This window comes from Camellia sinensis, chromosome 4, assembly GCF_055761805.1.
Source record: "Camellia sinensis isolate YWXY chromosome 4, ASM5576180v1, whole genome shotgun sequence".
Classification (NCBI taxonomy): Eukaryota; Viridiplantae; Streptophyta; class Magnoliopsida; order Ericales; family Theaceae; genus Camellia; species Camellia sinensis.
Genome location: NC_138964.1, coordinates 149,933,335 through 150,000,249, shown reverse-complemented (window position 1 = coordinate 150,000,249; position 66,915 = coordinate 149,933,335). Strand labels below are relative to the sequence as shown.

General features: G+C 37.2%; 1 pseudogene; it reads right to left on the bottom strand.

Annotated features, from left to right (window-relative positions):
- Positions 1–6,772: 6,772 nt before the first annotated feature.
- On the bottom strand, positions 6,773–33,339 carry LOC145788826 (26S proteasome non-ATPase regulatory subunit 8 homolog A-like; annotated as a pseudogene).
- Positions 33,340–66,915: the final 33,576 nt, after the last annotated feature.

Here is a 66,915-nt window from a genome sequence, read left to right as displayed (position 1 = left end):
TGGGTTCAGACCTGAGGGTTTGATTTCTTCGCTCGACCGAGCTTTCTTTCGCTCGAGCGAGCATTTGAGTTGTTGGCTCGAGCAAGGCTTCCTTGGCTCGAGCGTAGTTTCTCTGTGTCTGGTCGCTCGAGCGACCAAGTCTTCGCTCGAGCGAGCCTGTCCAGTTTATATACACAACAGTGGGATTTGATCAGTCTTTTTCATTTTCTTTTGATTCCAAACCCTAGGTCCGACTTCTCTCTCTCCCTACTCACCTTCTTTCTTAGATTTGATCCACTTAGGGTGTGTTTCTACCCTAGATCCTTCATTAAAAAGATAGAGTGAGGCAAGGGCTACCATTTAATCTGAGCATTTGGCGATTTGGAGCACTTTGGTATTTGGGCACTCACCTCTTTCTTCACCTTTTTGGGTTGTTTTCTTTGAGGTAGGGATTTCCTACTCCATTTTATAGGTTATGTTCTAAGTTTTGGTATTTAAATATGTTGGGAATACTTTGGTAAATTTTGGGAAAAACCTTAGTTGAATTATTGAATTAATTTGTATAAGTAATTCATGGAATTGGGAAAAGATGGTTAAATTCATGGAATTGGGGAATTCATTGATTAAATGGCATAATTGGATAATTTGAATCATTTGTCTATTGAATTGTGGACATAGTTATTTTCAGTTTAGAAATAACTGCTTTGGGCTATCGGTGGAGGATAGCCATGATTGTTGTAGACATTGCATGTGGATTAGGAATAACTGGAACTAATCACATTGGTTAAGTCATTAATTTTGACTGTGGCATTGATACAGAAAATACGTGTATTGATTGAGCATTGCATTTGCATACATTGTTTGTGTGTGGGAGGAGATAGGGGATGTACTCCACGGTTTAGGGGAAGATAGGGGATGGACCTCTAAACCGGATTTTGTTTGGGAGGAGATAGGGGATGGACTCCATTAGCATCACTTTTATGTGTGCTTATTTATATAGAAGTGTTTTATTGATACAGCACTAAAATGTGTATCAATCTGGAAGTATGAAGTGTTTGATTTGAGCTTGAGTCTCATTTGTTTGTTGATATTGGAAGGATGTGAATATGATATATGTGATTCACTGTTGTAAGTTTGGCCAGGTTCTGAGCCATGTTGATAAAATTGGAAAATAAAACGTATTTTAGACAATAGTGTCATGAGACTGTAAAATAAAGTAATTGATTATCTTGGTTAACCATCTGTTGAATGCTATTGCTTTATTCATTGCTTATATGTGGTTTAGTATATTTCTACTGGGCTGTGGCTCACCCTTTATGGGAACATCATTTTCAGGTTCAGGTGATAAACTGCCTCCAAGGAATTAGCTTGGGAGGGTTTGGCTTCTGGATTGAAGAAGACTACATTTAGTTAACTGTAACGCCCTCAAAATAAACCCATAATAACCATAACATTAACATGCATTTATAAAAGAAAATGAATCATTTGAGTTAGTCATCAGAGTATTCTTATTGACAGACATTACTTGTAACATCCTGCAACATCAAAATAAATGCCCTAAGGGCTTACATCTTTCCAAGCTAACACTTGGACACAAAAAGGATGAGTACTAACTCATTTACAAGTTAAGCCCTAGGCTTGAATGTTTACATGAAATCCCAAAAATAACAAAATAAAACATATAACTAAAGACAAGTCTTCAACATCCCAAACATCAAATCCTTCCAGGCTAAGTCCGTGAAGGTAGCTTATCACCTGAACCTGAAAATGATGTCCCCATAAAGGGTGAGCCACAGCCCAGTAGAAAAATACTAAACCAAATATAAGCATTGAATAAAGCTATAGCATTCAATAGATGGTTAATCAAGATAATCAATTTTATTATTAAACAGTCTCATAACACTAACGTCTAAGACACATTTCACCTTGCATTATTATCAACATGGCTCAGAACCTGGCCAAACTTACAACAGTGAATTATATATCATAATCACATTACTTCCAATATCAACAAAACAAATGAGACTCATGCTCATATCAAAACACTTCATACTTCCCATTTGATACACATTTTAGTGCTGTATCAATAATCATGTAAAAACACTTCAATATAATAAGCACACATAAAAATGGTGCAAATGGAGTCCATCCCCTATCTCCTCCCAAACAAAAATCCGGTTTAGAGGTCCATCCCCTATCTTCCCCTAAACCGTGGAGTACATCCCCTATCTCCTCCCACACAATATGCAAATGCAATGCTCAAACAATACACGTATTTTCAGTATTAATTCAATAGTCAAATTAATGACTTAACCAATGTGATTAGTTTCAGTTATTCCTAATCCACATGCAATGTCTACAACAATCACGACTATCCTCCACCGATAGCCCAAAACAGTTATTTCTAGACTGGAAATAAATATATAATCAATTTAATAGGTGAGTGATTTAAATCATCCAACTACACCATTTAATCTATGAATTCATCAATTTCATGAATTTAACCAAATTCCCCAATTCCCTTAAATTAATTTTACAAATTAATTAATTAATACAACTAGGGTTTTTCCCAAAATTATCTAAGTGACCTCAACATCTTAAAATACCAAAACTTAGAACAAAGCTTATAGAATAGAGTAGGAAATCCCTACCTTGAAGATCACAACTAAAATAGAGAAGATGGAGATGATGACCCAAAATCCAAAGTGCTCCAAATCCTCTCTTTTTTCGGATTAAAAGAAAGATCTAGTGAAGCTCTACCTTTCTTCCAAAGGAACTAGGGTAGAAGACCACCGGAAATAGATCAAATCTTGGAGAGAAGGTAAGAGTAGAGAGAGAGACTCTCAAGGGGCGGTTTTTAAAAGTTAAGAGATGAAAAGGTAGGTCAAAAAGTGATCAGAAAAGTGAAATCACGGACTGATGTAGTCGACTCTACGCTCGAGCGTAGAAAGCCCCGCTCGAGCGTAAGACACAGAATCATGCTCGAGCGTGAAGAAAGCCGCTCGAGCGTCGATTGCACCCTTCCAGAAGTTTTGCAGGCGTTGGCACCCGCTCGAGCGTCAGACTCCCCGCTCGAGCGGAGGAGCAAAAACAAGGGATCACGCTCGAGCGTAAAAACTACCGTTCGAGCTGAAGAACTGCAGAGCAAAATACTGGGAGATGAAAAATCACGCTCGAGCGTCAAAATTCCTGCTCGAGCGGAGAAGCAACAACGAAGGGACCGCTCGAGCGTTAAAACTTACGCTCGAGCGTGAAGACCAAAATCTGGGCATCACCTATTGGCATCTAAAATCAACCAACCTGTAACAGACCCGCCCAACACAACCTATAATTCAAATACTAAGAGATTAAGGACAACAACAACCAATAAGTAATGACAGGATCCACGGAACCTAAGTCCGGATACAATAATTTAAAGAGAAAAGACCGAGGTCGCTATATTAACTGTCTTAAATTATTAGTACATGTAAACATTCAAGCCTAGGGCTTCTCTTGTATTGAGTTAGAACTCAAATTTTTGTATCCAAGTGTTGGCTTGGAAAGATGTAAGCCTGTAGGGCATTTTATTTGATGATACATGTAATGCTTTATTTTGTAATACTCTGATGAATGAATTAATAGATTGTCTTCTTTAAATAATGAATGTCAATGATATATAATGGGTTAATTCTGAGGGCGTTACAGAAGATATCTTCATCGTCATCGTCATCATCATCATCATCCTCTACTGGACAGCGGTTGAGTTGAGTATCCACATATTGCTTGAAATCGTCAGGGATATATGCTGCTAGTCTTCCTTCTTCATGGCTATTGTAGAATGTGATATTTTATCTTATTATTTATTTTTTAACTTTTTATTTTTATTTTTATTAAGTTATTTTAATAAAAAAAATTAAAAAACTAATCCTGAAACGAGGCCTAAATACAATTTTTTTTTGAGGAAATAACTGTTCAGTGCAACAATAAAAAAAGAATTACAAATCAATAAACGAACATATACATTTTAATAATTAAAACACTATACTTTTTATGGTTTTTTTTTTTCTGTTCACTGGACAGTTTATTTCCCCATTTATTTTTCCGAGCCACTATATTTTATCCATTGGGGTCGGAAGGGTCAAATAAGGTTCAAATGGTTAATCCCAAACTGTGGGTTGGAAGGGTTCTAACAAGGTTCAAATGGTTATCCCATGTCCTGTTCAAACCCCAACGGCCTCAATCTCTCCTTACAAACCGCATTGACGAAATGTACAAACTTCGCAGGGACTGTTTATTTGGTTTTTAAAATTTGTGTCCGATAATTTGTTGTAACTTTTGCTTCTAATTTATTGGGTAAAAAATATCTTAAATCAATTATAATAAGTTGATTATCTAAAAGTTAAAAAAAAAAAAAAAAAAAGTGCATTTAGCATGTTTTCAAGTTACTAACTTTTTACTTATAATAAGTTGCCTCAAATAGTTTAAAAAGACTATTTCTTCCCTATCAACTCTTTTCCACTTTCCTCATAAATAGTATAGTAATGCTTTATCCATCAAATTTGTTTAAACTGAATTCGTCTAAATGAGTCTTTTTTTGGGAAGAATCTTGTTTAGCTTGGATTCGTCCAAATGGATTTTTTTTTGAAAAGAATCAATACTTCCCGAAAAAAGACTTATTTGAACGGGCTAAACAAATTCAATAGATGTAAAGGTGTTGTAAATAATATTTGGGTTAATTTCATTAATTTCTTTTCTTTTGGTTTTTTTTTTAAAAAAACTACATTAAATCTTTTAAATTCAACATAGTTATATTTTACTCCTTCCTTAGTTTTTAATTTTTATTAGGGTAGTTACTCGGAGATTTTTCATTATTAGTGAATATCATTTTATTCCATTAGTTTATAAATTCATATATATTAACCACCTATAATAACTATAATATTATCTGATCAAAATATAACAGTTATCGGACTTCACAGGGCAATGATTAACAATCCGTCATCATAATCATTTAACAGATCTAGTCGCAACTCTAGAAATTTTTATAAATGAGCCACCATACATGTACGTTAAACAAATTCTATTACAAAAATAAATAAACTAAACAACATTTAAAATTTTCAAACTTTAATTAAAACAAACTGTAAAACTGTTATATTATTGTTTTAAAAAAAGAACATAAACTTTTACAATTGCACTGGATGATATTTTATTTTTAGAATCGTTATATAATAATTTCATTGTCAATGATATCAAATACATCATTTTTTTTATGTAAGAACTCATTCATCTATTAATCAGTCATTCAATTACATAACTGACTCTTTGTTATTAAATAAAAAGTTAGGCTTTGAACTTGAGGTTCTGTTTAATTATTTCGAACCATTCATTTTGTAATACCTTTGATTTTTATCATCTATAAAAATATTTATATTGATTTGATAATCGTAACATATTTATTTTATCTCGTTTGTCTTAAAAATAATAGACAATATATATATATATATATTTTAAATAAATCATTCACTTTTGATATACGAACGTGATAAAATAAAATGGTTACGATTATTGGTTCGATATCTCCTTTTTTCATAGATGATAAACACTGAAAGTCTTACAAAATGAACAATTAAGATTTTTAAAATGAAACACTTGATGAGTCCCACAGGCCCTTTAAGTTCTCTCAAATTCAAATTAAACTTAAGAAAAACTCAATCTTAAATAAAATATTTAGTGAGACCCTTAGTTTTTTTTTTTTTAATGAGAGAGAGCCGTTGATTTTTGGTGGTGGTGTAGAGTTCTATTTGGAAGTTCTTTAAATTTTTAATAGGATTAAACTATTTTAAATGAAATATTAACAAATGAATAAATAAATAATAGCTTGATGGACATGGGACCCATGAGTCCCCACGGGCGGATTCTTAAAGGAAAATACTAAAAGAAATATCAAAAAATATTTATGAATCTTTAAAAATAATTTAATGTGATAGGCACAAAATAAGAAAAAAAAAGCTTATCTTATTGTAAATGTGCTTTAATTTTAAAATCTTAATTTGCAAATGGTCATTGTTAAATAACTCAAAACATTTTAAGATTTACACAACCATTGTTGGGCTAGCATTAAATTGATCTAAGTTTATGTGAAGCTAATTTCAATTTATACGGTAATACATACACAAAACGTGTGAGTTCTACAATCAAGTCCACTCATTATTGGTTACACTCCTAACAACCAAGCAGTCTTGGAAAAAATCAATGCATAGTTCAGTTCATTTCTAAGTTTTAAATACGAAAATTTAGGACCACGTAATAATCGGTACACAAGAAAGAAATCCCAAGTTGTAAAACACATAATATAATTTTAATCAAGTGAAGTTGGTTATTACTAAAACTTAATCACGCAAAAAATTGAAATTGAACTCACAAATATTGCATCACTAACACTACTTTGACAATGTGCTACATACATAGTAAGAGTTGTGTTGTGTGTGCACGTGTGCGCACAAGAGAGGGAGAGAGAGAGAGAAAGGATTCTTAATCCAATCAACCATCCAGTTTAATTTTCTTGTTCTCCTTACACAGAGATTGCAATTAAAACAAACGGTGTTCCGTAAATGATAAGAAAGAAAAAGAAATAAAGTATTCAATTAAGGGGAAGCCAAAACAAAATGCTGTGAATGCACACTGCGAATAGTGAACAAATTTAACTACATCAAGTGATCCTAGCATCAAGAAAAAAATTCAGCAAAACACAAGTTCAGCATCAGGAAGTTGGACCATAGAATGGTAGTAGCATTGACAACATTGAGCAACATATCTTTCACACTATTCGCTCCAACTCCCTTGGATAACTGAGTGTCTGATTCATGAGTTCCAGAGATGGTATCTCCTTGCAAGGTGCAGATTCTTTTGCCTTTTGGAAAATCACAAACCCGTTCTTTATCTCACACTCAGGATGTTCCTGCAAATAGCATATAGAACGAAGCATATCAAATAACCCTTGCATTGGACACCAAATCAAGAACAAGGCTTCCATGTTGGTGGATTTTGGTATTATCATTGATACAAGGTTAATATGCTATCATTTAAGTATAGAATGATAAACCATAAATAATGCATATATTACAACTCCACAAAGCCCTTGCATCTACGCTCTATTTGATTCATTGATTTGGTGATTAAGAAAAAAGGAACAGGAAAATAGAAAGGAAGTCATTTTTCTTCATTTGGTTACCTTGGAAAATAGTGTAGAAAAGAAAACATGGTGAAAAAAAGGGAGAAATGTCGTGTGTGTTTGATTTGTGTTTTGAAATAAACTTAAAAAAAAAAAATTGGGAAAAGAGTTCGAAATTGTTTTGGTTTGTTTGGTTGAATATTTTGAAAATAGTTTTGAAATTTGGAATGATTTGATATTTTGTTATAATTGAGTAAATGTTTGTGAAAAAAAAGTGATTGAGAAGGAAAGATGAGACAAAAAAAAAAAAAAAGTGAATGATTGATGTGTAGAGAGAAAGCAGTTTTGGAAATTTTTTTTTCAAAATATTTGAACAAAACAAAATTTTGAATTTTTTTTTTTTCGAAAATTATATCTTAAGATACAAACCAAACAAACCCGTCAACTTTTAATATCATTTTTTTCCCTCTTATTTTTGATTTCTTACCTTTTCTTTTGATTTTTTTAATTTAATATTTATTTATGTACGACAAAATAAGGAAGAAAAATTGTCACACCCCAAACTCGCCCCTAAAAGTTCGGGCATGACCCATACAGAAACGGACACTTAACCTGATATACATATCATATGGGGCCTGAACGGAAGCATTTAATATAATAAAATAACACAGAAAAGCATCCATTGAGCTAAACCTAACATGCCAGGATCACATTCGTGAGAGTCATTTATTTTTAGACATACCCATACACATACATGACCGCATGAACAAACATTGGTATAGAAAGGGATCATATACATACATTTTAACCTTAGGTAAATAATTAAAGTGCAAGCCAAAATCTTAACAAACTTGACATAAATGCATAGACTTGGTCTGGGAGCCTGGGCATACTGAGGTTGACAACTGAAGGGTGAGCTTCAAGGGTTAAGACGGACTCCCAAAGTGATTACCTACAGAACATACATAATATAAAGTGAGCGAAGCTCAGTGAATAATAGTACATAAACGATTCAATGCTCAACTTGAATTATAATACATATAAATGCATACATAAATAATGAGGCATAAGGTTAATTGATTCTGTATTAATTCTTGAATGGCCTAAGGCCCAGTCTTGAAACATATTGACTTGAAACATAATATCTTGGAACATAATGGCTTTAAGCCCTTGAAAAAAAAGTGGCGATAGCCCTTGAACATATTAGCATTAAACTTTTAAACATGGTGGCATATAGCCCTTGTACATATTAGCATTAAACTTTTAAACATGGTGGCATATAGCCCTTGTACATATGGCATGAAGCCCTTGAAAAGTTGGCATAAAGCCCTTGAACATGTGGCACGAAGCCCTTGCAACATGTGGCACGAGGCCCTTGAAACATGTGTGTATGAATTCAAGAGGTGTCTCACACGGACTCTAGAGGTGACTCACTCCGTAGTACTTAGTTCCGTGTAGCACTTTGTTTCATATTATAATAACTTATCCGGAATGGCCATAGGCCTCATAACTTGCACAAATGTATGGACTCAAGAGGTGGCTCGTACGGATTCTAGAGGTGACTCGCATTGCAGCACTTAGTTCCGTATAGCACTTTGCTCCATACCGAAAATACATAATGGCCTCTGGCCTCATAGATCATATAGAATGGCCATAGGCCCAGATTGGCTATAAGCCTCATTCATATATGTATGGACTCAAGAGGTGGCTCACATGGACTCTAGAGGTGGCTCACAATGTAGCACTTAGTTCCAAGTAGCACTTTGTTTCATACCAGTAATTAACAGGTTTTACAGACCAACCATACATATCATGTTATATCATAAACGGAAACAAATTCATACATATGCATTATGCTTAATTCATGAACAAAAATTAGAATTCTAACTTAATTATACCTGGCTCTTCAATAGTGCTAACAAGTCCATATAAAGCATCCTTGTTCCTCGGTACTAAAAACTTGTAATATCCTAGAACTTATAACATATGTGAACTTGTAACAGACTTAAACTTATAACATACGTAAACTTGTAACAGGCTTAAACTTGTAAACTTGTAACATACGTAAACTTGTACCATACTTGAACTTGTAACATATATAAACTTGTACCATACTTGAACTTGTAACATGCGTATACTTGTAACATACATGAGCTTATAACATACTTGGACTTGTAACATACATGAACTTATAACATACTTGGACTTGTAACTTTCACAAACTTGTAACATTCTTGAGCTTGTAACATTCTTGACTTATAGCATACGTAAACTTGTAACTTAATTATTTGAACCACGGTATTATTACCCCCGGGTAAGGGCCTTGTGCTAAAGATGATGTGAATACTTCTGCATATATGAATAATCATTCATTAAGTTATAACGTAACATATCAGAAAACAGAACATTTCTTGTTATATTACGTCATTATTGTGCGCTTAACAAAATAGAATAATTCATATTCTTATGTGGGTCACATAATGATGTTAAACTTTTGCATTCATGTCATAGATTCCGAATAACTTCGAATTCATATGTAACACAACAAAATAACTACAAATTCGTATGGATTCACATAACTTTCCAATTATTCTGATTCTTCAAAGATGAACATAAGTTCCACTTATTCTTTAAGAAATAACATAGTATGCTTATAAATAACAAAGGGTTAATATTCGTCATTAACAGAACAAGGATTCCAAAATCATACCGACGTATGCGAATCTTTCAGCGTTCATGTAAGTTCACATTGATTTCCAATTGTCATAAATGTTCGTATAACACTTACAAAGAACAGAGCATTAGTGACAATAATTATCAACAATAGATAAAATGTACATTTTTTTTGTACTACTACTCACAGTGCTACAACGGAGTGCTTGTCCCTCCTGAAGTGTGCCCTGTACACATATATAACTTAGTCATTAGTTCTTTTTTCTTTCCTTCATTATTCTTCACAAGCCCACCATTAAGCATCCATTTATACTACAATTTCCTCCATCTCAATATATATCTATAAATAGAAGATTACCATTCTTGCAAACACAGTATGGAACTTATAATCAATCACTTTGATTTCAAGATAGAAAAGAATTGTATGGACATCCTCCACATTTTTCCAAAAATCCCTGAATGTCTAGGGTTTTCATCCAAAAACCAAACATTTCCTATCTACATAAAGAAACTCCATTAAATCATTCTCTTGATTTTAATAACTAAGCAAGCCCACAAGTATTTAGCAAAATAATTTGGGATGAAACCCATTTCGGAAAACTCCACATTTTAGGTCACAAAAATTAAAATCAACATAGTCAATACCATCTCACATAATCAACACAATTCAACATAAACAACATGATTCAACTCAACATCATTAAATATAATTCAACATAATTCAAACTAAATCCTTGAATCCCATTTCGACATTCCACAACCAAGTTCATGTCATCCCTATCCTTAATAAATTATTTCCCCAATTTTTCCTTTACATTAAAGCATGAATTACAACATTCATAACAAAGTTCATTCGCAAATTTTAAACATAATTTTCAAACATTTCCAAATTCTAATTAAACTTGAACACATATAATTCAATACCTCAATTTCATTATTCTACTTTCAATTTGGGCCAAATCATTGGGTATCATCATTAATCAACCTAGGGTTTCAAGAAAAATGAGGATTTTTAACAAAAATTCACACTTCTTAAATCACCACTTTTAATTCCAATTTTCCCAATGATTCTACATCTAGGATTCACAATTCATCATTTTAACCCATCAATTTAACTTCCAACATCTCAAACTCTAAATCCCCAAATCTCATAATATGCCTTAGATGATAAAAATGAAGATTTTTGCATTAATATAATGAAGTTACCATAAATCTATCCATAGATGTAAGTATTGAGGAGATTTAGAACCCCTACCTCGAAGAACAAACAAAGGAGCGAGCTTGGATGAGATTCCACCTCAATTTCGAAATTCAATCGGTTGGAAATGTTGACCCTTTCTTGTTCTCTATCCTTGATACAAGATCCATGGAGGATTTGTTGATAAAAGTGGTGGAAATTAAGGTTTTGGAAGCTAGGGTTTCGGACATGGAAGAGGGGAGAAGAAGAGAGGAAAAGAAATTGCAAGAAATGGTTCAAAAATCCCGTTTTTAGAGCTGCTGTCCCGCACAGACCGCACGTGCGGCGCTATTCCCCGCACGTGCGGCTCTGCTTCCAGCACAGATGTGAAAACTTCAAACGGGTATAACTTTCTCATCGGGACTCCGTTCTAGGTCGTTCTTGTGTCCAAATCGAAGCCCCGGAAATAAAATCTCCAATGGTTCTAACCTCACATTCAAATTCCAAGTGTGGAAAAAGAAAAGGACAAATGAATGACGGCTGATCGTAGGTTAACTATTCGAATTAAAGTTTTTGGTCCAATCTTACTTTACCATCATATTACCACCTCAAGCAACACCCCAAAATAAAATGAGGAGGTTCCAAACATACCAATAAAAATGTCAAAAATGAATCCACGTGTCTCCTTATTCAACAGATATGAATCCATAGTCATAAGGTTCACTTACTTAAACTTAATTCCACGTGACATTTCATAATAAGCATATAAATACACATAATGAGGGACTGAAAATATATCGGGAACACATACGAGGGTTGGGTTATTACAAAAATTTTAAAAACTTTTCTTTGTCAATTATTTCTCCTTTCTTTCTGCTTGCCCTCACCATTTCCAAGCACCAGACTAGGACCTAACAGACTATTGAGAGGCAAATAAAAGAAAAACAAATATTAAAACAGGATGTAGAATCCAATTTTTATTGTGTAGACACTGTAATATTCCATATCATATTACCCAACAAAATTTTGCTCAATACAGCTCTTGGCCTAGAGGGGGCAAGTAAAAATGATGGGTAATAAAGAAAAACAGAAAACAAGAAAAATAAGAATTGACTTCTAATTAGATGGTTAGCACTTCCCTTTAACTATAGACCACCAAAGTAGATCCAGCCATTGATGTATTCCAATGGTTAACAATAAGAATGAAAATGGATTTAGCAGCAAGAATTTTACCTCTTTGACATATTCAAAAAGTTTTTTGTCAGAAGAGAACAACAATATTTTCCGGGCATCATTAAATGAAAGTGAATCGTAGGCCTTTTTGCTGCATTCAGCTATTTCATCTCTGCGAAAGACAATGAACTACTAAAGGCACAAAACTAATGTAATGCCCCTCTTTTTGTTACTCAAATTCTATTACCAAACCATTATTATAGATTCAATTTCAGAGATAACATGCAAAAACTCTTTACATTAACAAGAACACATGAATAAAGATTCTCTCATCCGAATACAATATGAATGCAACAAGAGTTATAATCAAATAAATTGTCTGTAGGCTTATATCTTTTAAATTAAAAGAAAGAGTTTAACCCTTTTACATCAATGGCATTCCGCCCACAGATAAAAGGCCCCATGGCCAACAGATAATGAGATCCTCAATCTTGAAACACATCTCGACGTTCACTTGAAAAATGATTAGCAACGTAGGATGAGCATAAAGTCCAGTAGGGATCCCAACATGATCCTAAACAATAACATATATATGGCTATGATCATGAATGCTTTTTATCATATCATATACATAATGTGACGGTTTATACAGAAAATATGCTTACATAGGTACCTTTCTCAAAATCTACAAACAATTCACTTTTCTTTCTCATTTCTCATTTATAAATAACGCATCACAACTGGTTATTTTTTTAAAAAAAATACTTTCACAAAACCCGATTACTTCTCATTATTTACACCCAATACGAAACATATGTTCATTTCTGATACATTCATCACATTCCCTTGGTCCTAAGTCCCTGGTCAAGAAACACTTTCAACAACTCATCCAATACACTTATGTACATACATGTGTCCTAACACGAATACGAAATCAATATACGTACAATCATTACTACAGTATTACATAAAACAACTTGGCCTCACCCAACTATAACCATCACCTACTCATGATATACAAGGATACATCGAGACAAAATGAGAAACGAAACAGTGTTCTACCTGCCTTAAGCACAGTAAGCCAAAGATACACCTTTCCATAACAAAATGTTAATTTACCAGACACAATCTGGAAGATAATGATACCTCTGCAAATTTACCAGACACCGGCTGTAAGGTAATGGTACCTCTGCCAAGTTCTCTAGGCGCTAGCTGGAAGGTACTGGTACCTCTCATTCTAAGCGTGACCAATTCTCCAAGCGCTAGCTAGAAGATAATGGTACCTCATTCTCAGCACGTGAACATTTCCAACCATCTCAACATACTAGAATGCATAATAACACAAGTGTACTACACACAATATTATTCAACACAACAATGCCATCCTCTACCGATAACCACGGGCAAAACTTCTAAGAATATGTATTAAATACACGTAATACAAAAATCTAATTCTCACAAGACCTTAAGTCCAATAACAAGAAGAATATGTAAAGGTTTCAAAATCCGACCTCAAATTCATTATTAATTTACGAAGGGTTATGATTTCATTTTCTTTCTAAAAACCAATTTTCCTTATTTTTCAATCCACACTACTCCAATCATTTTCTAAAAATTCATTCTCTTCATTTAAATAAAAAAAACATCCTTGATGCCAAAGCCACAACCCAACCCCACTCAACATGATTAATCCAAACAATTCCAATACCATTATTACTTCTTCATTTTAGATAAACACAATTACACAATCCATATTAACAAAATACAAAAGATTATTCAACTTCCTCCCTTTTAAATCCATTAAGTCAATAATATTAAATGAGGGCTTTCCTCCCTCTCAACATAAACATGTTAAACAACTTTCTAATTAACCTAAATAACAACTAACTTAACAACTTCAATCACAAATATCAAACCCTAGATCCCTTTTCATTACTTCCAAGAAAATCGATAATGAATATGGTTTTTATGCAATAAAATCTACCACATGTCTATCTATAGACGATGTATTACAAATGAGCAAAGAAATCCTTACTTCTTGAAGCGAAGAGGAGACAACCTAAAAATCACCAGTGACGAAACCACAAACTACTTGGATCAAAAGAAAGCCCTTGACGAGATCTACAATCTTTCTCAAAGGACCAAGGTGAAAAAATAGCTCTAAGTGAGTAGATCTAAAGATCTAAGTGAAAAAGTTGAATTTAGAAAGAGAGAGAAGACAGAACCACGGTGTTGAGATGAAAAAGAGAGAGAGAGAAAAGAAATAACGAGGAAAGGGTGTTTGGAGCCTATTTATAGTAGTAGAATAATAGCCCCAAAGTCATTGAAAAGAATAGGTCAAAACCCCCCAAAAGTAAGGCCCAAACCGTACCCAAAAATCTAAAATTTACTCACAGTGGTCGACCCTCAAGACAGTAGTGTCGACCTTCAAAAAGAAAATACTGCGACACTAATGTGTGCAGTGGACAAGGGTCGACCTTAGGAACTAGTGGTGTTGACCCTATATTTCAATAGCAACACCCAGAACACAGCAGCAGACAAAGGTCGACCCTGGAACCCGTGGTGTCGACCCTATAAACCAACAAAGATACTAAGAGCAAGGCAACAAGGTGGTGTCGACCCCCAGGAAGACTAGGGTCGACACCAAAACAAAATTTTCAAGTTCCCAAAGAACTTTTCAACGAAAACAAGTGCGAACGAATAGTCCCAACAAGTCTAAATTGAATTGTACTCCTTCGAGCCAATATACAACAACTCCAAAGACTCCCAAAATGAAGTTAAAGGAATTAAATACGCTCTCCAATAGTTTAAAGGACACAAGTGCTACAACTAATCACAATTTCTACCAAGTAGACAATGTGTGTATCTAAAGTAGTAACATACCAACCCACACTTTCGAAAGTGCTCATGCTACTAGAGTTGGAATGAACAAAATAAGAAACAAGAAGAGTGAGCGATCTCTCCGCAGTGCATATGTATACATAGAGAATGTATGCATAAATCCCACTTCTCAGGTCGCTAACTTGATATTATGAACAAATGTAGCAAAAGAGATATAAAAACGTGATAACCAAAACAAACTAACATAGGTCTCACTTAATACAATTCAAATTTAGTAGGAAAGTCAATGTTGCTACCACGCAGATAATGTGCATATGTAAAAGCAGTAATACCAACCAACACTTTCCAAAGTGCACATGCTACCATAGTTGGAATGAAAAAAATAAGAAAAGACGAGTGATTGATCAGTCCGCAGTGCATATGTATAAAGAGAATTTACGTGTAAATCCCTGCTCTCAGGTACTAACTTGATATTATGAACAAACATAGCAAAAGGGATAAAAAAACAGGCTAACCAAAACAAATCAACATAGACCTCACCATAATTCAAATGTAGTGGGATAGTCTTTGTTGCTACCATGTGCATATGTAAAAGTAGTAATATCAACCAACGTGCATTTAATTTGCATCATTATTTTTGCCCAAATGAAATTTAACTATTGTCTGCGACTGTCCACTAGCAAACTCTCATAAATGCCCCAATTTTCCTCTAGTTAAAAGAATACTTGATATTATATGAACAGAATGAACAACTATTATCAAATAAAACACCTAAAAAATCAGATATTATTTCAACTCTTGCCTCTCATTTTAATCTTTGCCATAAGTAAAGTCACACGGTTTACCTGACTGTCTTTGCCAACAGAGCCATGAAATAAATTTAAGTTTCATGGGGTAAAGTTTGTCTCGCACTCAAGACACGGTTGTAAGCCCCCTCCATGAACGATTGCTCCAGTTCTACAGCATGCTTGATACAATTATTCTCCATAGCACTGGCGGAAAGCAATTCCAATTCAATGTGGAATTCAGCAATTCTATTCTGCACAAGGAGTCTCGAAAGGTTGAGACCTAAGATAGGATACTCCTGAGGAGATGGTGGAAGGCGGCCACTACTCCATCAAAGAAAAAAAAAAGTCATGACCATTACCTTTCAAATTCAAAAGGTAAACAAGATAAATAAGATAAGTCAGCAGTAAGCTTACTCTTAGAACTAGATAGAAATCAACAATGGCCATGCTTGTCCCAATTGCATTATTGAACACTGACTACCTAATTTATCAACACATCGTCAAGCACATTACCTGTAATAACCCAACCCTCTGATACGATTCTGATATATTTCCAGTCCCTATTTTGTGCTTTCAAATGCTTAATGTGAAACCTCATGAGAAACTAAGTTTAAACCCATGGATCTTATGATTTGAAATCGTATCTGTTTAATAAGAAAAGTATCTGCCATGTTTAGAGTGTTGAATTCGAAATTGAGGACCTTAGAGACTTGATAATCCAAAATTGAGTTTATATTTCGAATCAACGTAATTTTTTAGTAATAATAAGCATTTCTGTGAAATTTAAATTTAGGATGGTTAAACGATTGATTTTCTCCTATTTAATTTATATATATATATATATATATGTGCTCTTAACCATTTACTTAAGTAAAACCTAGTTCACATATTTCTTAGGAGAGGATAGAGGGAGTAGAGAGAAAGCTAGAAGGGAACTTGAACAAAGATTAAAGATTGAATAACCTAGAGAGAATTTGAAAGATCTAAGCTCACAAGTAAGTTTATTTATCTCCTCTAACTCCTCTCTTGAATTTGAGTGTGATTCCATCATAATTGTGTAACCTAGGACTTGGAATTGAACCTAGGGTATAATTATTGCTAGACTTGGATCATGTTTTATCAATTGGATGATTGTGAACTAAGTTGATTATGCACATATGTGGAGAAACTATCTTTTGTTCCTTATTTTCTCATGAGGATCATGAAGAACTTACTTAGTATATATATATATATGTGATGTTGAATGCGAAAGAAAATTATGTTATATTGAGGAATGAAAGAGTTAATTTATATCTAGATTGATGTGTGTGTTTGAAGATCCTATTAGCATGAATTTTAGACCATGTTCTATCAATTAAGGAAGCTAATTTGAGCCTTGTTAATGTTCACCAAAAGTTGAGGTTTTGCTTGAATTTTTGGACAGAAAATATACGAAATCGCCGCACGTGCGGGGGTCATGGCCACACGTGCGGGAACCCCAGCTGCACGTGCGGGAGTCATGGCCGCACGTGCGGGAAATGAAGGATTTTGGCACTTTGGGTACTGTCTAAAAAGCACGTGCGGGGCATCATTGCCTCACGTGCGGGAGTCTTTGCCGCACGTGTGGGGCTCATAGCCGCATGTGTGGCCCATGCTGAGAAAAACTGTTTGCTTCGTTTTGCGTGCTGGACCCTCGAATATTTTAGAATTTGTATTTTATACCTATTAATGTGTGTAAAAGTCATTTGAAGTGAAATGAATCCGGAAATGATTCAATAAAGAGAATGAACTAATTTGCAAGTTATGAATGTGTGCAGGACACACTCCGGGAGGAACTAGTACGTCGGCACAACACTGTGAGTAGTAGTACGCTTTACTCTAGCTAAAGTCTGTCATTAGCATTCTGTTAACTTTGTTAATTATGTAACCATGTGAATGATTTTAAAAATGAGAATGACTAATGGAAAGGATGAAACGACTTTCACATGACTATGGAATGTTGTAAGACGCTGAAATCCGTTTGCTTTGAAGATATCTGGGCCTATGGCCATTCCATTTAAGTTGTTATGGTATGAAACAAAGTGCTACACAGAACTAAGTGCTACGATGTGAGTCACCTCTAGAATCCGTGTGAGACACCTCTTGGGTTCGTACATGTATTTTCAAGGGCTTAATGCCAACATGTTTAAGGGCTGAATGTCGACATGCTCAAGGGCTTAATGCCAATATGTTCAAGGGCTTATTGCCACTCAGTTCAAGGGCTTAAAGCCATCATGTTTCAAGATTGGGCCAAGGCCATTCAGCAATAAATACAGAATCATATTAAACATGTAATCTTTTCATTTACGTATGCATTGATTTGTATTATGATTTAAGTTGAGCATCAAATTATAAAAGTATTACTATTCACTGAGCCTGGCTCACCCCGTGTTATGTCTGTTTTTGTAGGTAACTAACCAAGTGGTCAGTCCTAAGCAATGATGCTCATCCTCTTTTGTCAACCTTCATGTGTCCAGGCCCTAGATGAAGCCACTCATATTTTTGCGAAGTTTGGCAAACTTTTGGCATTGCACTTTAGTTATTGGCCTAAGGTTGAAATGTGTATAATACTTTCTTCCACAATGTTTTTTGTTATACGCCCAATCATAGGGCTGGGCCTGTATATGTACGTGTATATAACCGATGCCCAGGTGTATGTTTTGGATTTTATTTGCTTGTTTTGATGTTTGTGATCTTGGCATAGTAGTAGTAGTAGCTCAATGGAGTTTGTTTCTATTATTCTATGTTATCTAATGCTTCCGTTAAGGCCCCGTACGTTATGTATATCAGGTTAAATGTCCGTTTCTGAATAGATCATGCCCAAACTTTTAGGGGTGAGTTTGGGGGGCGATAAGTGGTATCAGAGCACGAGTTGCTATCTCACACACGAATCCATTGAGCTTTAGGGTGTCTAGAAAAGATTTAGGCATTGTGCATGACATCCTGGAAGTGGAAGAAAAGATCGATAACAACATTACATGTACTCTGCTAATGCTAACAATTTTGAACTATGTCTATGTTATATAATTGATTATTGTGTAGACTATGGTGAGAACAAGGACAGAAGACCCAGAAGATGCTACCTCTGCACGGTTGGACATGATGGAAAGAATGATTATGGAGATGGTGGAAACCTTACGGCAACAACAGCAGCAACAACAACAACCGCCACCACCACCGATACCTCCACCTGTAGTACAAAATTTTCATGTTGAAGACCGGACCATTACCCTTACCAAGGAGCTTAACAAGATGAAACTGCCGTCATTCAAAGAAGGGATAGAACCAATGAAAGCTGAGGCATGGTTGTTGGGAATAGAAAAGTTATTTGAAGTTTTCCTTGCGCTGAAGCCCAAAAAATGCAACTGGCTGCCTTCACTCTCGAGGATGAGGCGTGGAGATGGTGGATGCTTACAAGGACCATACACCCAGGATTAACATGGGATAGATTCCTAAAATTGTTTTATGATAAGTATTTCCCTCAAAGTATGTGAGATAAGAAGGTGACAGAATTCGAAACTCTCAGACAAGGGAACAAAACCGTTGCCGAATATGAAGCCCAATTTGCAGAACTAGCCCGATTTGCACCTCATATGGTGGACACAGATTACAAGAAGGCGCGTAAATTTGAAGGGGGATTACGGAGTGCTATCCTGGACAAGGTCAACATGTTGAAGTTACCTACTTATGTCGATGTGTTGGAGAGGGCTGTTATAGCAGAAGGAAACCTCACTACTCAGAACCGAATTTCTAAATGGAAAGGGAAGGGGCAGAATACTAAATGGTCAAAGGGGACAACTACTCCACCAAACAAGAAACAAAATTTAGGGACTTCAAATACTTCTACGCCTAGTCAGGATTCAATTCCTGTTTGTCCGGAATGTGGAAAGAAGCATCATGGGACGTGTTATCGGAAGTCTGGAGCCTGTTTTCATTGTGGCAAACCAGGTCATTTGATAAGGGATTGCCCTCAAAGGAATCAACAAAACATCAATAGGGCTGCTACCAGTTCAGCGGGGTCTACCCCAACTCCCAACACTAAGACAACTGCTAAACCTACTAACAATAAAGACACTGCGAGGCAAGGCAGGGTGTTCACATTGGTTCCAGGAGATGTGCAAAATGCGGCAACAGTGGTGTCAGGTACATTTATTGTTCACGGTCATTCTGCTTATGTATTGTTTGATTTTGGCTCCACCCACTCTTTTGTGTCGAAATTATTTGCTCCTAATTTAGATAAAACTGAAGAAAAATTGTCTTATCTGTTGTGTGTGTCTTCACCTTTGGGAGACTCTATGATCTGTGCTTTTGTATATTTAGCTTGTGAACTCCAACTTGGGGATAGTCGGGTGTATGCTAATGTGTTACCTCTCGCCATGACCTATTTTGATGTTATTCTGGGAATGGACTGGCTAAGTGAATATGGTGCGACTATAGACTGTTTGACCAAGAAAATCAGTTTCCACCCTCCGGGACAATCAGAGTCTGTGTTTCAGGGACAAGAAGTGACTTCTCCACCTTATTTGATTTCTGCAGTAATGACTTGTAAATTAATTCAGAAAGGGTGTCAAGGGTATTTGTGTAGTGTTTTGGAAAGGCAAGTGATGAATGGGAGTACTGATATAATTCCAGTTGTTCGTGAATTTCCGGATGTCTTTCCGGATGAATTACCAGGGCAATTAATAGACCGTGAAATTGAGTTTACAATTGAAGTGGCACTAGGAACTCAACCCATTTCTAAGACTCCGTATAGAATGTCGCCAGTTGAGATGATGGAATTGAAGGTTCAGTTGCAGGATTTACTTGATAAAGGGTTCATCCACCCGAGTGTGTCTCCTTGGGGTGCACCAGTTCTATTTGTGAAAAAGAATGATGGAACACTTCGTTTGTGTATTGATTACCGGGAACTCAATAAAGTGACAATTAAGAATAAGTACCCTTTGCCACGGATTGACGATTTATTTGACCAGCTTCAAGGGGCACAAATTTTTTCCAAAATCGATCTACGGTCTGGGTATCATCAATTGAAGGTCAAAACTGATGATGTTGAGAAGACGACTTTTCGAACCCAGTACGGTCATTATGAATTTCTGGTTATGCCCTTTGGAGTAACTAACGCACCAGCAACATTTATGGATTTATTCACCCAAAAAAACATTTATGGATTTAATAAACCGTGTTTTCAAGCCCTATTTGGACGAGTTTGTGGTAGTCTTTATTGATGATATCCTCATTTACTCGAAGAATGTGGAAGCTCATGAGAACCATCTTCGCTTGATCCTTCAGACCCTCAGGGAAAAGAAACTGTATGCAAATTTGAAGAAATGTGAATTTTGGCTACAGGAGGTGGCATTTCTGGGGCATATTATAACAAAGGAAGGAGTTTCTGTTGATCCACACAAAATTGAGGTGATCGTGAATTGGCCAACTCCCACTAATGTGACTGAGGTGTGAAGCTTTATGGGATTAGCCGAATATTACAGAAGGTTTGTTCAAGATTTTTCCAAAATTGTTGTGCCGCTTACACAACTGACTCGAAAGGGAGTTGCATTTGAATGGTCAGAAGAGCGGGAATCTGTTTTCCAGGAGTTGAAAACAAAGTTAAATACAGTACCAGTACTGGCCTTACCATCCGGTACTGAAGGGTTTGTAATCTACAATGATGCTTTGCCTAAAGGGATTGGCTGTGTACTTATGCAAAATGGAAGGGTTATCGCTTATGCCTCTCGACAGCTGAAACCCCATGAGAAGAATTATCCCACGCATGATCTTGAGCTAGCAGCAGTAGTCTTTGCATTGAAGATATGGAGACACTATCTGTACGGTACTACTTGTAAAGTGTACACCGACCATAAGAGTCTCAAGTATCTTTTTACTCAGAAGGAATTGAATATGCGACAATGACGGTGGTTAGAACTGATTAAGGATTATGATTTACAGATCCATTACCATCCTGGTAAAGCCAATACTGTTGCAGATGCACTTAGTCGGAAAAATATGGGAGGTTTGGGAAATTTATTTATGAAGCAAAAGGAGTTAGTGATTGAATTGGATAAAATGAACGTGGATCTTGTGATACGTAGGCAGGAGGCCGTAATAGCAGCAGTGATGGCCCAACCGACCTTACTTGAAGAGATCAAGTTACATCAAATGGAAGATGAAACTCTACGGAAAGTATGTGATGAGTTAGAAACAAAACCAAAATCGGGGTTCAGTTTAGTGGATTCGGTGCTCAAATTTCACAACAGGGTATGTGTCCCTAATGTGTTGGAACTTAAGTGGAAACTCATGGAAGAAGCACATGCTTCAAGATTTTCAATGCATCCGGGAAGTACTAAAATGTACCGGGATTTAAAACAGAATTTTTGGTGGCCGAGTATGAAGAAGGAAATTGCAGAGTTCATCTCTAAATGTTTATAATGTCAGCAAGTAAAAACAGAGCATCAGAGACCAGTAGGACTATTGCAACCCCTTCCAATTCCGAAATGGAAGTGGGAACATCTTACCATGGGCTTTGTTGTAGGGTTACCACGGACTTCGCGGGGTAGGAATTCTATATGGGTCATTGTGGATCGACTGAGTAAGTCCGCTCATTTTCTACCTGTGAAGACTCAATATAATGCCGATAAACTTGCTGTGATCTATGTGAATGAAATTGTAAGGCTTCACGGTGTTCCGGTCTCAATCGTGTCGGACAGGGACCCAAAGTTTGTTTCCAGATTCTGGCAAAGTCTGCAGGAAGCAATGGGTACAGAATTAAAGTTTAGCACAGCTTTCCACCTTCAGACTGACGGTCAATCCGAGAGAACGATACAGACTTTGGAGGATATGCTCCGAATGTGTGTGCTAGATTTTCAAGAAAGTTGGGAAACCCATCTACCGTTGGTAGAATTTGCGTACAATAATAGTTACCATTCGAGTATTGAAATGGCACTCTATGAAGCTCTGTATGGAAGACCGTGTCGTTCACCCGTGTGTTGGGCTGAAGTTGGAGATAAATCCTTGTTAGGGCCTGAAATTGTTCAGTTGACAACTGAAAAGGTTAAAATTATTCGGGAAAGGTTGAAAACTGCTCAAAGTAGGCAGAAAAATTATGCAGATAACCGACAAAGGGATTTGGAATTTGAAGTGGATAGTCATGTCTTTGTAAAGGTCACTCCGATGAAAGGACATCCAAGATTCGGGAAAAATGGTAAGTTAACACCCCGATATGTTGGTACCTTTCAAATTTTGGAAAGAGTGGGTCCGGTAGCTTACCGGGTTGCCCTTCCGCTAAATATGAGTCAAGTACATAATGTGTTTCATGTTTTTATGCTTCGAGGATACCTTCCGAATCCGTCACATGTCATTGATTACCACCAAATTGAGTTGGATGACAAGCTAACCTATGAAGAAAAACCATTTCGAATCCTGGATCGGCAAGTGAAACAGTTACGAAATCACGAAATTTCAATGGTAAAGATTGAATGGCAAGAACATTACGGGACTGAAGCTACTTGGGAAAAAGAAGAGGAAATGCAACACCGATATCCACATCAGTTTCTGTTTTAAGGTAAAACAAGTTTGAGGGACCAAACTTATTTAAGGGGGGGAGAGTATAATAACCCGACCCTCGGATATGATTCTGATATATTTCCAGTCCCTATTTTGTTCTTTCAAAAGCTTAATCTGAAACCTCATGAGAAATTAAGTTTAAACCCATGGATCTTATGATTTGAAGCCGTATTTGTTTAATAAGAAAAGTATCTGTCATGTTTAGAGTGTTGAATCCGAAATTGAGGACCTTAGAGACTTGATAATCCAAAATTGAGTTTATATTTGGAATCAGCATAATTTTTTAGTAATAATAAGCATTTCTGTGAAATTTCAATTTAGGATAGTTAAACGATTGGTTTTTGTCCTATTCACTTTATATATATATATATATATGTGTGTGTGTGTGTGTGTTCTTAACCATTTGACTTAAGAAAAACCTAGTTCACATATTTCCTAGGAGAGGATAGAGGGAGCAGAGAGAAAGCTAGAAGGGAACTTCAACAAAGATTAAAGATTGAATAACCTAGAGAGAATTTCAAAGATCTAAGCTCACAAGTTTATTTATCTCCTCTAACTCCTTTTTTGAATTTGAGTGTGATTCCATCATAATTGTGTAACCTAGGACTTGGAATTGAACCTAGGGTATAATTATTGCTAGACTTGGATCAGGTTTTATCAATCGGATGATTGTGAACTAAGTTGATTATGCACATATGTGGTGAAACTATCTTTTATTCCTTACTTTCTCATGAGGATCATGAAGAACTTACTTAGTATATATATGTGTGATGTTGAATGCAAAACAAAATTACGTTATATTGAGGAATGAAAGAGTTAATTTATATCTAGATTGATGTGTGTGTTTGAAGATCCTATTAGCATGAATTTTAGACCATGTTCTATCAATTAAGGAAGCTAATTTGAGCCTTGTTAATGTTCACCAAAAGTTGAGGTTTTGCTTGAATTTTCGGACAAAAAATATGCAGAATCGCCGCACGTGTAGGGGTCATGCCTGCACGTACGGGAACCCCAGCCACACGTGCGGGAGTCATGACCGCACGTGCGGGAAATGAAGGATTTTGGCACTTTGGGTACTGTCTAAAAAGCACGTGCGGGGCATCACTGCCGCATGTGCGGGAGTCTTTGCCGCACGTGCGGGGCTCACAGCCACACATGTGGCCCATGCTGAGAAAAACTGTTTGCTCTGTTTTGCGTGCTGGACCCTCAGATTTTTTTAGAATTTGTATTTTATACCTATTAATGTGTGTAAAAGTCATTTGAAGTCAAATGAATCCGGAAATGATTTAACAAAGAGAATGAACTAATTAGCAAGTTATGAATGTGTGCAAGACACACTCCGGGAGGAACTAGTACGTCGGCACAACATTGTGAGTAGTAGTACGCTTTACTCTAGCTAATGCCTGTCATTAGCATTCTGTTAACTTTGTTAATTATGTAACCATGTGAATGATTTTAAAAATGAGAATGACTAATGGAAAGGATGAAACGACTTTCACATGACTATGGAATGTTGTAAGACGGTGAAATCAGTTTGCTTTGAAGTTATCTGGGCCTATGGCCATTCTGTTTAAGTTGTTATGGTATGAAACAAAGTGCTACACGAAACTAAGTGCTACGATGTCAGTCACCTCTAGAATCCGTGTGAGACACCTCTTGGGTTCGTACATGTATGTTCAAGGGCTTAATGCTAACATGTTTAAGGGCTCAATGCCAAAATGCTTAAGGGCTTAATGCTAATATGTTCAAGGGCTTATTGCCATTCCGTTCAAGGGCTTAAAGCCGTCATGTTTCAAGATTGGGCCAAGGCCATTCTGAAATAAATACAGAATCAGATTAAACATGTAATCTTTGCATTTATGTACACATTGATTTGTATTATGATTTAAGTTGGGCATCAAATTATAAAAGTATTACTATTCACTGAGCCTGGCTCACCCTGTGTTATATTTGTTTCTGTAGGTAACCAACCAAGTGGTCAGTCCTAAGCCATGACGCTCGTCCTCTTTTGTCAACCTTTATGTGTCCAGGCCCTAGATGAAGCCACTCATATTTTTGTGAAGTTTGGCAAACTTTTGGCATTGCACTTTAATTATTGGCCTAAGGTGGAAATGTGTATAATACTTTCTTCCACAATGTTTTTTGTTATACGCCCAATCATAGGGCTGGGCTTGTATATGTATGTGTATATAACCAACGCCCAGGTGTATGTTTTGGATTTTATTTGCTTGTTTTGATGTTTGTGATCCTGGCATAGTAGTAGTAGTAGCTCAATGGAGTTTGTTTCTATTATTCTATGTTATCTAATGCTTCCGTTGAGGCCCCGTACGTTATGTATATCAGGTTAAATGTCCGTTTCTGAATAGATCATGCCCAAACTTTTAGGGGTGAGTTTGGTGCGTGACATTACCCCCACTATATGCCACTAAAAATAGAAAAAGTCGTTCACAATCATGTAATTAACGTGTACGATGTTTTGCCTTTATTGTTAACTGCTTGAGGACTCTCTAAAAGTGGCACACTTCAACACATGGATCAGGCAGGAAGGAAGACAAACAGACATGTTCCAAAAAAGGCCTCGTTTGGGGACTAACCGGTTTAGCCAAAAAGCCAAAAAGTTACTAAAAAAGACAAAAAGCCAAAAAGTCAACAATCCATACCAAAAAGTCCAAGATTCTCTTTTCTCTCTGCTTTTTGCATATCTTTTCGTAAAAAGCCAAAAAGTCATTCCAAACATACTAAGGGTCCGTTTGGGAAGAACTAAAGTGGGCTTTTTTGGCTATTTTAGCCACAAAAGACAAAATAGGCTATTTTAGCCACAAAAAACAAAACATCACATCTAATCTATAATCATTACACTCTTCTCTCACAAAAAAAGTCAAAAAAGCCAAAAAGCCAAAAAGCCTTTCCCAAACCAAGCTTTATAGCCCAGGCTAAAATAGCCAAAAATGTCAAAAAGCCAAAAAGTCAACCCACTTCCCAAACGGAGGCTAATTTTTTTTAGCTCATATTTTAGCCAAATAGTCAAAAAATTACTAAATTAGCCTGTTCCCAAACGAGGGCTAATTGTTTGGATAAGTTATTGTGCACTGTGTGTCATACGTACACTAGCTCCTCCTCCATAACCGCAACTAGGATTAGCTAATTCAAATTAATACATATATGAAGCACATAGAAGTTATAGCTTGAAGGCAATGCATTTAAAAATATGCTTCTCATCCAACACAATAATTCATCGCATAGGTATGCAGCAAGACACCATAAACTGAAGGTGGTGTTTTTGTCCATCAAATCCAACTGCTACTACTTGCACCAACACACACACACACACACACACACACACACACACACACACACACAAAGAAAGAAAAAGTCTGGTAAGAAAAATCTGGTTTCAATCTGAAGAAACCAAAATGTTAACATAATAGCCCACAAAAATTTGAACATTTAAACAATTCATTGTCCGGTTTAGTTTTCTGAGGTCATCTAACCTGTGGAGGGGGCAAAGAAGATAACTAGAAATTCGCCTAAAAAAATGACTCCAAATCAACTCAAGCATGGAAAAAAAGTATATGACCTTTTTAATACAACCTGGAAACATGTGGTCCTAATTTAATCTTTTGCCACCCATTTTTGTCAAGGGTATTTAAAATATAAAGTTATTTAAAAAAAAGGGGGGGGGGAAAGACATGAGAAGCTATTGTGCATCCGTATAGTAAGGTTTCAACTAAAAAAAATCCCTTTCAAAGGCACCCTGATCCTCAATCTTCACACTTAAAACAACTGCATGCTCACATATATCCCCTGCAAATTGAAAGTCAGAAACATCATCAGTGAAACAGCTTAGGACTTGAAAATGGAAGTAATTTGACAAAATTTGGTACAAATAATTTTCCAATTTCCTTAGAATGTAATAGTAAAGCTTATACATAAGTCATGACCAGCATGCCACATTAACCAAATCAGGTATTCTAGTCAAAATGCTAGGACTTGAAATAATTGATCTTTTTTAAAACAAACTCAGTCATCAGTGATTTCCATCTTTTAATTTTCCTGATCCAATTTGCAAGTATGTTTCACAAGAACATTTACCTAAAGGGCTGTGAAAACTTGTCTTATGCAATCTTCACTTTTGATCAACTTTTCCAAAGTGGTCATCACTTTTCATACCTCAGTGCATATTGTTATTATTATCGTACCTCAACTGAAGATAGAGCTAACAGCGCTCTTACATGTCACAATACTTGGCCAACTTATGTTGCATGAATTGCACACAGGGACATGTTGGATCTTGTGGACCCTGATAAGTATTGTACACTAAGCCCTGGGTCTAATGGCGGGTTTGGGGAGGTCCCCCAAGGGATGAGGGGTCCAAATATTTTGGGTACTTCGGTAATTTCTTGTTACTTTTGCGTTGTCCTAATTTTTATACTTATATATAGATGAAAGGAGCACCTCTTGTACTGTAAAGAGTCAGAGTTGAATCGTTTTCTGATCATAGTGAAAACAGTAGTAGCCATGAACGTAATCCTATTCTAGGGTGAACCACGTAAATCTCTGTGTTTTTGTGTGTGTGATTTCTTCAATTCTTTTTATCTTTCTTGTGCTATTTTGTGTCTCACTGATCCTTGTTAGGAAGAGACGATTTCTTAACATGACGGACAAAAGAATCTAACTTTGGTGGGGCAAAACCACACAACTCCTAAAAGTAAATAATCAATGGGTTCAAGCAACTTGTCAAGCTTTTCTTTTTTAATCCAAAATTAAATTCCAGCCTCTTGTCAAAGCCCGTCACTGAATCACCTAATTTTCAAGGCATGATAACATTTATGTTTATAAATAATTTAAAAACTATATACAAAAACTCATTTGGTGCCTAATTTTGTTTCTAAAAGTTATAGACAAACTACACAAAATTTTTTATAAAAAATAAAAAGTTTATTTTCCTCGTTTCAAAAATAAGTTTTCATTCTTTCCTCTTTCTCCTACCACCTTTGGTCACCACCACCAACAATCATATTCAGCCAACACAGGACTCAAAAATAAAAAGTATTAGCCAAACCTTGTTAGAGATATGATATGAGTGACGATCTTGTACTATTGTTAGATGAGAAATTACAGAGAATTTTTTTTTTTTTTACGATGTATCTTAATACAGTGAAATGGAATGAATTTATAATTATAGCATAAAACAGAATAAGCTCTCAAAATGGGAGAGACATCCCAGACAAATACAATAATTACAACATAAAACACAATTGGTAGTGTTTGGAAACGTTTACGTTTTTGGTTTATGTTTACCAAAATTTTATAAACTAGTTTTTGTTTATTTTTAGAAAAATATAAACTACAAACGCGTTTGGTTTGAATAAAATGTTTGAAAAATTTTAAAAACATAAACTAAAAAATATGTTTGTTCAGGCCTAAAATATTTATATTTATTTTTTATTATTTAAAACAATGGGATCATACACATTACAATTGAAAAAAAAAAATTAATTGGAAAAAAAATTATTGAAAAAAAAATTATTTGAAAAAAAAAATTTGTTAGTCAAAATTTTAAATTTCTGTTTAAAAACCAACATAAACTCATTTTTTGAGTTTATATTTTTTTTTCCTCAAATTTACAAACTAAGACAACCATTTATAAACCAAAAAAATTATCAAACAAGTTTTTATGACAGTTTTCAAAATTTTTGTAAATATAAACTGAAAACTGAAAATGAATGGTTACCAAACAGGTAAACTCCCAAAATGGGAGTGACATCTCAAACAAGTACGAGGGGAATAAATTTCACATGCAAGTGTGAAAATTCAAACTCTTAGGGCATGTTTGATTAGTAGGATTGTAGCATAGGATTGGGATTGTTACTCCATGGACTCACAATCTCATATTTGATTGCAAATTTTATTAACTAGATTACATGTACAACGTACATTCAATCCAACAAAATTGGTGAATTTTTAATATTGAGAGGGGTTAGGGATCATAATTTCAAGTATGAAAGGAAAAAAAAGAAAAAAATGAGTACATAATAAATGGTTATCTCAATAATTTAATTAGATAACTAATCCTACACTAATTCATGAAATTATTAATCATGTTAATCACACAAGGCCTTAACCTTCTAATAAGGTGTAAAAGCTCTGCCCAACATACTAATCTCTATAAAGAGAGTATCTTGAAAGGTATAACTGTAAACAAATATTATACTATAGTATTGTAAAATTATAATTGCATAATGTTTTTGTTGGAACCAGATGCAAGTAAACAATCTTCAGGTCCAAGTAAGAGGGTTTAGTAAAAAATCAAAGGATTCAATGAACCTATAATTAATTTGAGCAAGTAAAATTCATTTGTTTAAATAAATAAACAAATTTAAGTGGGTTCAACTGAACCCTCTTAATTGAGTGTAGTGTTGCCCATAAGCACACTCCATTGATTATCGTGCAACATTACTAGTTTTCTTTTTTCAACCCTCAAAAGACCTCCTATTGCTATCCCTTCAAAATGTCCATAGAACACCGAACACTGTAATCTACCACACCTTTTTATCCAAGTTCTTGGGAAAAAATAACTCCAACAAGTTAGAAGCCCACCTATTGAGAATGGCATCACCCACTCAACCCCAAAAACTGAGAAGATCAAACTTCATAGCTTGTTAGCGACAAGGCAATGAATAAGAAGGGTGATTGGCATTCTCCCTGCCTCACGTATATCAATATAACTAATTAATCTCTTCTATATATCTTCATAGTTTGGCAAAAACAACGTTGTTGCATGCATTATATAAACAAAATAAAAATAGAAATAAATCGTACTGAATTGTAAATTGAATCGTACGATTAAATCAATTTTTTATTCAACATGATTCGAATCATTTTTTTTGAAACTTGTATTGAATCGTATGAATCGAATCGTGAATCGTAAGATTCTAACAATCATGAACACGATATCACCTCCACATCACAAATCATGGAAAAAAGAGAAAACTGAAAACACTCCCGCCTTATGTACCAAAAACTGCTAATACCCCAGGGAATTACATATTGATACACATGTTCCGAAACATGGTACACTTCCGTTTCAAAACAGTAAATTTAGTGATCCAAAGTGATCTCAAAAGTTTTTTTTTTTTTTTCAATAAATGTCCTTAAATGTTACCCTAGGAGGAAAAAAATCAAATATAATGAACTAAAATCAAAGGTGAGTTAAGTTTTGACAAGGCAAAAAATCAAAAAATAGGTCATAATGTTCATAGAAAATATTATATTTTATTGGATGTTTAATAGTTAAAAAAAATTATTCTAGAAATACCTTAAATTCTTAAGTATAATATATGCAAGTCCACCCCTATTGTATCACATTTTAGAGCCCGTTCCTGTTCCATGTACCGGAACAATCCATGTTCCAGGTAACATAGCTTCCGCCTAGAAAGTCTCCAAGACATGCATTTTTTCTCTCCTCAAAATATCAAATAATCATAAAGGTCAAAATAAAGCCGTCACAGACTAGATTTTCCAAACTTCCAAGGCCCTCCGAAAACATGTATTTTCCAAACCTTAGTTACAAGAATCGTGCAACCAGATGACGAATCTTAGTAAGAAACGCGACGCGTTTCTTAGAAAGAAACGTGTAAGAATCGAGTTTTTGTAGAGAAAGAAACGCGATCTTGTCCAAGATGGGATCGTTAGTGGCTATGAACAAAAACCCTAGCCTATTGGTCGACAAAGAGAGAGAGGAGAAAGAAGGTGAAGAAGAACCTGAACATGTTGAAGCTTAAGAAGGTGAAGTTGAAGCCCTAGATCGAGGTATGTCCTTCTTTGTTTCATTTTTCTTCTTCTTCTTTCATCACTTCGAAGGTCGTCTCTCTTTCTCTCTCTCTCTCTCTCTCTCTATGTGTGCGCTTTTTGTCTCTCTGTTGCAATTCATCTCTCTGGCAGATCATCTTTCTCTCTCCCTCTCTTGCAATTCGCCTCTCTCTTCCTCTCACAGATTGTCTCTTTGTCTCTATTTTTCGTCGTCTCGCCCTTCCCTCTCTATTCTTGTTGATCGTCTCCTCTGCCTTCGTCTTTGCCTTCTCTCTCTCTCTCACTCGCTCTCTCTCTCCCTTTCGCCTTCTCACAATATATATATATATATATATAATAAGTAATATATATAAGATAAAACATATATAATCATTATATATATATTATACATACTAATAAAAAAACACAAACACATATGTAAAATAAAAAAATTAAAAAAAAAATTAACAACAACACAACTTCTATCGGCTCACACTTCCTTGCTCCCGTTCCTGCCCCTGCTCCCACTTCGTGCAACTAAATTCAAAACATTGTTTGAATACTTTGCACTCCCTTAGTTTTGTCATCCAAACCCATCCAAATGCAATATAACTGCCACCTAACAAAAAACAGTGTTTATAACTATGATGAAGCTTTTTTATTAGCATAGAGAGGAATGACATGAAAAATTTTGCCTCACTAGCTTAGCTATTACATTACTTCAGTCACTTAACAATGCAGTATATATAGGCAACATAGAAAGAGCTAAAACAACATGTTGCTCACAACCCAAGTCAAGAACAATGGAAGAGATAAAATTCAAGAACCAGGAAAGAGGGATAGCAATAAATGGGTTTGCTTCTCTGTTCATATCCCAGTCTTGCACAAAAACACACAACCCAAGAGGATAGAATCATGCGAATCAACAAAAGAGTAAGTTTATCAACAAATAGCAATACAACTAACTAAAGGAACACAACATATTTGAGGGGGACTTACGTGTAGGTCCTAATAGGGAGACTTATTGTCCAATAAATCATATGATAATTAATGGCATTTTTAATCAAACACTATTAAAAAAAAGTCATTAATTGTTAATTTTCAGCGATGGTTTGAAGATTTTGTACAAAAAAATGCCATTAATTTTCAACTTTCAACGATAGTTTAAAAAATTCATGACAGAAAAATATCACTATTTGTAAATTTTAGCAATAATTTATCAAAATCGTTGACAAAAAAAAAAGTCACTAATTATCAATGTTTAGCGACATGCAAAAAATCTCCACAAATGGTAGTCTATCCTATATTTGATAGATAAGTCAAGTAAGTTACTTGTTAATGTCAACTCATGAACTGCATTGGGAGTTTCTTCAAACAATGGTGGAAGGCTTCTAAACTCTATTAGCAAGACCTGCGAAATAAAAGAAGATGACTCACACCATACTGCACCCAATCGGAAATCATCTTTGATCAAATATAGAGATTAGGAGGTTCCATTCCCTCTAATTCCATCAATTCAATTGAGTATTAGGCATTTATACAGACAAATACATCTTATCTCTGATACATTGCATAATTTCTTTAGCCATGGTATTGAAATACTTGTAACTGTTTTGAAAAAAAATTCACTGTCCAAATCATATACAAAAGATTTGAACAATTGTGCCCAAGGCAGACCTACTTACATACAATGTCACTAGAATAGCAGCATTATTGATAAAAAAAAAAGTATACCGAATACCATCCAAATACGACCAATACATAAACAAAGATGTCCAATTTCATACCGAATACCATCTAAATTCGACCAATACATAAACAAAGATGTATAATTTTCTGGTTTTGTATCAAAGTCCCAAATGTTACTGGCTATTGTCAATAAACATGATATAGAATAGTTCAAAACTTACCTATCAAAAATAAAAATAAAAATAAAAATAAAAATAAAAATAAAAAACTAGATAACAAAAATCAGTAATTAACAAATTTAGGCCTCACGAAAGTGTAAGAGGTTCTCAGAAAAAAAATATTAAAAACATGAAATTGAATATGATACGATATAAAAATTAGGGTTTTGGGAATTGTGACCTTGAGCTGAGAGAGGAGTATGGAACAAGTATGGAAATCATTCCGAATAAAAGCGGCTTTAACCTCTCGAATAGCTGTGAAACCTCTGTGAGTTTCGGATCCATCTTTCTCTCTCTCTCTCTCTCTCTCTCTCTCTCTCTCTCTCGCTTTGAAAGCTTCACTTGTTTGTGTGCAAGAAAGGATTTGGAGGGAGCTCGGGCTGGTTTGATCCAAGTAATGTTTGGATGGATCCGGCTCTCTTTTCTTTTACTTTTGGGTAAATTACACTTTGCCCCCTAAAGTTTCACCCATTTTCTATTTTGGCATTCTAAGGTTGATTTTTTTTTTCCATTTTGGTCCTTCATTTTTGCAGTCATTCCCATTTTGGCCCTTTAAGTTTAATTTTTTCCACTTTGGCTCTTCATATTTGCAATCCTTCCCACTTTAGCCCTTTATGTTTGCAATCATTCTTACTTTATTCATAGACTAACTTCCATAAAAAAATTAACAGAATTTACCACATCACCAACACATCACCTCCATGTGTAATGTAAAAAATTCACTAAAGATACAAAAATAAAAAATAAAAAACAAAAAAATTGAATTTTTTTTTTTGGTCTTTAATGAAATTTTCTTCAGATTTATTCATAAACATTATTACATTATAGATGTATCTAGATTAGATTCACCTAAAAACTTAAAAACAAATTTAACTAAAAAAAGAAAAAACTTCACTAAAGACCAAAAAAAAAAAAAAAAAAAACGGTAGTAAACTTTTCATCAAAATTAACAATACAGGTGTTTGAATCAGTATATTTTCATTTTTTTTTTCGTCTTTAATAAACTTTTTTCTTTTTTAAGTTAAATTTATTTTTATTTTTTTAGATGCATCTATAATGTAATAATATTTATGAATAAATTTGAAAAAAAAGTTCACTAAAGACTAAATTTTTTTATTTTTATTTTCTTTGTTTTCTATTTTTCATTTTTTGCATCTTTAGTGAATTTTTTACATCACACATAGAGCTTATGTATTGATGATGTGGCAGATTCTGTTAGTTTTTTGGATGGGCGTTAGTTAGTAGGAAGGATTGCAAACATGAAAGGCCAAAGTGAGAAGGATTGCAAATATGAAGGGCCAAAGTGAGAAAAATCAAACTTAAAGGGCCAAAATGGGAAGAATTGCAAACATAAAGGGCCAAAGTAAGCAGGATTGCAAACATGAAGGGCAAAATCGAAAAAAACAAACTTAAAAGGCTAAAATATGAGAAATTGGTGAAATTTTTGGAGGCAAAGTGTAATTTACCCTTTACTTTTTATCAAATAGAGTAAATTAAAAATAGAGTAAATTACACTTCGCCTCCTTAAGTTTTAGTTTTTTTTTTCACTTTATCTTTTAAAATTTATATTTTTTCACTTTGATTCTTTTTAATATTTATTATTTTTCTTAATTTATTCCAACGGTTAATCTCTTTCAATTTTGAACAAAAAAATGCACCATTATCAGCCACATGGCACTATATTAAAAGCCACAAAGCATAATATACTTTTTTACAAATGTAAGTAAATTACACTTTAATTTTTTAAGTTTTAATATTTTTTCACCTTTGACCATTAAAGTTTGAAAAAAGGTGAGTGTAATTTATCCTATAAAAAAATAAGAGTCTTGTTAATACTATCTGATGGGTATGACCCAGAAAGGCCCAACCCATGGTTCCCCTGGGCTACCTAGACAATCACTTGGTTAGCTATCACTATAAAGCCTAGCTGATAAGGTCCAACAGAGAACTCGTAGTGGTCCAAGCCCAGTTGCAGTTAGGTATGTGTCGAACAGAGAATTAGCTACGTGGCAGACAAAGATTTTACAGAGTTATTAAGATCACGCGCCAATCATTAAATGAGATAATCAATGCATTAAATAAAACAAGACCCCTTACTTTGGGGCGTGGTGAAACCACCATGGCTGATGGCAAGTAGGTGGTAGACTTTCGGGCAATGTGGGACAACATGAATGGAGAAGGAAATTATTAGTAAGGGATACAAGGAAACTTCTGAGGAACATTTCGTAACACGTCCTTCACTCTCTCTTTTTCTTTACTCTCAACTTCTTCTAAGTTTTCATTACCTCTATACACTCAGCTAACTTGACCGTCGGAGGATCCATAAGAAGGAACCACCTCTATTTCGGAACCTTCTTACTGGACTTGTTGCAGGCGTGACTAGGAAGGCGAAGGCTAGTCAAGCCGTGGAGTGCTTGGATCAGTTGGATCCATCTTTTGCCGAACAAGCTGCATCATCAGTTGGCGCTGTTTGTGGGAAATCGATTCGGCTGACAATTTTGTTTATCATCACTGAAAATGATTTTCTTCTTACCCACCTTCAACATCAGAGTGAGTGGTTACGACGCGATCCATGGATTTACAACATACTACTGGGAATCCTCAAGCTGAGTCCTCTAACCCAAACAACCCACCTGCATATTCCACAGAGCTCACCAACAGCATCAACCGCTTGGCTGAACAAAACCAAGCCCTAATCAATGCTTTACGGCAGTGTGACCTACCTACTCATCCACTTCCACCACCACTAAATATTCCCTCAAACCAAGATCAAGCCCAATACCACCATTCTCATCAGCAACTTACGTCACAGGAACTGCTCTTTCCACTCCCCATCTCTCAAGCTTAACCACCAAATCCAAATAGCCTACCCATTCCACCTTAGGGGTTGCATCTTAATCAGAATGAACTTCAGCCTTTCTAAAACCAACCACAACAACAGCACACTACTTTTCATGAAGGAGAAGCCAACAATGTTCGACCCTCTTTTCTTGCCAGAGGAGATAACGCTCATGCCTGGGATGAAGAACTGTGAGCTGTTAAACTCCAGCTGTAGGGGGTCATGTAGAACATGCAGACCAAACCTTCCTCCACTACCAACTCCCCATTTGTTGTTTCTATCAGGGATAAACCTCTACCTCCTAAGTTCAAGATGCCGTCGATTGATACCTTCGATGGTACAATTGATCCCGTTGATCACTTAGAGGCTTACAAAACCCTCATAATCCTCTACGATTTTCCTAATGAGATCATGTGCCCAGCCTTTCCAGTTACGTTAAAGGGATCGGCGCGGCTCTGGTTTGGCCAACTTAAGCTTGCCTCTGTCAATTCTTTTGACCAACTAAGCAAACCCTTTCTGATCCATTTCATTAGTGCTTAACGTCAATGGCACCCAGCAACTCAGCTGCTGAATATTCACCAAACTGAAGGGGAGCCCTTATGCATCTTTGTCACTTGCTGTAACACAGAAGTTTTATAAGTTGAGGTGAATGATGACAAGGTCATCCTCATAGCCTTTATGGCTAGTCTACGCCCATCTGATTTCCTTTTTTTCCTCTCCAAAAATCCTCCAACCACTATGGCAACCCTTATCGCTAAAGCCCAAAAATACATGAATGCTGAAGATGCTTTGGCGGTTTGCCAAGATTCTATCCTCAAACCCTCACAATCTAAAGGAAAATGAAAAGAACCTAAGCTTGGACACTCTTAATATTCCAGCCAACCTCCCCGCTATTCCGATCAACCTCCGCACTCTGACCGACCGACTCCCCTTCGTCCATATGGTTGGTTTGAGCGGTATACTCCTCTTAACTCACCAACAGAATAGGTGTTAAACCAAATCTAGCACAACTATAACCTTACATGGCCTCAACCCCTAAAAACCTCTTCAGGCAGATGCGACCAGTCTAAGTACTATTGTTTCCACCATGACCATGGCCATAACGCTGAGGAATGCATCAATCTTAAGGACTAGGTAAAGGAGCTAGTTTGCCAAGGTCGTCTGAGTCGATTTACCACGGCCAGACCCCACTAGAAGGCAAGAATCGATCCTCAGAGGCGGAACGATAGGAGAACTCTTCTTAAGCATGCCTACCAGCCCAGGCGGAATGATAATGTGGCTTAGTAACAACCTCGAGCCTAAGGCGGACCCCCACCACCTTTGGGGGAAATCAGAGTCATTGCAGAAGGACTCGCGTGCAGACCCTCGAGGTCGGCACAGCGAGTCGAGCTTAGGAAGATTAGACATGGGTCAGAGAAATGGTTAGAGGTAACAACGGTCGACCGACCCCATAAGCTGCCCAAGCAATGGTCGGAACCCATCACTTTCACAAATACAGATACCCCTGTGATGACCCCCTAGTCATTTTCTTTCTTGTCTCCAACTCAAAGTCAGGCGAGTATTTGTTGACAATGGCAGCTCATCAGATATCATCTTCCTCAATGCTTTCAAGCTGCTTAAGATTGAAGAATAAAAGCTGTCGTCGCTGTAAACCCCGTTAGTTGGTTTCAGAGGTGATCGAGTGACTCTTGATCACTAAGCAGGCCACTAAGATCCTTACCTTCTTGGTCGTTGATTGCCCCTCCATTTACAGCATCATACTTAGGCGTACAACTCTCAATGCCTTCTAAGCTGTGACATCCACATATCATTCGACGATGAAATTCCCGACTGGCCATGAAGTCGCCACAATGCCCGGAGAGCAGACTATCGCCAAAAAATGTTATGTTGCTTCCTTAAAGGAGGTGAAATTGAAGAAGGCTATGATCATTAAGGGCCCCGATGTTAGAGATGAAGAAGAAGTAATCTTGGGCGAACCGGTAGAGAAATTAATCGAAGTACCCATTAATCTCCTTGACCTCGCGAACACGGCCAAGATATGTAGCCAATTAAGCCCTCAGGCCAAAGTCGACCTTACAACTCTCCTCACCGAGCACAAAGACGTTTTTTCTTGGACTCACGAAGATATGTCCTGCATTGATCCTTCCATCATTACCCACCGCCTTAGCATCGAGCCCCAATTCTGACCAGTCTACCAAAAGTAGCGTATTTTCCACCCAGAGCGGAATAATCTCATTGCCGAAGAAGTGAACAAGCTGTTGAGGGACAAATATATCTAAAATGTGGACTATCCTAGATGGTTGTCTAATGTTGTCTTGGTCTGAAAAAGTAATGGCAAGTGGTGGCTCTGCGCAGACTATTCAGACCTTAATCGAGTTTGTCCAAAGGATAGCTACCCGCTCCCTTGAATAGACCTACTGGTTGGTGAGACAACATGTCACCAGATGCTTAGCTTCATGGGTGCTTTTTCGGGATATAACTAGATCCTTATGCACGCCACAAATCAAGAGCATACATCATTCATTACAGATTGAGAGACCTATCACTACTGAGTGATGTCATTCGGCCTAAAGAATGTAGAGGCTATTTACTAGCTGCTGGTGAATGCAATGTTTACAAATTAGATAGGTCGAAACATGGAAGTCTACGTTGATGACATGCTGGTTAAAAGCAAGCTTGCTTCTGATCACCTATCTGGCTTGCAGGAGATCTTCCAGACCTTGTGCAAGTACAAGATGATGTTGAATCCAGAGAAATGTACCTTTGGCATTGGGTTTGGCAAATTTTTGGGTTTCATGGTTAGTCACAGGAGAATTGAGGCCATTCTAGAGAAAATCAAGGGCTTAGTAGAAATGAAGTCTCCCAAGACTGTAAAGGAGGTTCAACGGCTTACTGGTAGAGTGGCCGCCCTCAACTATTTTATTTCTAAGGCAATGGACACGTGTTTTCCATTCTTCAAGGTGCTCAGGAAAGCTTTTACTTGGAATGCTGAATACAATGGGGGCATTTCAACAGCTGAAGCAATGTATGGCCAACCCTCCTCTTCTCTCTCAAATAATTCCAGGGAAGACGCTATTATCTACTTGGCCATTTCCAACACAGCAATTAGTGCTACCCTGATTAGAGAGAAAGATTCAGTATAAAACTCGATTTATTACATCAGCCGAGCACTCAGGAGGGCAGAACAGAACTATGATTTGTTGGAAAAACTGGCATTAGCTCTCGTCATCGCCTCCAGGCGACTCCGACCATACTTTCAAACTCATTCTATTGTGGTTCTTATAAACTAACCTTAAAAAAAGTCATACAACAACCAGAGTCCTCTGGCAGGCTCATGCAATGGTCTATTGAATTGAGCCAATATGAAATCTCTTACCGACCTCGGACAGCTATCAAGGGCCAAGCCGTTGTAGATTTCATCCTTAAGTTCACCAATGTCACCCCAAACATGCCTCCCCCCCCAGTCAGCATAGTCCTGAGGAGATTGACCCCTACTCCTAGATTCTGAAAGTTGATGGCTCTTCTAGGAAGGAAGGAAGTGGAGTCGAATTAATCCTCACCACCCCAGAAGCTGAGGACTTTAAATACGCCCTCCGATTCCAGTTTGAAACTAGTAATAACGAAGTCGAATATGAAGCTTTGATAGCCGGTCTTAGATTAGCTAAAGACATTGGGGTCAACCATATCCAAGTGGTCAGTGACTCACAACTAGTGGTTGGTCAGATAAATAGGATGCAGGGACATTGCTCTACCCGTCACATTTCTTTTTAATAGTTTCCACGTCAGGTACATCCCAAGGTATGAGAATTCCAAAGCAAATAAGATGGCCCAACTAGCTTCGGCAGACCAGTCAAACCTCAATCATGAAGTCAGAATTGAGTATCTGGCACACCCGACAATCGCGCAAGACCAGCAAGAAGTCCATCTACTTCAAAATGAAGAAATCTCTTGGGCATAAGACATAGTCCATTTTTTAGAACAAGGGGTATTGCCAGAGGATAGAAAGGAGGCAGACGAGGTCAGAGCTCGGTTAGCTAACTATGTTATTATTGAAGGGGTCTTGTATAAGTGAGGGTTTTCAAAACCATACCTCATGTGTATTAATGCCGACCAGGCAACCTATGTTATGAGGGAAATCCATCAAGGAATTTGTGGCAACCACTCTAGCGGACGGTCGTTGGCTCACAAGATTCTTTGCATAGGCTACTTTTGGCCCACACTTGGCTAAGATGCCAATGACTTCGTACTAAAATGCGACAAGTGCCAGCGCTTCGCCAACATACCTTACGTCCCTTCAATAGAACTGATCACACTTAGTAGCCCTTATCCCTTTGCCAAATGGGGAATCAATCTCATAAGCCCTTTGTTGACTGGTAAAGGCTAAGTCAAGTTCACTGTGGCCGCCATTGATTACTTCACTAAATGGGTAGAAGCAGAGTCTTTTGCCAAGATCACCAAGAGAAATACCACTAGGTTCATCTAGCAGTCCATCGTGTGTATATTTAGAATCCCTTAGGCCAGTGTGTTAGATAATGGCAAATAGTTTGACAACACCAAGTTCAGGGAATTCTGTGAGGAGTTCAATATCAAGAAGTGTTTTTCCTCTCCAGGCCACCCTCAAGCTAATGGGCAAGTTGAAGTTACCAACAGATCTTTGTTGAAGATTATCAAGACCAAGTTGGAGGCTGCTAATGGTCTCTAGGTAAAGGAGTTACCAAATGTACTATGGGAATATCGGACGACAGTGCGAACCCCTACAGGGAAGACTTCTTTTCGTTTAACATACGGCGCTGAGGCGGTCATCCCATGGTGATCGGCCTACCGACCTCTCAAGTAATACATCCAAATCCAAAACTGAATGAAGAGATGCAACAGGTTGACCTAGATCTTATTGAAGAATTACGAGAACCAGCTGCTGTTAGACTGGCCTTTTACCAGCAGAGGATGATGAAGCATTATAATAGTAGAGTCAGACCTAGAGAATTCACTATGGGCGACCTCATTCTGAGGGAAACAACTCTGGCAACCAAAAACTCAGTCAAGGGCAAGTTAGCATCTAAATGGGAGGGAACCTACATTGTCAAATCTAAACCACACCCAAACACTTACCGCTTTAAAGACATGAAGAGCGGAGATCTCTTTCATCCATGGCATGCTGAGCATCTCAGGTGGTATTTTCAATAAAATGTGAAGTCTTTTTCTCATGTTTTCATTTATTTTATTGTCCTATTTGGCCCAAGTCATTTATTGTATTTTTCCATGCTTTTCACTGTAATGTACAAGTTGACTTTGGTAGGACCCTACATTAATGAGAAAAGCCATCAACTTCTTTACCTATGTTGCATATCTTGTACATTTTAAATTAAACAAGCTGGCTAAGAATCTCAGCATGACTAAGCACGAAAATCTCAGCAAGATTGAGTTTAGAAAAGTCTCAACTAGACTGACCATGAAGACCTCAGCATGATTGAGCACAAAAATCTCAGCAAGACTAAGTCCAGAAAACTCAGCTAGACTGAGCATGAAGACCTAATCTCAGCAAGACTGAGTCCAGAAAGTCTTAGCTAGACTGAGCATGAAAACCTCAGCACAACTGAGTGCAAAATTCTCAGCTAGACTGAGTGTAGAATAGCCTCAAGCTAATTGAGCACCAAAAATCTTAGCATGCTTGAGTCCAACAAATTTTAGCACGACGGAGTCTAGACCAGGATGGTTGACCAGGAACATTTCATGGATTTACGCTCGGAATAGGTTAGCTGACCGACTAAGGTGCTCGGCCACCCTACCTTGTAACCTTTATCCTTAACTAAATTTTTTTTTCTAATGAGTCAAGACATTGATGCCACTAGAAGTTTCAATTAATTAAGTTTGCCTGATTAACGATCAGACCAATACACTTTCCATTTGCACTTACATTTTATAAAGTTCAAATTTAATGTTGGCTCCCCAATGTTGATTAATTTTACATAAGTTTAAATGCTCAGTCCAGTGCACCCACTTTTTGTCACGACCCGAACCCGCCCCCATGGGTTAAGGACGTAACCGGCCAGCAATCCTCAGATTACCTACGGCCTCAAACCAAAACAGACTTAACACATCAGAGTAAAGGGGGCCAAAAGGGAAGCAAAATTTAAAACTTTGTCCATAGAGCTGTGCTTACATGGCACCTCAAAACAAACCATACATATGTACGTTAATAACTCACAACAGAAACATAGTGATATAGGTTCTGTACCGACAGGATCATCCAAAACTAAGTCAACCCATAAAACTATAAGCAGACATATACAAAACTTCGCCAACCTGACAAAATGCCAATACACAACAAAGGGCGAAGGCGGGTCTCATGCGTGAGACACAAGGGCTGACTCTCTCAAAACCTTAGTGGTTCCATACAGACTTCTCTGAGGCTGGGTCTGGACTTCTCTTGGCTCACCTACAAACACATGAATGAGCGTGAGCGAAAGCCCAGTGAATAATATCAAATCAAATACAGAAGTTACATAACAATGTAGCACAACACGTTCCAAACGGCCTTAGGCCCAATTCCTATTTCTATTTAACAGATATATAACTATACGAAATTCAAACCAAGTGACTGTAGTTCTAAACATTCTGGCCCTTGGCCCATTTAAATTTCCATTCATGTCAAAACGGCCTTCGGCCCATTCATTTATGTCAAAACGGCCTTCGGCCCGTTCATTTATGTCAAAATGGCCTTCGGCCCATTCGTTTACGTCAAAACGGCCTTCGGCCCATACATTCGTGTCAAAACGGCCTTCGGCCCACTCATTCATGTCAAAACGACCTTAGGTCCATTTATTTCTATCAAAACGACCTTCGGTTCATTTATTCATATCAAAACGACCTTCGGTCCATTCGTTCACGTCGAAACGACCTTAGGTCCATTCATATATGTCAAACGACCTTCGGTCCACTCATTCGTTTCAAAGCGGCCTTTGGCCCACTCATTCATTTCAGAACGGCCTTTGGCCCACTCATTCATTTCAAAACGGCCTTTGGCCCACTCATTCATTTCAGAACGGCCTTTGGCCCACTCATTCATTTCAAAACGGCCTTTGGCCCATTTATTCATTTCAAAACGGCCTTTGGCCCACTTATGCTTACCGAAACGACCTTGGGTCCATTTATGCGTTCATATCAGACTTACGTCCACAATCCCACAATCCCAATTAGCAATTCATAAAGCTTCAAAGGGAGTAAACAATTGGACATTTACAAGCATTCAAATATCGATATTACTCACAGTGATCGGCTTGTGGATTTGCCCTGGAGCTTGACCCTACACGTTTCATGAACACAAAAGGGTCATTAACAGTTCAATCCGTTCTTTAATTCACATATTCCTCTTAAGGCTTTATTATCATCTCATTAACTCATTTACAATGCTTAACATATGCCTAAGAGTGCTTGCAAGTGAAAGAGAACGGAAAACAGAACACAAAATACAAAAACAGGATTTCAGAAAATAGGGTCCCCGCTCGAGCGTGGACTTCCCCGCTCGAGCGGACCCTTAGGTCTGCGAAAGTACTGGTTGCCTTCAATTCCAGCTCGAGCGTGAACTCGGCCGCTCGAGCGGACTGCCTGTCTACATAGCTCCCCGCTCGAGCGTAAACTTCCCCGCTCGAGCGGGAACCATGTCTGCAGAAAATGCTGGGAGCTCGATTTCTCCGCTCGAGCGTCACTTCACCCGCTCGAGCGGACGACGAAAATCTGGGAATCCCAGGTTGAGTTCTTGAGCTCCATTCCGACTTTTAACCAACAAATCATGCATGTTGTAGCTCAAATATCACATATAAGTATACTAACAAGGTATAAACACCAAAACACCTTATTATGGAGCTCAATTTCAAGGATTAAACACTTGCATGTCTCAAATTGACACCAAACTCAATTCTATCATACATATTCATGCATTCAAAGCTCCCATCTTCAATTATTCAGACATGCATGCCCATTTGACTTCATATTCACTTCAAATAATGTAATTAGTGCTCATTCCCATAAAATTTAACAAAGACATGCTTGCATGTGGGATTACACTACCAATCTTTCACAATTTCACAAATTACATGCTAGATTTTGTGATTCCATAGGAGTTCTTTACATGCATGCACATATAGTCTTCAAATTCATCAAAACCAACTCCTTTCATGTTCTAGATCACAAATTAATCTTCAATTCCCGAAATCACAACTCAAATTCATGAGTTAGGGGTTGGTTACTCACCTAGGAGCTTTAATCTTCCAAATTCTAGTCAATTCTTGAGTTAAATCTTCAAATCCCCAAGCTAGAGCCAAAAATTGCTCAAGTCTCTTCCTTTTTCTCTCTATAGCCGGCCTCTCTCTCACTCTCAAGTGTCTAACTCAGATTTTGAGTTTTTGAGAGAGCTAAAGGAGAGTGCAACGCAAATATACAACAAGCCCCACTAACAAATATTTTAATATAAAATAATGGCGCACTTAATTTATCAATTTAATCAGTTTAAATTGACCAGAATCAATTTTCAATTAAATTTCACCGTAGGCTCTAAAAATTACGCCAATCACAATGGCGTAATCAATTTCGGGTTCTATGGCCGATAAGGCCCTCAATTTAATTCCAAAGCGGATTATTCAAACAGATATTCCTACGGTGAACAGGTAGAATTCCAAAGTCGCATATATTCACATAATGGCACACAAAAATCATATCAAAACATATAGTCACATACGTATTAGGGACCAATTAGCATACTACGGAACAGGGGTATTACAGTCTTCCCCCCTTTAGGAAGTTTGGTCCTCCAAACTTATGTTACCTTTAGTCGAAACAATTCGGAACACTTTTCATTCAACGGTTCCAATCATTCTTATAGCCATTCACTTAGTCTCAAAATCAAGCAACGCTCTATTCTCAATCAGTCATAGATTTCCCTTTTTCCGCCATACAAGGCTTGTACGGTGCCATGCCAAAACTAGAGTGAGAGCTGTTGTTGGAAGCAAAGTTTGCCAACGATGGATAGATCTTTCCAACTCCCCTGAAAAATCTAATGCATATCTTTGGAGCATTCCTCCCAAAACTCTAACAAGTTCTTTCTGATCATACATCAATTTGCAGATGGAAAACAGCGCCGAATCATAATTCAGTTTCGTATCAAATTCATAATTTGTCCAGATCATATACAGAAATCATAAGTCATGATTAAGTTCACGTGACACATCCATTAGCATTAACAGAACAGAACGGAACAGAATAGAACAGAACATATACACGTGAGGTTACGAATAACCAGTTCCATAAGGGAACCTCCGGGTCCGGGTAACATAACAGAACAGAAGCTGAGCCCCCATTCCTCTTGGAGGCTTTTCAGAATTCAAACACATTTTAGAATTCCTGTCTAAACAATAGATACTGGGACCCCATGTAACGAGCGATCTTATCGATGTAAACAGTGGCTAGTCTACAAGCATCATACAAATTTTATAGGGAGAAATGGGCAACTTCAATAATTTTACCTACAATAGCCCAAATGGGACTTATACCTTGGGTGCTCAAGGTAGCCCCACAACGAAATTCGTAGCCACATATTTCCATTTCCATTCCAAAATGGAGGGAGGTTGAAGTAGTCCCGCCACCATCTGAAATTCAACTTCGACCTGTTGGCATCGAAAAATATTTAGACATATTCACCAACTGACCTCTTCAAGGTAGGTCACCAACATATTTATTTCAATGTCAGCTGACTTTATCACAGAAGTTCGGTCTATTCCGTGTCACAAAAGTTCAATTCATTCTTCAATAATTTCCCCAATTCACGATCTGATTCGGTATTTAGTCCAGTGACTCATCACAATTATCCAAGGTCAATTAAAAGTCTTCAGGAATATAAGGTGGATCCAGATACTGATTCCCGAAACAACAAAGGTAACATCGAAGTAATTACCCACACAATACACATAGTCCAGACATCCCCATAATACTGATTGTAAAGTACAATAACATCGAAGCAGGCAATTTCTGACATAATACACGTGTTCTCAATTCATTCAACAGTTACAGTTCACAATTCAGTTCAATATTCAATTCCCTGTTCTATCGAGTCTTTCCACATTATCTGATAGTCATCAAAAGCATAAGGCAATTCATATATAAACCTCCATAATGGCAAAAGTAGTATCAAAGGAGTCAATCACATGTTACGCACAATTTACACATCCTCAGGGCCCCAATTACAGAATATAATGGCGCTGGGCAGGCGTTCACAAGGTGTACTGAATTCGCACACTTATGGATAATCAGGATTTTTTTTTTCAAAGCTTCTTGGATGTCTATAACATCTGCATAATACCAAAAGATGACATTCTGGACAAAACAAGGGAATAATCGTCTCGGAATCAAGCACACCCGTTCACAACCGTCGGTGGCCGACTCGAGATCGATTAGTCGAACCCACCCGTACGAAACCGTCGGTGGCAAAAGGTATCTCGATCAAAGGTGCTACATAGGCTTAACGTCCCCTAGCACAAAAGGACGCCCCAAGAATGTCATCAAAACAAACATAATACCACTCACCGTAACCTGATCTTCCAAAATCCGATAACACTGAAGCAACCACTCTCCCATACACAACATATTCTGATCAGTCAAAGACAAATGTTCAGTACTGCTCGAAATCAAATCAATCTACCGTCATCAGTCCCCATAGCATCAAACCAACCAGGATGGGACAATACACAAGCATCGTTCCTTAAGACACCCGATCACGGGATTTGTACAGTTCAGTTCATCTATAACACATATGTCCTCAATAGTTGAAGGTTGGTTCTCAATGGTGTTCATAGGTAGATCAATCTATTGATAGCCCACAAAAGGTCTTTCAAATAAGTCAAGCACTCCAAACGGATTCAAGTTTTGAGTCCATCAGTTTTCCTGCCAATAATAATCTGGTCATTTATTTATAGACAATTCTTAACCCCCCCCTTTTACCAAATCAACTTAGATAGAGGTTCTTATCAATCAATCCAAGAAAAGGTCTTGTCAGATTAAATCAAACAAGGTCCCGTCAAATTATATCCAATGGGGGTTCTATCGGGTCAATTCAGACAAAGGTTCTATTGGATCAAGTCAGATAGAAGTTTTCTCAAATAGGGTACATTTGATTCTGTAAAGCTCACTTCGTTTGTTTAGGCACATGGCTGATAGTTTCACAACTGTCCTAAATTTATTGGTTCTCAAAGTCGTATCAGAATCATTCATCACAACTGTTCATATCAAAGTGTTTCAAATCACGTACAATACGGTATTGTCCACATATGTTCAGGTATAGTTACATAAGCATGCAAGTGTTCATATCAGGAGGTACGTATCATAATCAGTATAGCAGTTCCCAAATAAGCCTCACATGCAAGAACATGGTGCACAGTAATACATTATACAAAGTTCCTCGGGTACATACAGTATGAGATTGTTACGCAAAAGTTCCAAATTAGTCACATCACCCAGTCAACTTTCTACCAATCAAAATATATGGTCTCACAATTAGAGTTCATCATTTAGGGCGCTCAACTTGGTCACACGATTACAGAATCATAATTCCAGTGGTTTAGTCATTGAAGGCGGTGACATAATAAATCACCCTGAGCATAGGTGTAGATATATATGTGCATGTGCAGAGTCAATCAATATCCCGAAACGTATTTCACAAATTTCCCAAATGGGGCATATACCTCCAATGAATACAGTCTCGATCATGTGAGTCTAACCAATCTAGATACACATACAGCAGATATGAAATATATGCCGATCCGAATCAAATAATATCCCAAGCGAAGATGTACAAACGTACTAATTCAGAATCAATCAACACATAAGCATTCATTTGTACACAGTATAGATACCTGGGATGATGGTTACAACATTCTGAGTGCTTTCTGGGATGAGTGTAATTACTCCATCCTGAGTAGCAATTCCTACCACTGGTACGGATTTAGCCAAGGCAGAGGATTCATGCACATTTCGTTCAATCCGGGGACAGTTCCTTGCCGTATGGTCCATTTTACCATATCTATAACGAGCCCCAGAAGTCTGATAACAAACTCCTCGGTGTTTCTCACACTGGTGGTGGCAAAGGTTCTTGCCGTAGCGGCAACTGACACCGCTGTCTCAAGATCTTTGCCAATTCTTGTACTACTCTTTCCGGACTATCAAGTCGGGCTGTGGAAGAACCTTCCAACCCGTATGCCCTTAATTTGTCCATACTCTACACAAATTCTTATCAAACTTTACCAAATACTGGGATGCCCAATACGAAATTAAACACAAAATCACATGAGTACATTCGCACATAGGCACATTGTTATATTCCCCTTTCACATATCGTACGCAATTAATCACTTACGCAACAGATAATTGCATATTTATCAAATATCGCATGCTGAACATTTACTAAGTAATTATATACTCAAATCATGTTCATGTTTCACATAGACACCCGTAAGCAGAATTGAATGCACATAGACAACTTTTCATGATGTGCATTATAACAAAACAAACTTATTGTACACATTAGTGTAACAATTTATATCTCATATTCGAATCATGTGTGGTATTTCTTTTAGCGTGACATATCATGTTGGTCAAGCATATCAACATATCTCATACATAGGCCACGGTATTATTTCCCCCGGGCGAGGGCCTGTGCCACGGCATTATTTCCCCCGGGCTAGGGCTTCATGACCATAAGCCACAGTATTATATCCCCTGGGCGAGGGCCTTCGCTAAGGATACCACAATTATGTTTAAGGAGAATTTAGGAAATCATTCATTCATTTCATATCATTAACAAATATTTAAGGTTAAACATAACTTTACGGAGTTCTTATTCACCGTCTGATTAAACTTGCATTATACAATATACAAAAGATTCTACGAATATGCATATACTAGAGAGCATATGTAATCAAACAGTCTGCAATGCGAGTACAGCACAACTTATAGCACATAATTGCCCAAATCAAAACACTTAAGCATATTCTCGATGCTTTCGAATTCATACTTATCTCATGAATGCATCCTAGATCTTTTCTAGACGCTTATTGCTCTTTTGGACAAGTGCGTGAGTTATTAACTCGTGCTCTGATACCACTCTGTCACGACCCGAACCCGCCCCCATGGGTTAAGGACGTAACCGGCTAGCAATCCTCAGATTACCTACGGCCTCAAACCAAAACAGACTTAACACATCAGAGTAAAGGGGGCCAAAAGGGAAGCAAAATTTAAAACTTTGTCCATAGAGCTGTGCTTACATGGCACCTCAAAACAAACCATACATATGTACGTTAATAACTCACAACAGAAACATAGTGATATAGGTTCTGTACCGACAGGATCATCCAAAACTAAGTCAACCCATAAAACTATAAGTAGACATATACAAAACTTCGCCAACCTGACAAAATGCCAATACACAACAAAGGGCGAAGGCGGGTCTCATGCGTGAGACACAAGGGCTGACTCTCTCAAAACCTTAGTGGTTCCATACAGACTTCTCTGAGGCTGGGTCTGGACTTCTCTTGGCTCACCTACAAACACATGAATGAGCGTGAGCGAAAGCCCAGTGAATAATATCAAATCAAATACAGAAGTTACATAACAATGTAGCACAACACGTTCCAAACGGCCTTAGGCCCAATTCCTATTTCTATTTAACAGATATATAACTATACGAAATTCAAACCAAGTGACTGTAGTTCTAAACATTCTGGCCCTTGGCCCATTTAAATTTCCATTCATGTCAAAACGGCCTTCGGCCCATTCATTTATGTCAAAACGGCCTTCGGCCCGTTCATTTATGTCAAAATGGCCTTCGGCCCATTCGTTTACGTCAAAACGGCCTTCGGCCCATACATTCGTGTCAAAACGGCCTTCGGCCCACTCATTCATGTCAAAACGACCTTAGGTCCATTTATTTCTATCAAAACGACCTTCGGTTCATTTATTCATATCAAAACGACCTTCGGTCCATTCGTTCACGTCGAAACGACCTTAGGTCCATTCATATATGTCAAACGACCTTCGGTCCACTCATTCGTTTCAAAGCGGCCTTTGGCCCACTCATTCATTTCAGAACGGCCTTTGGCCCACTCATTCATTTCAAAACGGCCTTTGGCCCACTCATTCATTTCAGAACGGCCTTTGGCCCACTCATTCATTTCAAAACGGCCTTTGGCCCATTTATTCATTTCAAAACGGCCTTTGGCCCACTTATGCTTACCGAAACGACCTTGGGTCCATTTATGCGTTCATATCAGACTTACGTCCACAATCCCACAATCCCAATTAGCAATTCATAAAGCTTCAAAGGGAGTAAACAATTGGACATTTACAAGCATTCAAATATCGATATTACTCACAGTGATCGGCTTGTGGATTTGCCCTGGAGCTTGACCCTACACGTTTCATGAACACAAAAGGGTCATTAACAGTTCAATCCGTTCTTTAATTCACATATTCCTCTTAAGGCTTTATTATCATCTCATTAACTCATTTACAATGCTTAACATATGCCTAAGAGTGCTTGCAAGTGAAAGAGAACGGAAAACAGAACACAAAATACAAAAACAGGATTTCAGAAAATAGGGTCCCCGCTCGAGCGTGGACTTCCCCGCTCGAGCGGACCCTTAGGTCTGCGAAAGTACTGGTTGCCTTCAATTCCAGCTCGAGCGTGAACTCGGCCGCTCGAGCGGACTGCCTGTCTACATAGCTCCCCGCTCGAGCGTAAACTTCCCCGCTCGAGCGGGAACCATGTCTGCAGAAAATGCTGGGAGCTCGATTTCTCCGCTCGAGCGTCACTTCACCCGCTCGAGCGGACGACGAAAATCTGGGAATCCCAGGTTGAGTTCTTGAGCTCCATTCCGACTTTTAACCAACAAATCATGCATGTTGTAGCTCAAATATCACATATAAGTATACTAACAAGGTATAAACACCAAAACACCTTATTATGGAGCTCAATTTCAAGGATTAAACACTTGCATGTCTCAAATTGACACCAAACTCAATTCTATCATACATATTCATGCATTCAAAGCTCCCATCTTCAATTATTCAGACATGCATGCCCATTTGACTTCATATTCACTTCAAATAATGTAATTAGTGCTCATTCCCATAAAATTTAACAAAGACATGCTTGCATGTGGGATTACACTACCAATCTTTCACAATTTCACAAATTACATGCTAGATTTTGTGATTCCATAGGAGTTCTTTACATGCATGCACATATAGTCTTCAAATTCATCAAAACCAACTCCTTTCATGTTCTAGATCACAAATTAATCTTCAATTCCCGAAATCACAACTCAAATTCATGAGTTAGGGGTTGGTTACTCACCTAGGAGCTTTAATCTTCCAAATTCTAGTCAATTCTTGAGTTAAATCTTCAAATCCCCAAGCTAGAGCCAAAAATTGCTCAAGTCTCTTCCTTTTTCTCTCTATAGCCGGCCTCTCTCTCACTCTCAAGTGTCTAACTCAGATTTTGAGTTTTTGAGAGAGCTAAAGGAGAGTGCAACGCAAATATACAACAAGCCCCACTAACAAATATTTTAATATAAAATAATGGCGCACTTAATTTATCAATTTAATCAGTTTAAATTGACCAGAATCAATTTTCAATTAAATTTCACCGTAGGCTCTAAAAATTACGCCAATCACAATGGCGTAATCAATTTCGGGTTCTATGGCCGATAAGGCCCTCAATTTAATTCCAAAGCAGATTATTCAAACAGATATTCCTACGGTGAACAGGTAGAATTCCAAAGTCGCATATATTCACATAATGGCACACAAAAATCATATCAAAACATATAGTCACATACGTATTAGGGACCAATTAGCATACTACGGAACAGGGGTATTACACTTTTAGTGCTGGTCACCCAACTTTACCAATTCAACTTTTGTTTTTGCACAAGTCTAGTTTTTATGCAATTGTTCGCGTGGTGGCCACTCCAGAGCACCTTTCTAAAGATCACCATGAAAATTTAATCTTAAGCCTAACTTGGAATATTGATTGACCCCTTGGTGCTCAACACTGATACATACATTTTATGAAGCTTTACTTTACTCAAAGTTCAATTTTGATTTCGATATTGGTTGAACCTTTACTTTTGATTTTACATTTTACATTTTTTAAGATCCATTTCAGTCTCAGCAAGTCCAATTTTTACAAGTTTACACTTAGCCGTTGGTATCAAGTTTTCATTCTTCACTTCAAGTACTTCACATACAGGCATAAATGAACACACATAGACAAGCCAACTTGTATTGACAAACTTATTTACAAGGCAACTTTTTGTATCACATAAAAGTTTATTACAAAATGTACACTTTTTTATAAAGAAAAAGTAAAGTAAATTGTAAATCAAGTAGAGCTCAGGCTCCCCCCTCCATCTCTTTTTTCTTATAAGGATATTAGATCTTCTTCATCTATCCCTTCATCCAGTAGCCAACATCTCTATCCCCTGGCTGAACGAAGTCAAAGTTGATGTCTAGAAAGATTGCCTCAGCTCTCTGCCTGAACTTCACCCAGCCACTATTTCAATACTCGCTGAGCAAGTGTTTGAAATAGTCGAACATGTTGGAAGTTTTCAATTATTGCTGACTTAGTCTGCCCCTCCACTAGTTCGGTAGTCGCTACATTGGATGGCCCAGCGTCACTCCCCACCTCTCTAGGCAAGCTTGTTATCATATCTGTATCCACCGCTGTTTGAAATTTAGTAGAATGCTTAAACTCCTCAACAGTTGCGGCATAGAGGTCTGGGTAGACAGCTCTTTTCGAAGCCGAAGTCTTGGCCAACTTTACCATTTTGGCCCTCTCCCTTTCTAAAGCCTTCTTCTTTGCAGTAAGCACCCTCACCAACTCAGCAACTCGTGCATCTGCCTCTTTCTTCTCCTTTAGAGACAGCTTGCGTTGCTCTTCATTGTTGGTAAGGGCTTCTTCAAGTTGTTCCTTGGCAGTGGTACAGGCCAGCTAGGTTCCATTAGTCTTCTTTCACTTCATTGCCACTTCGAACTCCTCTAACAATACCACCTTGCAGCAAGTGATTTCTAGCTCAGCTGCCAACTGGCTGAGCTGAGCTGAGCCTTGACTTCCGCTAGTTTGGCAGCAACCTCAGCTTTATCCACTTATGCACACTTCGCCATACGGCTCTACACCACTGTCAATCTTCTTGGAATTCTGAGCATCCAAAAGGCCTTTTGTATAAGCAATTTGTGCTGCCTTACGCCAGCCCAAGATTTCTAGCTTGGCCTTTTGCAGCTTAGATTGAGTCTTCTCCAGTTAGGTTTTGAGAGGGCTCATCTCTATTCTGGCCCTCACTCCTTTGCTCAGTAGAGCAGCTGCTAAGGTTAGAGACTCTATTTGGGCAGAACCAAATGCTTTCATGAGTACAGCCTCCCCAAATCGAGAGACGTCCCTAATGGCCACATCATCTATGGAACCAAGTAGGTGTTTGGTGGCAGCTTTGGCATTGCACAACACGTTGGAGGGCCCCACAGCTTCAAACAGTAGCAGACCGACCACGGAACTCAGATGACGAGCGACCGTGTTCACTGTTCCAAAGGTAGTGCTCCCCCCAAATGTGCTTTATTGTGTTGCCGTTGGGCACTCTATCTCCACCATTTACCGTAGCACGTTAACCTTCTGCTCTACAGTGCCTGTTTCTTCAAAAGGGGGGAGGTCTGCTACTCTGTCTGTTTTTCCTTCTCCTTCAGACTCCCCCAAGTCCACCAACTCAACGACTATGAGGTCTTCCTCCATCTTCTTAGCCTCTGACCTCTCAGCCTCTACCTCAAGCCTTGGCACCTTTTCAACCCTTGTTAAACCAGCTACCTCAGTCGCCCATTCCTTAGCTCTTTTGGCCGTTTTCCCCTAATTTTCATTTTTTGGAGCAACCCTTTTCTTCTTCAGCTGCTCCAACTCTATTTTTTCAGTGGTCGCTAGGGTTAGAGACTCCATTTGGGCAGAACCGAATGCCCTCATGAGTTTGGCCTCTCCAAATCGAGAGATGTCCCTGACGGCCGTGTCATCTATGGAACCACGCAGGCGTTCAACGATAGCTCTGGCATTGCACAACACATTGAAGGGCCCCATAACTTCAGATAGTGGCAGACCGACCACGACACTCAGATGACTAGTGACCATGCTCACTATTCTAAAGGTAACGCTCGCCTCAAGTGTGCTTGAATGTGTTGCCGTTAGGCACTCCATATGTGATAACCCTGTCCCGTGTTATGTTAATTAATCTTAATTATGATCTTGATTATGTGCTTAATATGATTTTGAGTGCCATTTATATGATTATATGTGTTTTTGAATTTCTATCTGTTCACTGTCGAAAAATCTGTTCGATTTTTTGCTATAAAATTTAGTTAAAGGTCGTAGAGGTGACTGAAACTGAAATTGAAATTGACTGTATTTTTTGCGATTAGCATAATTTTTAGAGCCTACGATGAGATTTAATTAAAAATTGATTCGGATCAAAATAATTAGATTAAACTGATTGAATTAGTCACAATTAATTAGCCTTAATCAAGGTTGATTAGGCAAGCATGTATGTATAGGCCTATTTATACTTAAGCTCCCCATTTGAGCTCAAAATTTGAAATACACTGTAGAGAGAGAGAGACAGTTCTAGAGAGAGAAGAGGGCACAAATTGTGGATTTTGGCTCAAAACTTGGGAATTTGGAAGCTAGACTCAAGAAATTAGCTAATTTTGGAAGCATTGGAGCTTCTAGGTGGGTAACCAACCCTTAATTCATGAGTTTGAGTTTGTTTATATGAATTCAAAAAGAATTGGTAATCAAGAACAAGGTTTAAGTTATATACGATGAATTTGAAGTCAATATACACATGCATGTAAGGACTCATGTTTGTATTTAGATGATGATCGTTGGAACATGAAGAATATGGCATCAAATCATACATGCATGCATAATTTTCATGAGTTTCATGATTATGAGCATCATTTGTACCATTTGAAATGGAATTGGAGTAAAAAATTAACATGCATGCATGATTCATGAAGATATGAAGTTTGTATAAAGTTTGAATGCATGAGTTTTGAAATTAACAAGGAGAATTTGGAATGATTTTGAAAATGAACCATGATTTTGGACCATTGGTCTCAAATTATCCAAGTTTATTTTATTTTATTTTATTTATGATACACAATGTTTTTCTATGATTTGGCATTGATTTGCAAACTTTGGAGCCTTTGGGGTTCTGTTTTGAAGCTTAAACAACTTGCTGGAAAACCTAGAATTCGACTAGTCCGCTCGAGCGTGAAAATTTAGCTCCCAAAAGTTTTGCAGGGATTTACACAACGGCTCTAGCAGCAGATTTTACGCTCGAGCGAACCCTATTTTGCAAGACTCCTCGCTCGAGCGACCAAAGCTGCGCTCGAGTAGAGAGCTCTGTTTCAAAAATTTTGAAAAGTTGTTTTATGCTTTGTTTTCCGTTCTCTATTACTTCTAAACACTCTTAGGCATGCATTGAGCATTGTAAATGACCTAAAAAGATAAGAAAGAGGCCTAAGAGAAGTAAATAAATTAAGAGCAGATTGAATCACTTGTGACCCAATATGTTATATAATGTGTAGGGTCAAGCGCAAGGGCAAATCCATCGGCAGAGCACTGTGAGTAAAATATCTTAGTAAGAATGTGTTGAAGTATGCTACTTTCCAAATGCTTACTTTTGTATGAGCTCTACAGATTTGTTAATTTTAATTGATTATTCGTTATACCAATGATTGAATAAGGCCATTAGAATATGATTATGATTATGATGTGCTTATGATCTCAAGTATGAAATGCGCATAAACATGAATGATTGGGCCAAAGACCATTTGAATATGAATGAATTGGGCTCGAGGCCGCTTGACATGAATGATTGCGCCATAGGCTGTTTGAATATGAATGAATTGGGCCCGAGGTCGTTTGACATGAATGATTGGGCCAGAGGCCGTTTGACATGAATGATTGGGCCAGAGGCCGTTTCATGTATTAGATAGAAACATGAATGGGCCTAAGGCTGTTTGATATGTTTGTTATGAATTTCATTCACGTCACTTCTTTATTTTGATATTATTCACTAGGCTTTCGCTCACTCTCATTTATATGCATGTAGGTGAGCAAAGAGATGTCCAAACCTAGCCTCAGTGAAGAATGTGAGATAAAGTCAGTTTTATGGAGTCAGCCCGAATGTCTCACGCACGAGACTCTATCTTTGTTCTTTTGTTTACTCCTTTTTTGCTATCTTGGTGAATATGTTGGATCACTTATGTACATAAACTTTTGTTTGGCTAGCTACATGTTTGAAGATCCTAGATGTACAAGATATTAATTCTGTTTATATGTGTGAGTTATTATGGAATGCTTTTGGAATGATTCTACTACGCCATATAAGCACAGCTCATTGGACACAATTTTTAAGTCTGCTTCCGCTTTGGCCCCTTATTTCTATTGAAACATGCTTAATCCAGATTGAGGTCGTTGGTAATCTCTTGATTACTGGCCGGTTATGACCTTAATCCATAGGGGCGGGTTCGGGTCATGACACTATCTCTATCATTTGCCTTGGCACGTCGACCTCCCATTTTGTAGTGCCTGTTTCTTTAGAAGGGGGGAGGTCTGCCGCTCGATCAATTTTTCCTTCTGCTTCAGAGTCTCCCAAGTCCATGAACTCAGCAACCAAGGGGTCTTCCTCCATCTTTTCAGCCTACGCTCTCTCAGCTTCTACCTCAAGCCTTGGTACCTCCTCAACCACTGTTACCATAACTGCCCTGGCCGCCCATTCCTTAGCTCTTTTGGCCTTTTTTCCATCATTTTTATCTTTTTTTAGCAGCTATTTTCTACTTCAGCTACTTCAACTTTGCTTTGTTTTTCTTTTTCAAGGGGTCAATGGAGCACTTTCAGTGGCACAAAGTTTTTTAAATCTCGTTTGGCTAAGGCCTTACGATGGGGGCGAGTGGCCCTGTGCATTTATGGCTTTGTGGCGAGGCCCAACTCCTTCTCCTTAAGTTTTTTCGTTGTAGCAAAGGCTCGCCGATCGTCTGCTTCTTGGGCTTTCCTCTTCGCTTTCGCCTCTTCAGGAGCGGGATCTCCTTTAGTGGGCTCAGGACCCAACTTAAGAGTGAACAAGGAAGAAGGTTTGACGAGATCATCCCATTTAAGTCCCTTCTTCTTCTTTCACCTATTGACTCACTGCACCTTCTTCTCCGTAGCAGCTGTTAGGTTAGGCTCCAGCGATTTAGTGGGGATTTCCAGATCCTCCACACACCCCTCTCGCCATAAATGGATACATAGAACCACTTTGTCCTCCATCTCTTCAAAGACGAGGGCAACCTGTCACCAATCCTTTGCCAGACACCACTTGCAGGGCTACCCATGTCTCATGCTGCCCAGATGCCTTATAGCAGCAAAAGAACTCATCCACTGACATCTCCCCCTCTTTGGTAGCTCAAGGCCAAGAGATTGCCTAAGCAAAGATAATTTTCTAAGCATTTGGCACTAGCTAACTTGGTGCTACCTCTAGGCGATTCAAAATGTCGATGGCAAGTTGCGGGAGTGGAAGCCTCAAACCCCCGTTTAGCGCCTCTTCATATAGTGTGAACTCTATTGGCCTAGCATTGGAGGTTCTCTCATCTGTCATTGGTAGCCTCAGTTCTATGTTTTCGGGGATTTGGTATTTCTTTCCGATCTCTTCTAACTTCTCTGGAGTCAGTCTCAATTTGTCCACCTTTATGTACCAGTGGTCTTGCGCCACCTGGTTGATGAGTTGAGCCATAGAGATCATGGTTGATGGGATTGGGTAGGACGGCCTCTCGGTCCTTCTCTCCACCATCCTCTTAACCCTGTACTATTCTGCTAGAGCTACTTCGTTGTCATCCCTATGTGGGTCAGTCATCAAAGCAGAAGCTTTCTTTTGGGCCATCTCTCTCATGTTTCTGTAAACTGATTTGGAAGTTAGGAAAGTTGGAGATGTGGAAGATAGGAGAATCAGGCGAGACGAAAGAAGAAAAGTTTGAGATCTTTTGGTTTTGGCAATCAAGTATGAAAAGTGAATAAGAGAAAAAAAAAAACCCAAGGTTTGTTTGTATTCCAGGTATCGTAATTGAAATTTGCCAGTCTAAAATTTGCTAAGTGTGGAGGTAAAGCGACAAACATACAAGTTAATACCCAAAACCTTTTGAATTCACCCACTTTCGAAACCCCTCCGTCTCCATAACGCTTCGAATCTATATCCATTGCCTAGATTCTTCCCCATGGACGGACAAGATTAATTCTTTCAACCACCAGCCCTCTTTTTTCACCCCACGTCTAATTTACATCACGTCATCACATGAATCCCCACTCTTCGAGCCCTGCACATCACAGAAGCATTCCATTGCTCAGCCGTCACACTATATTATATAGCCTAATCAGCCACCTCTCGGTCGGTCAGGTCCATCGGTTCTTCAATCCCTCAATTGGTCAGGTCCATCAATCGGCCAACTCTTAGTCGGACAGGTTCCTTGGTCAGCCTGCCCACAAGTCGGACAATTTTGGTGTTTAGCCATTTTCGCAAGGTTGGTTAGCTTCGGTGTTCGACCATCTTCAGTGATCTAGTATCCATCCTCACCCGGCCAACCCCGTTCCCACTGTCGGTCGTCCCTTGCATTTAGATCCCTTCGTCCCCTACTACTAGAAGGTCAGTTGGTCGGTATCTTCTCCTCAACTTTAAGGACTTCACCCCATTTTCTTATTCCCTTTGCTGGACTAAAGTTGCGCTTGGGAATGGGAGACTCCTGATGGGCCCAACCCATGGTCCTCCTGGGCTGCCCGGACGATCACTTGGTTAGTTATCACTATAAACCTCAGCAGATAAGGCCTAGTAGTAGGCCCAACAGAGAACCCGTAGTGGTCCAAGCCCGGTTGTAGCTAGACATGTGTCTAGTAGGAAATTAGCCATGTGGTAGACAAAGATTTTGCAGAGTTATTGAGCTTATGTGCCAAGCATTAAATGAGACTGTCAACACATTAAATGCAATAAGACCCCTCACTTTGGGGTGTGGTGAAATCACCATGGCTGACGGCAAGTAAGTGGTAGACTTTTGGGCAATGGAACGACATGAATCGACAAGGAAATGATTAGTAAAGGACATAAGCAAGCTTCTAAGGAACATTTGGTAACAGATCCTTCACTCTCTCTCTTTCTCTACTCTCAACTTCTTCTAAGTTTCCATTACCTCTATACACTCAGCTAATTTGACCGTCGGAGGGTCCACATGAAGGAACCACCTCCATTTCAGAACCTTCCTACTGGACTTGTTGCAGGTGTAACTAGGAAGGCGAAGGTTAGTCAACCCATGGAGTGCTTGGATCAGTCCGACCCATCTCCTACAGACCAAGTTGCATTATCAAATATCATAACCACTATCATAATGTGCTATAACTAATAATAAAATAAATCATAATAAAAAAATAAAAAAAAAATTATGAGCAAAAGTACATATGGTATATACCCAATAGAATTTCCATTTTATTAGTTTTTTCTGTTTACTTTGACCATGCGAAGCAAAATATTTTTTTTAGACTGGACAACGTGAACCTCTTGAATCACTTGGGCAGTGTTTGGTTTTTGTTTAGAATTATAATTTGAGTGTGGAGTTGTGTTTTGAGTTTGTGAGTTTTGAGAATTATGATTTGAAAAGAGAAAATTTGTTTGGTTATGTGTTTTGAAAAGAGTTTTGAATTGAGTATTGAATTTTTAAAATGAGTGTTGATTTTGTGAAAAATTATTTGATTATGAGTTTTGAAAAAAGTTTTCAAAACTTAATTTAAAAACTCATAACTCATAACCAAGCACACAACTTAAAACTCTATTGAAAATTCTATTCAAAACTCATATCCAAACTCTTTTTAAAATTTAATTCAAAAAAATAATTATTGAAAGAAAAAAAAATTTATTTAAAAAATTTAAAAATTTTCAAAATTTTTTTGAGTGTGGAATATTAAAAAAATTATTATTATTTGTTAAAAAAACACATTCAGCTAGTGCTTTAAATTACTTTTGATTATATATTTGGTTGGAAATTTTTTTAATTGTTTTGTTTAAAAATGTTTTTTTTTAATTTTTTAAAAATTACTGTGACAAATTATTTTTTATTAATTTTTTTTGTTAATTTTAAATAAATGTTCAAATAATTTGTCATTTTGGTCTGAAAAAAATAATTTTTATATTTAAAAAATATCAAAAACAAATATAATTTTATCTTTTAGATAACATGTGCCAATTGCAAAAAAAAAAAAAAAAAAAAAAAAACATTGCTGTGGTCAGCCGGCCGGCCAAACGTCCGGAGGACGACCGGGTAGACCCAAAAATTCAAAAATTGTTTGTGAGGATGTCTGGACGGAAAACCGGGTAGACAAAAAATTAAAAATTATCTGATTTACCAAATATGTTTTCAAAATGTGTTTTAAAATGTGATTTGCAATCATAATTTGAAGACTATAAACAAACTGATGGTTGATTATTAGTGTAGAATCATTGTTTGACCATTAAAATAGACACAACATTGACTTTTCTGTGTAGTTTCCTTCGACCTCTTCTTTTAATTTTATTATTTTACTACTATTATTAATATTTTAACGAGGCAAGTAGGCATATAAGAGGTAGACTTTCCCTTTGTGCTGGGAAGTATAGAAAGAGAGAATGGTAGATAATCGATGGCTGAGATTCGTAATATTTATTTTTTGAGTAGAGCCGAGTTTGATAATACAATCCGTGACTTTCCTCACGATTTCAAATCATATGTGAAGAACCACCAACTGTTCTGCCAGCGTGGAAAGTGCAAGTATGGCAGAGTTTTTTGTAGTGTAGAAGATGACCCTCGCGAGTCGCGAACTTCCTCCTCCGCCTCCCTTCTCCGGTTAGTTTCTCTTCTATCTCATAACATATATTCCTATTACTTACCAGTTGGCTTTGACTCCAATTATTCTCTATTTTTATTGTTTTTGCTGGGTCAATTATTCTCTATTTAACCAGTGTCTGATTAAAACACTTACTATTAATTTTCTTTTTCTTTTTTTTTATTTTTAATTTAAAGGGTAAATTCACTTACATCCCTAAGGTTTGGGTTTATTACATATCACCTGACATTTGAGAAATTACACTAACCCTTTGTCATTGTAATTATTTAGACGGAATGAACACATTGAAGTCATACACTCTCTCTTTTTTTGTTTTTCTTTACTTGCTCTATTTTTTTCCCCCTTTCCTTTGTTTTATTTTATTTTTTTTCAATATAATTTTCTCTATTTTTCTATTAGGATTTGTTGCCTTTTTATATAAATAGGGGTTTATGAAATGAGACTATTAACCACAAGGGTGGGAATGTAATTTCCAGAACATCAGGGGTGAAATGTAATTAGACCAAACCTCAGGGGTATCAGTGTAATTTATCCTTTTTTAATTAAAAATTTTAATTTTTGTTAGTTATATCTCTGAGAAAATCCCAACTCTGATTGTCAGTGTTAAAATATAGGGAAAATATCAAATAGGTGACACAAAACAAAATAGTAATATATAGCATTTCTAACCTATGCTTAAGTAGTAGGTATGCTAACAATTTTTTTTTTTTTTTATATAATTTAGAATTAGTAGATTCCCACTTTCTTTTCTTGTTGCTTATCTTGTTCTTACTTTGCCTTGTATTGTTGTTGTTGTTTTTTTTTTCTTTTCTTTTTTTTTTTGACTTGGAAATTTGCAAAATCATACAGAGATAATTGATGGAACCCTGATTGCTCCTCCTATTCCAGAGTTTATGGAGAATATAAAATCCTACTTTAAACATATAGTATATTTCTAGCACCATACCCAATTTCTTATACAGTTTTGGAAAGTCAAAGAAATTGGGAGCAAGCGTTTACTTACAACTTGACACCAACCTTTTTGCTTTAATAAGATCGATGAAGAACTTTGTAGGTATAGGATGATATCTTTGGATTATGAATTTGATGTAGATGGAGTGAGTGAGGAACATCTTGGCCTCCTTGGCCGTGTGTTCCGCTATCAACAGCATGAGTCTACTCCAAATGTGCAGTATTACACTTGCAAAGAGTATCCATAGCGCGATCGTGCTATCAGTTGCAATATTGAGCAATCTCTGGCTGTACCATTGTTTGAACCTTTGAGGTGGTGCTGTATTGGTGTGTTTGAGATGGTGTCTTATTGTTAGCTCAGTAAACCTTATCATTAATGTAAGAAAAAGTGATGTAATTATAACACAAATATAAAAATTACTATTCGATTTTGAGTAGAATTTACCTAATTGTTTAGTACCCTATTTACTAGGCAATACGGATTTTGCTCAAAGTGTTGGACCAATTGAAATGCTCCATGCCAGGGTAAGGTGCACTTGTCCAAAACAATGAAGCTGATTTTGGACAATTATACAATACCTTGGTGCAACCTAAGTTGGTTGGTTTAATAGCCTCATCTGTGCTGATTTTTCATTTACTGTATACAATGTTTTGGTATTATTATTTATAAATCAACTTATTTACTTTAAAAAGGTTGACTAATAATGTTTGGTTGTAATTTTAAATTATAGCTTATTTGATTTATTCAGTTTACTTGACCCCAAAAAAGAAGAAAAAAAATCTTCATATTTTATAGCTCATTTTAACTAAAACCCTTCAATAAGTCTAGCTAAAAGAGTCTCATTTCTTGTCTTAATTACTAGAAAAAAAAAAGGTTATGTAACATTTTATTTAATCAAACAAATTCAATTTTTTTCCAAAAATTATCAAAAATTGTACCGAATATATTTATAATTTATTTTAATTATTTTTAGCTAATAATGTAAAAGGCTACAGTCATAAAAGTTGACTTATAAGTGATAATATTTTATTCTTGCAAATATCCTTTAGTTTAAATCTATCAAGATTATTCATTTATATCATTTGTCCCCTACAACTTCAAGGTCTGACAAGTTCAAAATGTGATCATTTGTATTATGAGAAAGTAAGTAGCAAACTATAATTCAAATGTCAAATCTTATATTGTTTTGTTCATTAGATATTATTAGTACGAGGAGGAAACTCTTAAAGGACTCAGGAGCATGCTAGACGTGGTGTGTAGCACTCATCATCTACCTTTGGCTTAGACTTGGGCCTCGTGTAGGCTTTGTAATGTTGTGTTTAGAAAATATGGAACCGATTCTAGAGAGAGCCATATATTTGATTTTTTAAATGTATGTGCTGAATAGAAACTACGAAAAGGGAAGGGGGTTGTTGGGAGAGCAGTTTCGTTCCAAAATTTAGTCTTTTGCAAAGATGTTACTCAATTTAGCATAACTGAGTACCCTTTGGCACACCACAAAGGCGAATTTGGACTTACAGGTTCTTTTGCAATTTGCATATAGAGTAGTTATATTGAAGACAATGTTTACATGATAGAATCCTTTTTGCCCCCAAACTACACTGAAGGTGTGGATCCGAGGATTGCTTTGGTTCTGTTATTGACAACAATGAAGCGGCATTGTGAAAGTTTTAAGGTTGCTTCTGGAGAAGAACTAGGAGAGGAGTTATCTATTGAAGTTCTTGATTTTTCAGAGGATGGTAAACTTTATTCTTACCCAATACCCAAAACTGCAAGATCGCCAAATAGGATGGCGAATGGAGAAAATACGGTGTTTCTAGATTTATCCGATCAACAATTAGCATAAGTGGATTCTATAGACAAAGGAAACAATGTTGTTACTAACACAAAACAATGGAGGATCTCCAGCAACGTTTTGGAATGAAACTTAAACATGCTGCAGAAAGCCTTGGCTGTAAGCTTACAAACTTGGGATACCCATTTCTAGCAAGATCCTTTGGAAAATTCATATACTTTTGGTGGTAGTAAACAAAGTATATTTTCTTATCTAGAATTTGCATTTTTCATTTTACAGTTAGCCGATCTATAGTGAAGCGTGCTTGCAAGAATATAATATCCCATAGTGGTCACCTCGCAAGAAAAGTAAGGATAACCAATTGCTTTCCAGTAAACTTGTCCAAGGTGTTGTTCAGGAACAAATCCTAGAATCTAGTCATCCTCTAATTTCTGATCCACCTCATATGCAAGACATGGCTACTGCTTCGCGCACAAAGCTATATTTTACAACAGCGCAAGACAAAAGTATTGTGACCATAAAGGCAAAATATGGAGATAATTTTATTAAATTTTAGCTGACTGTGTTGTCGGGAATGGTAGAGTTTCAACAGCAAGTGACAAAGAGGCTGAACCTCCAGGATGGAACTTACTGTGTCAAGTATCAAGATATGAGGACAATGACTGGATTTTAATAGCTTGCGATGAGGATTTGCAAAATTACATTTGCAATTCGATATCACAAAGGAGCAATACAGTCACAATATCGACTCAGCCAATTACTAATTGCCTATCTTAAATCCTTACTTAATATCCATCTATCATTTTAGCTGCACATGGAATTCTCGAGTTTACATTTAAAAAACAATTCGTGGTTTGTATCTTGTATGCTTGTTACAAGTACGTATGAATTTTATGTACTGCGTGTTGTTTACTTAACTGATTATATAATATGATTCAAATTTGTCAGTTAGACTGTAAAAAATTCTTAATCTTAGGGCATGGTATTGTTTTAATCTTAAATTTGGGAAAAAAGAAAAAGTAAAAGAAACAAAAGTTAAATTTTTTTGACAAATATCTCTTTTCTCCTCTTTTTTTTTACTCTACAAATCATCCTAAAAATTTAATATCCAAATACAACATAGGTGACGTTTGCAAATGGCTACAATTGGAAATGACTAAATGTTATTCTAGTCATTAGAATTCAGTGTAGCTTAAATTACATTTAGCACTTTTATATTCTCACGAAACAGTAACTGTACATTTCCAAAACAAAATTATCTAGGATTTAAAATCTAAGACCAAAATGCATTCATGGAGTGATCCCACGACAAGAATATTATATCTACAGTATATCTAAAATTGTATCAATTTTTGATTGTTTTTTTCTGGTTTTATAAACTATTTTGCTTTAACCCCTTCACTTTTATTTAATGACAATCAACCTCTTATATTTTAAATCAAAATCAAGTTACAATCAACTTCTGTCCACTAGACTTTAATGCTGTGTTTGGTAGGGGAATTTGAGGAGGGATTTGGAAATGAAAATAGAAAAGGTAGTGAAATGTTAATAAAATATATCTACATTTCACCTAGTTTCACACACATTTTCCCTTTCTTTTTCCAAATCCCTCCTTATATCCCCCAACCAAACACAGCGTAAGAGGCAAAAATATATTTTTTTATTTAACATTTCTTCTACTTAATAAAACACACATAATTTTCCAAATAATTCTTCAACAAAATTTAGTGAAACTCACATACAAAAGTGCCAGAATACACACATATTGTGCGGACCGATTTTCGCAATAAAGTAAGATGGAACTTCGTGGATGAACCCTGGTGCACTAGGGGTGAGTAGCGGATATACCGATCCACCCAAACCGACCGAACTGATCCGCTGCATTTTGGACGGATGCGTGATGACGAGCGGACTGCTGCGGATTAATTTTTTCCAATCCACCTAGTTTTGGACGGATGGCGGATTTGAGGCTCCTTTAGCCACAATCGAACCGCCAAGCCGCTGAGCATCCCTAGTAATTTGTAAGACTTTATGTTTTCGATTTGTTTATATATTCTATTTGTGTTTTCAATTGAAATTTTTTTAAATATTCTATTGAATATATTATGTTGAAAAAGAGTTTTCAACTTAAATATATTTTTTGAATTGAAAAAAATAAATGTATTATTTATCTATATATTTTAGTTTTTAAATCTAACTCTAAAAATAATAAATAAAAAAATTATATATGCTAGATATAACAATACAGATACATACAATCTCTACTGCTACTCTATTCATGGCTTTGGTGGTTTGAATTGTTTTTATATTTTAAGAACCACAGATTGTAATACTTTATGTGGATGAGGCATGCTATGAAAGTAATATGTGGATAAAGTTTCAAACTTTATTTCTTTGGATGAGGCATGCAATGATCGTAATAGTCTGTTATGTCATTGACTGCAATTTTTTTTTTTGTTTGTTGAGAAAGTGTATAAGTTGAATTATGTTGAAAATTTATAAAATTTTAAACTACCAAACCGATTTGCATCCATCCGTCAATCCGCCAATCCGCTCAATCCACATCCGTCGGATTGGCGGACGGATGTGGATTGACTTTCTCCAATCCACCAATCTGGTTGACGGATGGTGGATTGGAAGTTCTATGGCCACAACCGATCCGAGCCCACCCCTATAGCGCACCGATGGGTGAAGGCCTGCACAAGGAACAAACGGTTAGGTTGCCCAACCTGGGGTTGGTCGGAAACCCCTCTGACGGTTGAGTTAGTATCAAAATTTGGTAGAGAGAAAGTGGACAAGACGTGTAAGTTTAGAGTATCAAGAAATCCATCCCCACCTCAAGGAGAGTGAGGTTATCTTTCACAAGGACCGTTTGACTTGCTCACCTTGTTTCTATCTTCACTGCCTGGAACTCAGTTGAAATGCTAGGTTGCTCGTCAATGGGGAGAGCAAAGAATCCGTTAAGCAATTCTGTTATTCGTGGAAGATCAAGCTCTCCTTCCGTGTATTGGATGCGAGTTAATTTGGGCGATTGGATCACACCGAACGCTCTTATGGTTGGTTTAGCGCATTGATTCAAGTTGGTTATCCTCCTTAGTTGCACTCGGCTCAAGTTTATACTTGGGTTGCGTGGTTTGGATCACTCGGTCCGTTGGGCTTAAGATCACACTTGGTCTCTATGTTTGGTCCCTTCGTGGTTCTCTGGTTCAAGTAAACACTTGGCCCACATGGTTTGGCCCATTGAACACTAGCTCGGCCGAAACTCGTGCTTAGGTTTGACGTTATGATCTTGTAGCATT